General features: G+C 37.9%; 2 protein-coding genes across 3 annotated transcripts; one reads left to right on the top strand and one right to left on the bottom strand.

Annotated features, from left to right (window-relative positions):
• The first annotated feature begins 32,365 nt into the window (after nt 1-32,365).
• pcgf1 (polycomb group ring finger 1) lies at nt 32,366-44,650 on the top strand. Of its 2 annotated transcripts, none has more exons than XM_085285220.1 (9): nt 32,366-32,512; nt 36,203-36,308; nt 36,453-36,605; nt 36,841-36,912; nt 39,778-39,880; nt 40,083-40,128; nt 42,790-42,873; nt 44,008-44,088; nt 44,370-44,650. In XM_085285220.1, exons 1-9 carry the CDS (start codon nt 32,426-32,428, stop codon nt 44,418-44,420), a joined length of 783 nt encoding a protein of 260 aa, XP_085141346.1. In that variant the 5' UTR covers nt 32,366-32,425; the 3' UTR covers nt 44,421-44,650. The 2 variants fall into 2 exon arrangements, with proteins under 2 accessions (XP_085141346.1, XP_085141337.1); XM_085285211.1 differs by having other exon boundaries at nt 42,787-42,873; nt 44,370-44,572.
• Nucleotides 44,651-49,116: 4,466 nt separating this feature from the next.
• On the bottom strand, nt 49,117-51,795 carry lbx2 (ladybird homeobox 2). The gene is made up of 2 exons (XM_085246910.1): nt 51,108-51,795; nt 49,117-50,325 (listed from the first exon to the last, which is right to left on the bottom strand). Exons 1-2 carry the CDS (start codon nt 51,430-51,432, stop codon nt 49,865-49,867), a joined length of 786 nt encoding a protein of 261 aa, XP_085103036.1. The 5' UTR covers nt 51,433-51,795; the 3' UTR covers nt 49,117-49,864.
• Nucleotides 51,796-72,089: the final 20,294 nt, after the last annotated feature.

Raw genomic sequence — 72,089 nt, 5'->3', positions numbered from 1 at the left:
TAAGGTTAAAACTGCTGAAGCTGAATATGGGATGGTTCTTATTTTGTATAGCTTTATGGGGGTCTTTTTTTATTTAGGTCCTGCCTAAATGAAGACATTCTAAATTAGTGGGATGCTATTACCTCATACCTTATGAGTCATCTGCTTTAAGATACACATTTGTGAGTTGTACTAGGGAGTTCAGTACTTCTGATTTGAGACTTTCTTTTTCAGACAAACAACAGTACCCAGAGTCTCGTGCAGTGAGGGTGTAACACTTTTAATCAGATAATCAACTTCTGTTCAAGTAGAGTTCAGGCAGCTGCTCTGCACTGTGTTGGCAGATGGTACTGAAGAAGGCAACAGTGAAGGAATTATATCCTTAAATTACTTCCAGCAGCTACAGAAAGACATTATTATAATGAAATGTTTTTATAGTTAGGAGCATCATTAAGAATACTTTCTGAAAATTCAGCAACTTCAACACTGATATTAGTTGTCTAATTCTACTGATACTCATGATGTAGTTCATCTTTTATTGCTCAGTAAAGTGCATGCATTCTAACAGAGTTAGATAAATCTTATATAGCGTAATCATACCTAATATCTAAACCCAAAATACAACTGCACATATTATCAATCATCAAACTTTGTTCACAGAAAATAATCTTTGGCTGATGGTTTGATTATTATTTCTAAGTGCTTCGTTTTTCCTCAGAGTGAAACATTCATAAAAGGCACAAATCTACAGAGTAGTCTCCTTCCAGTGAAGATAAATGTTATTCACGAGTCCTGTGTGAAATTTCTCTAGAGAAGATGTGTTCCCAGGATAAACACTGGGTGATAAAAAAAAAAGAGCAGCCTGCAAGAATTATGCTCCTCTAAAAGCAGCATAAAGCACTCAGGATTTATCATGGATTGCGTGTGGTTCTCAAAAGTCACATAGAGAACTTGAGGAAAGAAATCTGGGCTGAGCTGATTACAATTGCTCATCTGGTAAGACACTATTTACTGTTCAGAATGTTTATTTAAGACTTTTCATTCAGTGTGTAAAGAAATGTCATTTTAACAAATATAGATGCAGATTTCTACAAAAACCATATTGTGGGGTAAGACTGTTATTCACTAATAACAATAACAATCATGATAATATTAATAATAAACAATAGAAAATTCATCTATACTTATAAATGGGACTGTTTATATTGCATTTGCATGATGATGAAGTAAATAGAACATCAAGAATAATGTTTTCTTTTATTTTCCCCCTGTTTTAATTTTCCTTTTTCCGTCTTTCATAATTTTGTTTCTCTTCATTGGCATCAGTTCTTTTTCAAAAAGATTAATTTAAAAAATTTTCAGATCATCACTACTTTCCAAAATAGTTCATATGCTGTTGAAAAGGATTTGTACTTGTAAAAACACTCAGCTTATGTGAAAACAATAATTTTGCAAATATTCTGAATGGGCCTGTCTACTCTGTCGAGTCTAGTCTGAATGAGAGATGCGTAACTGGAGCAAGATCCGCAGTTAAGATTGTCTTGTCAGTTTGTCACTCACTTCACTCTTATTCACAACTTTTTTACTATTCAGTTTTCAGTCTTATTTTTTTTATGTCAAATAACTTATTCGCCGGTTTTCTGAGACATACCTTGCATTTTTGTTTTTTTTTTGGACTGGTTATATTCTTATATGGGTGCTTTCAATTTGGAGCACTTTTGGGGCTTTTTTCTCATTGAGGTAACTGGTTGAAGTCGCTTTTGTGTTCACTGTGCTGGATCACTGAGCATGGAGAGGGAGGTAGAAAGTGTATTCTCTCCTCTCCCCAGTCTGTCTTTTTAGCCTGTGTGGCATTCTCCTCGCTACCTCATGTATGGAATCTTTTCAGAGACGAGGCTCCCCTTTCTTTGGGAAAGACACAGAGTTGTTTTGCATATTGGTCTGCTTTTTCCAGACTCAAATTCTTTTCTGTCTCCTTGTGCTTTATGTTGTTTGGAGGGCACTGAATGTTTAGATTTACAAAAAAAAAGCTTCAATCTTAATTCACCTTCAAAATCATCACAGTGAAGATAAAACTTTTTTGTTTGTTTGTTTTCTCAGAACTACAAGATCCCTTTATTTATTTATTTTTTTTATGCTCGTAAAATAAATGATTTTAACAGTTCAGTAAGTTATTGAGTATTCTGAACTAAAAACGTCCACTGATGAAAGATAACACAAATTCCCAGAAATCAACTGCTATATTTGCAAGCATATGAATAATTACAACCAAAGTGTTTCATATTTGCATAAAAGTTCTTTAGAAAAAGTTTCTCACATATTTCATGTCGATCCTCAGTTTAAGTTGCTCAGGTGAGGTACAAATGTAAGGAAAAAAAAATCAATTATAATTAATAATACAAAGAATTAATGCGTGCAAATTTGTTACTGTTCTTACTTTTTGTAACTATCCCAAGAGTCATAAGCCAAGGGACAGCTAGGATAGGGTGTTATTCTCAAAGAAAAAAAACACCCACGGCCTAAAAATTCAAATTCTTTTAACACTTATTTTTTGTTGAGTGTATGTTTTAAGAAATTAATTACATCTGCGTGATAAATTTTCTTAGGACAAGACAAGGAGCATCATCTGGTATAAGTTTTATGCCAAGCACAGACTGTCTTTTCTATTGGTACTGTAGCTGCAAGGCTTCGGTCTGCTCATCAGGAACATTAGCGGTACCTCAAAGACACTCTGTCCTAGGCTTAAGATCAAACCACAAATCTTGCAATTGCAGCACAGTTAACTAAGATGGATGTTTCATTTTAGGGTAAAGGTTATGAAATTTGAGTGTCTCTCTGTGTCCACAGCTCCAAATAATTCTTCCAGTGACCTGTATGCTGAGTGGAGACCTTCTAATCTTGTTAGTCATGGATTATAAAAGGCTTCAGATTCTTGATTCCAGCTTTACTTAATTTGGTGACCTTGTCACTGCATGCTGTTATTCAGTGGACACTGTGTCTCCAGGCAGGGCAGTTCCTGATTAGTTGAGAATGTGTGGAAGACAGAGGGGAACGCCCTCTTGTTTTGTCACACAACGTCATCCACCTCCCTTTTTAATTTGGGCTGAACTTGTTCTGATGGAAAGTAGTACATGTGCCTGTCGTCAGAAGATCCACATGTGCAATGTCAATGTCAGTGAGTCAGGCACTGCCCAGGACCTCAAAATTCAGCCATAAACAAATACACTAAGAAAGAATGAAGACTTTTAAAAACAAAACAAGTCCTCAAAAACTTGTCATGTAATTGTCTGTTCAGCATATAATTAAGTAATATTATATTTTGTATGCCTGTAACTGCTTTAAGATGCAGTTTAAGCAGAGGTTAACACAGTTCAGAAAGAAATCTAGAACAAGGTGACCAACATTAAATACTGCTTTAAAATATAAGAGGGTTATGTGCACCCCCAGTTATCTTTTTACATGCAAAATGCCTTTGCATAAATATCAAAATTGTTTTCTTGTTTGTTTGTTTTTATGAAGTAAATTAAACACTTAAAACATATTCTAGTGCAAGTAAAAATACAGCAAGGTTTCTTTAGTTGTCTACCCAATAATAACAATGTCGAGCTGGAAAAGACCTAGCTATAGAATTCGTTTGACATATACACAGTTTTACAGTTTAAAAAAGTGCAAAACCACAATTACTTGGAAATGTGTAAATTTACTGCAAAGACAAACCAATATATGTATAAATATTAGCTGGGTTTAGTAATGATGAAGAGCAGAAGAGGAAAAAACATGACAGCACTGCATTGCTATGTGCTTTATTAAACATGGGGAAAACATTAGGTTATGTTTATTACTATTCTTTTTTTAGATATCTTTATCAGTATGCTGCAAAATATCAACAGGTCTCACTGTTTGAGATGGTTTGTGCATGACTCAATCTCACCTTTACATCACAGAGATGACTCAGTTTGCTAGTGAGAGCAGAAAGTTCATGTATTACCAAATAAAATGTTTTAATGATTCACTCCTGTGTGGCTGCTTTTATGGTTACAGAAATACATTTTTTATTTTTTTCTTTAACCATTACCGACATAGGGAAAGGCAGTGTAAACCTTGAACGGAAACAGCTCACTGGTTAATCAGAAACCTAACAGATTCAGACAGATAGACTTTTGGGTTCGCTTCATTGTCTCATTGAGAATCACTAGCGAACCTAACATACCTTTCACTGGAGATGCAGAGAAAACCAAGCAGGTACAGGAAGAACATGAACAAAAAAAACCCCCCAAAACTGACCAGCAGGTTTACAGCCATAACTTTTGTTGATCTTGCTAACAACCGTACCATTTACTTTTTAAAGTAGCCAGACCAATAGTGAGCTAAATCCCAAACCTTGGCAGTGTTATGCTCTATTCATGATCCTGGGTTGTGGACCTAGAGTTTTGAGTCTTGGACTAAATTCTTGTACATTATTTGGTGTTATGTTTTATTCATAGTTTGTTTTTTTGGTTATATTTGGTTTTCTCATTCTTTAGGATCTATTACATTCTGTTTTATTTTGTTATATGTTTGTCTTCTGGGTCTTCACCTGTTTCATATAAACCAGTTGTTTCCACTCTCCTCATTACCCCTCAGTGTTTGTAGTATAAAAAGCCATGTTCTTGATTGATTGATTGATTGATGCATTTTACTCTGTTCTGCCCACTTGCTTACCTTTTGTGTTTTCTTGTGTGTTTCTTGGATTTGATTTCTTATAGACTTTTATGAGAATTTTGTGGGCGTTCTCTTGTTGGAATTTGTGATACAAAGTCCTAAAAATGAACAACTCACCTTTTTGCTATTTTAATTCTACATCTCAGCTTTTTTTTTGCAGTCGGGTGCTCATCCCTCCACAACATGTCAGCTCCCCCTCAGGGAGTCCTACATGACATACAGCTTGAGAAAACTTCTCATGGTTTGGGGCTCTACTGTAGATCTGATTTGGTTATCTGTTGAAAAAGAGAGGAAAAAATGCATACTCAGCTTCTTGGGCTGGCCTTGGACAGAATTTAGTTTGGACAACAGTAAGAATAGATGGCTGATATTTGAAGGAAGAAAAACATAATTTTAGATTTGTTTATTACCTGGCCTCACGATGTTCCTGTATGTTTAATACAAATGTAAAAATGCACAGGAACACATACCTTATACACACAATAACAACCGCATATGCAAGGTCTGGTAGCCTCTTCTCTTCATAAACAACTCTGATTGATTGTTGGGAAATAGTGGTAATGTTGCTGCATTGGAATGCCCATTACAACAAGATTCTCACACCCCTACGAAATTCCACCACACCGGTGAGTCGGGGTGTCTCAGATGGACTTAAAATACGTCTGGAATCTACATTAATTCATGTGTAAAAGCACAGGGAGGACTTGTTGTTCACTGTTTAGAGAAAGCTCTTCCACGAATCAGTTACATCTGTTTTTCCCCATTTCTTTCTCCTTCTTTCTTCAGCTCTCCAATTCTCTTTGGTGAGCAATTTAAAGGCAGCAAAGCAAACATTGTCTCTTTTATGTACAAGCTTTTAAGCCGCTGCCCTGGGCCTCTCAATCTCATAAACTTTGATGACACATTAAAGTGGACCTATTATGCTAATTTCCAACTTTATTTTTTTTTCTTTGGGCTTCACTTGAGTGCCTTGCTTGATTTGCAATTTAAAATAATTAATTTTTATCTTATATTGGACCTTTAGTGCAGAACCTAGTTTGGCTATTTTACTTTGTGAAACAAGTTATTTTTGCTACTCCCCCTTTAAGGCCATCCTGCCTTTAAACAAATTTTGCTGTGATTCGTTGTCTTATGTAAACAAAAGGTTTTATTTGTGCCTGAGAGGATCATATTAAAGATATCCCCTCTCTTTGGCCTCATACAGAGCAATCATATAAAGCAGGAAGAACTGTCTGAGTAGTCTGCAGCCTAAGCTTTTGGTGCAAGTAATACTCACAAGTATTACATGCACATACTGTTTATTATTTCAAAATATTCACCATTTTTAACATGAGCGTACACCACTGTGATAGTATTGATATAGTATTGTTTTTTTTTGCAGCTGACTATATCAAGCATAAAGAAGGCACCTAACTCAAAGACAAAAGACAAAACAGACAAAGAACCAGCAACCTAAAGAATGCATTTTAAATTGTATCCTTAGGACTTTGTTACTTGTCTGTCACAAAAGCATTTAAATTGTTGAAATTTCTTCAAAGATTACAAAGATAATATTGTTTGATAGGTATAAAGCGGTCGATTTTGCACAAACAAAATGCTTTCAAAAGAGCTATTCACTGAAAATTGGGTCTATTTTAGATTGGTGTGTGCTGTGCTCTGAAAAATTGAAGAAACTGAAAAAGTGGAGGACAAAAGAAGCAGTGGCAGGCCTAAAAAAAACTATCTACAGCACACGAACAGTATCTGAAAGTCAAGACATTAAGAAATAGGAAAAATCCACCAAAGACCTGACTCAGGACCTAAGAGATGCATCTGGCCCTGCAGTTGATCCATCTACTGTTTGCCAAAGCCTCATCAGAAATGACCTTAGTGGATGGGGGACTGTCGAGAAGCCATTTCTAAGGAAGAGAAACACGGACAAAAGGCTGAGGTGTGCCAAATTACACAAGAACTGGACAGAGAATAGGCCATAGAGTGAAGAATGTTGATTATTTTATTTTAATTTAAATAGCCATATGTGCAGCAAAGGTTAGGAGAAATGCGAGTGTCAGTTACAATCAGTAAAACATGGTGGAGGCTCTGTCATTGCTTGGGGCAGCATTTCAGCCAGGGCCATTAGGGATCCTGTCAAAATTAATAACATTATAATGCAAAAAGGTATTGTTATATTTTGATCTGCTATACAATACCATCAGAAAAGCATTACTGGAAATGGCTTAACTGGTCCCCAAAATCCTGCCATTGCAATAAAAGCTTATCTGAATAGAAAAATGGAAGTGGAACCGTTCAGACTCTGGCCTCACCAGAGTCTCAACATTTTGAAGCGGTGTGGAATCATCTTTATAGAGAGCAAAACAAAAGGCAGCAAGTACCCAAAGATACATCTTTGGATGTCCTTGAAATACCAGGAAAACTATACCTGACAAATACTTAAAGATTTTACAACAAGATGCCTAAGAGAGTTCGGGCTTTGTTGAAGAATGGGGTGACCATGCTAAATATTGATTTTCAAGCTTGTCAGAGTTATAAAAACTCTGTTTTTGCCTTATATACTATATTTCTATTATATATTATACTTTCCTGGTAAAATATGAAGAAATGAGTGGAAGCTCAAGATTTTTGCACAATACTTTATAAGTATTAAAAACAAAATATAGATAAGCATAATAGGTCCACTTTAAGGAGTGCTAAGTCACATGGGAAACATTGTAGCGCTGCAGTCTAATCAGCAGCGGTGTAGCAGACGACAAAGTTTGCCTACCATTATATTTGTTAATTTATATATCCCTTGGGTTTTCTTTCCTCTAATCTACACAATCTGTTATTATTCTCTCGTCTACATCTGCAAATAAACAAACTAAGCTGCTCAGTGATGAATGGTAATGCCCTGAGCTTTGTCCATAATTCCTCTGTCTGGTGTTAATTAGCACTCCGGGGCTGAGGTTGACCATGACATAATGCTGTGTCTGATGTCATGGAGTCCAGCGACCTCGCAGGTCAGCCGCCACATTGCACTCAGCTTCTTTGATGCTCAGAAATACTGAGTCATTTGTTACGGTCTTTGGGTGGCATTGGATATCATCTTCCTCAGTGTCCTGCGAGTGCTTGTTCTCTGGAACAGCAATAAATATCTGACCATTACCCTTCATTATTCTCTGCTAGGTTGCAGGAGTCTGATCCTCCCCAAAACAGACAACTGATTTTTTCCCATATGAGTGAAGAGCAACAGGATAGCCGTAGTCACAACAGAGCTGGGAAACAATTGTTCAGTGTCTGTTATTTCAAACAACAGTGGCATTGAAAGGATTTTCTTTATCTATACACCTAAAACATTCAACAGAAAGTAGAAAGCTTAATTAAAAATCCTGAGTAAATCCAGTGAGGCATTAACCTACCACACAAGAGACTTCATATCCGAGATCTCAGACTCATTAAGTGATATACAACTTCCTAGAAATTATTCTAAAAAGGATCTTAGGCCATTTCATGTAAACAGTATAAGTAATTAAATATGCTAGTCCTAAGCTTTAAAAAAATCTGACTCCATAGTGTAGCGGTTTACGTATTTGCCTAACAAGTGAAAGAGCTCTAGTTCAGTTCAAGGAATAGACATGAATTCTTGAGGGTTGTATCAGGAAGGGCATCCAGCATAAAAAAAGCTGCGAAAGCAGTCACATGGAGCTACCTGGTGGAAACTCCAAGGGAGCAACCAAAAGTGGCTTTGCTTTCCAAAAATGTTAAGCACTGAGAATAAGCATGGGAATTAAGTATTAGAAAAAACATGTATAGCTCTTTGTAAGACAAATCAACTGCCTGTCTCACAAAGAGACAGATCTCAGCAAAAAATACTTAACGCAGGTCAAATGTTTCCTTATTACAAGAAGAATTATGGTTTGTGGCACCCTATTTGAATAAATTAGAACCTTTTTAACATAATCTTTTTTTTTTGTCTCTCCTGGCTTCAATCCCTGGTAATGACTTCAAACCCAAGGGCATATCCAACCCTGATTTGGGCACCATTGCGCCTATAATTGGCATCAAGCTAGATTCTAAACATTTTTGGAAAGTAGGGACACCTGTTACAGAGCTCTTTTAATAATTAAAACAGCATAGTCGTGACAGAGAAAACATTGTCTCTTGTGCACTGGCAGCCAGTGCTGTAATTAATCAGTAAAGTGATCAAACAGAATGCTGACATGGTACTAAAGACAGAGCTTGAGTAATTAACTTGCGCAGCCAGCCCAAACAGTAACTATACAGATTAATAGTTTGCGTAACTCCAATTAAAGGAATTCTGAGAGACAGAACCAAATATTTTTGCCCATCTTACATGCACTTACATTTCTGATCATATGCACTGAAAGACTGGGATGATAAAAGTGGTTGATAAGTAATGCACATAGATTTTTTTTCCCTCATTTCACCTGTACCTTTATGGGACATGCAAATGAGCCTAAATTACATCCATGAAATGCCAAAAACAATGTTTGTTTATCAAAATGAGCATCTACATAAACAAAATTATTAAACTTTGTTTAATAATTGTCTGGTGTGTCTTAAATGCAAATGCATCTAAGACACATCAGAGGTTGTAATTGTAATTTGCATCTGAACATAAATATGCAAAGACAACTGCATTTGCAATTTCATTTGCATTTTTCTTCTTGTATTTGTGTATCACATCCCCCCCACCACCCTGACAGCACCACTGGCAAACAACAAGGCTTCAACATGTGTCAGGGAGCAAGCACAAGCATGTGGGAGGCACCTGATCAGCGTACCAGTCAACCGATGTGTCATTTGCATAGAAAAGGATAAAAACAATTTGAATGAACACAAAAGTGGTGTCAGCTTGCAAAGTAGGACTAAGTTTACCTGTTGGGACCACATGACTGACTGAAACATGGCATATCCATTTGACTATGACAAGCCATTTGGACATTTGAATTGTTTGAGGCAGAAACCGTTTGTTCTGACAACGCACCAACAGGAAACTTATTCAGAGTTGTCAAGCCTTTGCCAGCTTATGTTTTAAGCCAGGTTTGTTTCACCAAGCAAAGGTGCTTGTAAAAACAAAGTGAGTAACAGAAGACTTCTCCTCCTCCTCGCCTTCTCCTTTGCTCTAACAAGGTGCAATGTTTTCTGAAAAATGAAGTCAGTGTTGAGATGCCATAAAGTTCCTTTCCATAAGTAGCCAGGCTGGTAAAGCCAAAAACCTGTTTTGCTCTCTATGGGTAATTTTCTTAAGGTTATGCATTTTCAGTTTTGGCTGCTTTGAACGACATGTGAATGTTTACACAAGTGTCTCAAACTTTATACTAGTCTTCACCTCAACTACTTGAACACTAACACTACTTCAACAATAAAGCACTTACCATGTGGCACTGGTGACTTTGGTTGTATTTTTAGCAGCATTAACTGATACTGAATAATACTGGTTCTTTGAAGATGAGGAAAAAAGACAATGATATTCTCAAATACCCACACTAGACCCATGCTCATTGCTCTAGAAGTTACTTTACAAAGTGTTTATTGCATGGCTGCATGGTTTATTGGTGTTTATTTTCAGAATTATACCAAAATTAATTTAATGTGCATCTTCAAACTAATTCTAGTTAAAAAAAAAAAAAAAAAAACCTCTGTGCTCATTATCACTGAATAATTTCTGTGTCTTTAAATACAGTAATGTAAATGTATTCTTGAATGGATAATGCCTATTGTAATTATCCTTTGTATTCTTAGTTGTATAACTTAGAAAACAGAATATGTGAACTTGAAACACCAAGATTTGCTATGCTATGTTGCCAAATCACTTGGACTGACTATCTGCCTATGACATCTATGATCAATATCACCAATTAGGATTACCATATAACCCAACACCATGCATGACTTTGGACTGTCAGAGGAAGCCATTTTCCCCTTTCAAGCATGGAGAGAACATGCAAACCGCACAGAAAGGCCAGACTCGGGAAGTGGAATTGAATCCAGGACCTTTTTGCTGTGAGGCAACAGTGCTTACAGTCTGTCTAATTACTTAAAATACTATGGGCATTAAAAAGGTCTACAAAATAAGTGACTTCATTTGTCTCTTTTTATTACTTATTCAAACACATTCACTAGATTTAAACTTATTATAACAGCTCCAAAACCAATGAAAACCACATCTTCTGTCTTGTTCTTTCAGATCACTTCAGTCTGGAGCATTTAACCCTGTTTGTCTGCAGGTACAGTATGGGTTACATTAGCCGTTTCTGCAAGTGAATACAAACTTTGGACATCAAAGAGCATTGCTAGGACAACGTCATCTAAACAAATGATGAGAGTTTCTATTTTTTCATTGATGAGCGTGGAAGCCTGCACAAGATCACTACAAAAATATGTTAATATTTTCCTTAGCGGAGGTCCAGTATTTGATCTATTCCCACCCAATTTTGATGTGACAATTAACATTTTCAGTTTTGACACTGAAGATAACTGAAAGCATATTATGTTTGACAGGCTTGTACATTGTGGGTCAAATTATGTCAAGAGAACATTCTTGACACTGCGATGCTGCAATGCTGTAAGATATGACCAATAGAGCAGCAATGAGGAAAGCAAAAATATTTTGAATGTCAAAGCTGTTTTATCAGCTCTAGATGCTGCCTTGCAAAATTGAATGAACGATTCTGAGCTGAGGATATAGAGTTCACAAAATACATTGTGCTGAAGAACAAAAGGAACCAGATGAAGACAGGAAAAAGACAATGATCTGAAGAGGTGGACAGCTGCCAGGACGAAACACTAGTACTAATGCAGTTCTGTGAAAAACTAAGTACACCCTTATTGCTTCCACAGGAATCAGGAAGTGAGAAGGAGCCAGGTCCTGCTAATCAAATACACTTGATTGCCTGATTATGAGAAAGTGTGTGCATGTATATAAAAGCAGAGGTTTTGAAAGTTTGGATGCATTTCAGGTCATTCATCTGAAGAAACCACTAGCAGACTAGCAAAAGGGGCGGTATTTGGCCATAATGCACAGCACCACATTTGGCAAGAAATAAAAACAAAAAAACAAACACAGCATATCACCACAAAAATCTCATGTCAAATGTCAGAAAGGTGGAAAGGTGGGGATTTGGACTGGTTTTTCAGCCATGGGATCTGGGTATCTTAGAGCCAACGAGTTGAGTTGGATCCAACTTGACGTAGTTAGTCCAACAACTAAAGCTTGGCCCAAGTGTGTCATGCTACAGGGCAATGATCCCAAGCACACCAGTAAATCTACAACAGAATGGGTGAAAAAAGAAATCAAGGCATGGCAGTCAAAGGCCAGACCTCAACCAGATTGAAATGCTGAGGTAGGACCTTAACAGAGCTATGCATCAATAAAACTTAATGAAATAACAGATCACTGTAGAGACTAATGGGCTAAAACTTCACCACAACAATATGAGAGATTGGCAAAGTCATACAGAAAGCGATAACCTCAAGTTAATGATGCTAAATTTGATTTTACAAGGTACTGAATTATAAGGTGTACTTTTATTTGAATTTCTTTTCACAAACTTCTTCTTCTAAATAATGAAATTAACTGGTCTATTGTGCATCATTTGAACTGCTTTACAGACTTTTAGAATTTAATAAGCACCAATAGATTTTTCTTTACTATATCCTGATAAATAAAACCTGACAATGCCTACATTTATTTTTACAATGGCTATATAAATGAGAGGGAGACAAGGGTAACACTGAACATGCAAGGAGCAGTCATAGTGAAGGTAGTTAAGTTTAAGTACGCGGGGTCAGTCATTCAAAGCAATGGAAGGTGCACAGTGCAGGTAAAGAATGTTCAGGCAGGATGAAATGGATGGACACAAGTACCAGGGGTGATTTATGACAGAGGGATAAAAGGAAGAGTAAAGGGGGAAGTTTACAAGATGGTAGTGAGTTTTGCTATGATGTATGATTTGGAAACAGTGGCATTGACAATGAGACAGGAGGCCAAGCTGGAGGTGGCAGAGTTGAAGATGCTAAGGTTTCCATTGGGAGAACCAGAATGGACAAGATTAGAAATGAATACATCAGAGGGACAGCTCAGGTTGAACAGTTTTGAGATAAGGCCGAGAAATGTGGAGAGAAGGGATATTAAATATATTGGACAGACAATGGTAAAGATAGAACTGAAAGAAGACAAAAAAGTTGTCCACCAAGTTGATCCACTGTGGCAAACCCCAAAGGTATCAGCTAAAGAAGATGAAGAAGAAAGATGACTGTATGGCATTTCTGAATCTGATAAGCCGTTAAATGTAAAATCTGTTGCATCAGCTGGACTTCCTTGCTCGCAATTTATTGTCAACATGTTTCTGTACAGCCTCCTGTAGAGTACAGCCTCGTGCTTTAATGCAAGGTCTAAATCCCTACATAAAGTCTTTGCTGGCAAGAATCTAATGCAAATCTTTTACTGATAGAGAGCTTCAATAGTCAGTATGGTGCAATATGGTGTAGAAAGTAGATAGGATTATCCATGATGGATAACAGTTTGTTGCGCGTCTCCTCTCCACCACAGCTTCAAAAGTGTCAAAATCTGCGCTCACCACAAATGAGTGATAGAAAATCTCTCCATTTTGCTGCCACACACTGAATGATGTCAGCTTCTTTCCTTCTGTCAGAAAATAAATGTTGCTCATCCCCTTTTTTCCTCTGTCTTCCAATTCAGCCTGTTGTCGATGTGTGGACGCCCGGGTACTTGTGTTCCTCCACCGCATCAATGCAGAGACAGGACAAAGAGCTTTCCTCTTGCTTCTGGGGTTGATCACCATTTCTCTGGTCTTATTTACATTCAGAAGTAGATTTTTCTGCTCTGACCACTTCAGAAAATCATCCACTAGTACTCTGTACTCCTCCTGCCCATCACTAATATATCCAACCACTGCATGCCACGTCAGAGTATTTCTGGATGTGGCATGACCGGGAGTTGAATTAAAACTCTGCAGTGTACAAAGTGAACAGTAATTGAGACAATGTAGTCCCCTGTGGAACTCCTGTACTGAACTACAACATCATATTGGTGATCCAATGGATGTGTTTAGTAGCATTTCCTTTAGCTTCTCTCTCAGTAGCAGCAGCTGAATCGTGTTGGACTTGAGAAATCAAAGAAGGGAAGAAGGTGATCCTCACCATGCAGCCATTACTATCTAGATGGGAGTAAGCTCTCTGCAGCATGTAGATGATTTCATCATCCACTCCCACTTGGTCTGTATGGAAACTGCAGAGGGTCAAGGGTGTGTTTAACTCGTGGTCTTAGGTGAGTAGTCTATCCACTACCTTCATCAATGGCTGACAGTTGATAAACTCTCACTGTGTTGACGACATAGGCGAGAGGTGGGGCATACCCTAGACAGCTCACCAGTCTATTACAGGGATAACTGAGACAGACAACCATTTATTCTAACTACAACCAATATAAAATTGCCAGTTAAACTGATGAGCATATATTTGGCATTGCATGTGCAACTTTTTTTTTTTCATTATTTTATATTATAAGTTCTTTACCCATTTCATCTGGATGTTTCAAAATGAAACCTAACAAGTGGTGCTGATCTGAGAACTGTTTTGATCTCCTATGCAATTATTGTAACTACTATTATATAAAGACATAGAATTTTTAATCTAGGAGGGTCAGTTGTTGTTTGGCAGTAACATATGGAATCCAGTCATTATCCCAGATATGCTAGAAAATCCTGGCTTGCTGAGGGTACCAGGCCCTCAGTCCTCGGCATAGTTTGAGGCCTTGGGGACGGGACATAAGCAGTATGAGAGGAAGAATAATGGTTGCTAGGCCAAAAAGAAACTCTAGCCAGTTGACTCTACCCTTAATTCTGCCGTTCAATGACTGCTTTCAAACAGCTTCAGCCATAACTGGGTTTTTTTTTTGTTTGTTTGTTTTGTTTTTAGTTAACTGCCTGTCCTTCATCAGCATTGAGAAAAATGCAACCTCTGGGCCCTATTTCTACTTCCTCCCATATTGGAGTTAGGGTAGATTGTACACTACAGTGACTCACTATCTCATCTTGACGTACAACATTGTATCTTGTGAGGGTATAGGGGCTGGTGCTAGCTAGTTAGCATGCAAACATCACTAGATGTCTCTGGAGTAAAATAGGCACAACTACTTATCCTTTCATAGTCATTATTTTATTGCACGTTCTCCTTTTAAATAGTCATAAATGTTTGCTTACACTGGATTTAAAAAGTACATTAACCTGGTAACCATTATCATTATTTGAAAAATAATGTACTAACATCACCAAAAAGAGCAAACTGAGAGGAAAAACAAAACAAAACAAAGTTACAAGCCAAGCGAATAAAACCATATAACATATCTGAAATCAAGAAATATTGAAACAAATCATATAACAATCTCTATCCCATCTTGTTTGAACTAACAGGTGCTATAACTGCTGATTTAAAAGCCTTGTCTGTTGCTGGACCAATTAGTGGTGTGCATTTACATGTGTCTGGGGCTCATGGTCACTCGTAGATCATACTGACTCAAGTGGGAGCCGTTTGGCCTAGAGCAGCATGAATGAATTATAACAGTTTCCAGCTTTTGGAGGGCCCCCGTGTTCTGGGGATGAATCAAGGTCCTACACTGCCAAAGTGTCCATCTTAAGAAATCACCTTGCACTCAGCCCAGATCCAATATATTTCTGCAAACAAGGAGTGAGCAAGATTCAAGATACCCAAGAAATGAGTGGGATGATACCTTTGATACTTTGCGTGTCGGTGCTCATAAAGCAAAGATTGGAAAAATGTAACAAACAGTCTAATCAAGGAGCTTGATGAAAAGTCATGTCATTGTGTTTGTTGTAGTTTGTTTACAACAAACATGTTGTAAACTGTATGCTGTTTCCAACCAATAAATTAAAATAAATGCTCAATGGGGACAAACTGTGACTACTGATAGAGAAAGGGACCCCAAAGCCATCAGTAGTCATCCAATGGGGACTGCAAATATCTATACTTAATATGGTTTAAACTAACCAGATAGACCAACTTTGCCATTTCTAGAACCACTTCTAATAAACACTTGGTACTACAGTTGTCCTGTATCTGACCTTCAAGATGCCAGGTGTATGCTGTCTTTTAAAAGAGACTGTCTGTGTGTGTTTATGTGTGTATCTGTGTTTCTCTATTAAAGAGAAATGTGACTCTCCTAATTGGATGTAAAATGTCTGCAGCATGTTTTCCTCAAGTGCCCCATATCGAAGGAAAACAACTAAAAGGAAAGGTGATTCAGCCTTTGTGAGACTGAAAATAGCTAATAACTTAAATACGGTACTTTAAAAAGTTTTGCTTTCATGTCTAAAAATACATTCCTAAAGGGACTGTTCTTTTCAATTCTTTTTGAAATAAGTCTGTGCATTTGTCATTTACTCAGACTGACTTCTTGTAAGAAATGTCAAATCATGGACTTCACATTAAGTAAGCGCTCTCGTGTTCAGACTTCAAGCGCAAGATTTAGAAACCAGAATTCACTAATCAAAAGGTGATGTTGAGAAGAAGCCTCAAGACATGATGGTAGATGAAGGGGGGGTAGAAAAACACAGCAATCCTCTCTGGACTAAACATCCTGCTCTTCATAAACCAAGTGGTCCTTTTTTTCTTCTCCACACTATTTGCTAATGAGGGTGAGTGTAATTGTTGCAGGAAACACCGCACTGATCAGAGGTGCAATTTGAGGGAAAATGAGGTTCTGTCGGATGACCTCATCTCTTTGGTCGCATAGGCCGAGCCCTGAGGCTTTTCTGATTTGTCTTCTTTGGTCAGCAGCAATACAAATGTGGGCTGTGTATACCTAGGTGTATGTGTGTGTGTGTGTGTGTGTGTGTGTGTGTGTGTGTGTGTGTGTGTGTGTGTGTGTGTGTGTGTGTGTGTGTGTGTGTCACTGAGTCAAGTGAAGTCACAAGGGGGAAAAAGTTAGTGAGGATGAGTCCTGATGGGGAGCTTAGATGATTAGACCACCTACACGTAATTCAGCACCAAGTTTAAGAGAGTTGATTTTCAACAGTCTCGCTTCTCTGTCTTATCAAAGTGGAGAAGCACTGATTAGAAATCTTTGATTAAACGAGAATGTAGCTCAATTTTTAGTTTAGTTGATTAAGGATGAGCTAATGTAGACATCATTCTTACTGTCTGTAAAGACCACGGGTCATATCCACAAAGGGTCTTATCTTACCACTGGTAGTCTCTCTGTATGGCAGTTTTCTTTTTAAAACCTTTTCGCAAACTTGATGCAGGATGTATGGAATCAGCAGACCTGTTACCAGCTTTGAGTGGTAACTGCCGATATTTGAGCCCCTGAAAGCTGAAATATTGTGTATACAGATTCCTGTAATTAGTTAATCAATCAATATTGGTTAACCTTTTTAAAAAAAGTAAAGCATGTGTTTTGATCGCATATCAGTTGCTATTATGGAGGTTTATAAATCTAAACAATACTGTTACTGTCGAGAAATTTCTGTAACTGCATCAAGGTAAAGTCAAAGAGGGTTGAGAAAACCACCATCCCCTGTGTGAGAACAGTGTTTTAATTTGTCATGATCTGTCACTATATTCTTACTGCAAAAGTGCAACTTTTCATCATCATTTTACCAACCAAACAATATGTGTGCAGGGGTGCAGATGATCAGCAGCAGCTACATCTGATTGTGAGCAGATCTTAGTGACACCTGAGTCCTCTGGACTACTGCTAACCTCAGTCAGACTAATGAGCTATTTAATGCTTTATGAATCACTTAGTAGTAACACTCAGAGTTACACACCCATTATATTTTCTTCTACCTAAGCAAGTTATGAGCTACTTTTAGCCTTAGGTTATTTTGTGAATACAACTCCAGGTATTTGGAATATGATAGATGGCTATACCGAGCTTTTAATCAGACCAGAGCGACTCTTCATCAAAGCATGATACAAGGGAACTGTGTAACTGACTTACACCCATGATATCATAAAATCTGAATGTGCTTGAGCTTGCCAAGATGATTTAAAGCAGGGGTGTCAAACTCAAATACACAGTGGGCCAAAATTCAAAACTGGAACAAAGTCGCGGGCTAACATTAATATTTATTGAAAAAAAAATCTTCCTCCAGATATAAGAATGAATATTTTCTTATGGACTCAAATAAGTTTTGCTGGAAAACTGAATATGGAACTAGCAAAGCTTAATACTAAACAATATATATATTAGCTGTATAATACCAGTAGGCCAGCTCTAATAGTAATTTGTTATGGCTTCGCGGGCCAAATGTAATTAGGCTGCGGGCCAAATTTGGCCCGCGGGCCAGAGTTTGACACCTATGATTTAAAGTGTAAGGAAGAGGCACAAAATCTAAATTAGATTTTTCTTTTCAGTCTGAGAATTCTGAACTGGATGTCTAGTAATATGTTTAAAGCTATAAACATTAAGCAGAAGGCTGAGGAGATGTAAATGAATAATGTATTAATTAAAGTAAGCACAAATTATGCTCACCTCCTTGTTTTATTTTATATGTTACAAAGAAAAAAATAGTAACAGAAGCTTCTGAAAAAGTCCATTGTTCATTTATTTCTCAGGGAACCACGTGTTTTAGTTCTCCTTTAATCATATCATATCTTTGATCCACCCACCTTAAAGCCTCTTACTCACAATCTCCATTAGTTGGGAAATGTGTGCACTAGACTGGTTGTCCTTTTCAGACCTCCATATCCTTCACATTGAGTAACTGTGATGAAGCCTCACAGGAGAGGGATATGATCAGATCAGACAATAGGTGTATCCGGTCTGAGTGCAGGGAAGAGGCTGAGTTAAAAATCAGATATCCCTGATCTTTGTGTCTTCCTGCCACAAACACAAAACTGTGTTTGTGGCAGGAAGAAATGGTTTGAAGGGGCATTTAAAGAGACACAGATTACAGAGACAAGGGCTAAATCAAGCATGTTGTGATTATATGATTACATTTCTGTCAACAGAGCCAATCGCATTCAAGTTAAGATCGTTGTTATATTTCTGAGATAGGAATGAAATGTAAGAAAAATCCTCAGAGCCATTGTAAGATAATGAATGGAGAAGAAAAAAATACATACATACATACATACATACATACATACATACATACATTCATGCATGTATTTCAAGACAATCTATAATTTTGGTTAAGCAGTTTCAGTTGCCAAAGATATAAAACCAGAGATGAAGCAATGGCTGGGGACCACTCATCTGGAGTGTGCTATTATTACTAATTATTACTTATTATGACTTATTTGTTTGATGGAAAATTAAATTTTCCACATAGCTGCTTGATTTTGCTAGTGCAAACTAATTTCTGTAGAAAGATCTATATAAAAAAATAAAAATCTGTAGGCAAGGAATGACCCCCACACATGGAAAACAGGAACTCTTGGCCCATATATCCACTTTAAAACATTGGATGACATTCCCAGAGGCTAAGTCATCAGACGATAGGTGTTGCTTTCCCAGATTGCCCTTAGGCCTATGCACAGATTAACTGTAATTCAGACACTGAGATTTTGAATTAGTTTCATAGTGAACCACAGAAAATATAAAAGTCCTTTTCAGCAGGTTAATTTTTATGTTTTGCCAGTTTTTCATGGGAACATAGCACAGATTTAAAGAGATGTTTAAAGGCCTTTAATCCTCAGTGAAAATCAACCGATAAAGCTTAAAATTAGAAAGAAGACATCTTAAGAAGACTTAATCTGAATATTCATGCAGCCACATAGACAAACATGAAATGACTGCAGCCAATTCATTGCTAAGGACATGTAAGTTTCCACATGTCAATGCTAAGCAAACATGCAAAACCTGCAAGCCGCCAAAACTTTATCCCCAGTAATCTCTGACCCTACATCACAGACCATGAAACAACAGACAACCCCCAACCCAAAGCCGAGGACAAGCGAGACAGCACACCTTTGACTGCAGAGAGTAAACAGGGGAGAGGGGAAATCTATATTTCACAAAGTGGCCCCGGCACTCAGGGCTTGGCAAAAGTAAACAACAGCACTAGCAGGCCCATAATTGATGACACCGTTCCTTTTAATACAGTAAATAGATGTCAAACAGTGGTGGAACACAGCAACCAGATTACAAAAGATTTGCAACACCCCAGGATTACAGAAGAATGCCTTCCTTTGATCTTGCACCACTTACTCTTTGATTCCCTGTAATTACTCCAAGCAGCCGCTGTCTTTGACATGACCTAAAAAATGATGCATGGCCTTTAACAATTTCTTAATTTTATGAGGTCTGGGCTCTCTGAGGTGGGGGGGGGGTTATACAGATTGGTAACCAGTAACTAGGGAGACATTTAACCAAAACATTTTATTTTCCTTGATTTTAAGTTTCTTTATAGAGAGACTGAAACGTGTCCATTGTTTGAGGGATTGCTATGGATTCCCAAAGGATAGATTCTAATGGTGAAATGTGACTTTTTCTCTATTGCAACTAGTCCCTCAATATCTATCAGATGGATTAACACCAGATTTTGTACAGACATTCATTGCTCTCTGGAGATTAAAATTTAAAAATGGCTAAAGCACCTTTTATATGATCCTTAGGGAAATCTTTTGATACATTTATTCATCTGATTGTTAAGTGTAAAAAAGATCAACACTACAAATATATAAAATGACTGAACTAAACCAGAAATTAAGACAGAACATAAACCAGAAAATGCTGATTTTCTTTCATGTGTATTAAATACAGCGTAGGCTTAAAACTTCTGGAAAAATGCAATAAAATATATCTCAAAGTCATATATACAGTAATTAAATGCTACGGACCAACTGTGACTAAGATTTCTATAAACACGTCAAAATATTATGGCTTTATATTGGAAATGTCCAGTACTTTTTGTTTTAAAATCTGTTGTATGTCCAAAAAAATCCCATCTAAGTATGTAGTGGCTGCTCTCTTTTCACTTATGAGTACCTTTGAATGATATCATATACATGTAATGTGTTTTGTAAACACAACACTCATAATCTCATCCTGTATGTGTTAGTGAGAGTGAGCAGTGAGCGTCATTAAGACGGCCCTTGTAGATAGAGTGCTTCCTCCTGCAGCGAGAAGTGGTGGTGGAGCGGGTTGACGATCTCAGAAGTTGCATGCTACGGAAGGAGATGGTAAAGATAGATGAAAGACTGCCTGCATGTATGACTGGAAGAGAAGAAGATTAGACGAGGGTAAAGTCTCCAAAACAGTTCCATTATTGACACAGTAAGTGCAGGCAATAAGGGTCTTCTCTTCTGGGTCCTCATCAAAGTTCTTTACAGGAGGCCAAAAGGGAAATAATGCACCAGAAAGCTTCAACCAAATCACTCTTGGGGATCAAAGGATTGCCATTATCTCACACAAATTCACATGCACGCACACACAAATATTCTCAAAGGCATCTTGGAGCAGAGTAATGCTTTGATGTTCATCTATCTGAATGTTACAAGCTGGTGTTAGAAGACCACAGTGGTTTAGGAAATTTAGGAAATTGAACTACAGTTGGTTGAAAATGATGCTTGCTGAAAATTTGCATAGATGGCATAAGGTAAAGGTAAGACTTACAGATTTCAAAGGCTGTTATTCTTGGTCGTGAAACCAAGAACTTTTTTTGTATTGCCTTTGCATTGTTTCATCATTGTATTAGCACTGCTAAGGTTGTGGGTCTGAAAAGTGAAACCAACACAGTAGTGAGTCAATGTCCATACGCTCCCATGGTAAAATGTCCAACATTTCAGCATAAATATAAATGCTGTTACAATGATTTTGGGCTAGATAGCTAATTTATTCTCTGATGACAACTGTTTAAATTCATCTATTTAAGTCAGCAGTCCCCAACCCCCAGGCCACGGACCGTGAGTCGTTTGGTACCGGGCCACAAGAGTTGAGGCTCAGGTGTGAAATTGATGGTTCTCAGGGTTTTTATCATTTTTAACGTTATTTTTTATCGTTTTTATCGTTAACTTGGTTTCCCTGGGTCTTTTCCCGTGTGTTATGAATAAATCTTCTTTTCTTGGTACCGGTACTGGTTTTGTTTTGTTGTATTTATTCGCGACACCTTAAATGCCTGTCCGTGAAAATATTGTCGGACATAAACCGGTCCGTGGCACAAAAAAGGTAAAAAAAAAAGGGAATCGCTGATTTAAGTTGTATGACAGCTTAAAGTTGTGCATGATAAAGGTCATGGCCCCTTTGAATGAGTGGAAGATGCTGTTTCATCTTGTTCAAAGTGAAAGACACTCAAAGGAGCTAGCTATCAATTTTTCAGTTTCTCAAACTTTGCTTTGTGTTGACCAAAACTGGTATTCCATGCACAATTTGGTGATCTGGATCACTTAATTACCAAATTTGGAGTCGAAATATTAAAAAGGGAATATAGGCTATCAGTCAACAATGTCAAACAAAAGACTGTCACTTTGAAAGTGCTCTACTCACCCTCCTCTCAAATCATATTTATTGACAATAATCACAAGTGATATTGTTGTATGAAAATAACTGTACATTTGTGCAAGATAAACACAATTTGTAAAGGTCTGCTTCTGCCACAAAGAATTATGGGATTGTTTCCTTTTATATTGTCATAGGCCCAGAAGATCATATGATAAAGGAAGAAAGACAGGAAGTATTGAAGCAGCTTTTCTCAGCATTTAAAGAACTTGACCAGCTTTTGTCCTTGCTTCCAATTACCATTGCTTGTCTGGGTCATCTTTTTTTTATTTAGCACACTTTTTCATATCAGCCTTTAGTATTTTTTGTGGCCTTTTGTAGTCAGTATAACCTTTTGCAGGATTTTGTTTTATGACCTCGGTGCTGAGCACAGTAGTGTAGTGGTTTGCATTGTCCAAATGCACGCATGTCATGTTAGCTGGTGATTATAAATTGCCCATATGTGTGAATGTGAGTGTGAATGGTTGTCTGTCTCTTTGTGTAGCCCTGCAACAAACTGTTCAGGCTGCAGGGTGTGCCCCCCTCTCACCCTGTGTCACCCCATCAACCCTGTGTCAGATAAGCCATTCTTTATTTATTTTTTTTAATGGATGGATGAACGTCTGTGCTTGTGTAATTACATGTGCATACTTATTCAAGAAGCGCAAATGATACAAGCAAAATACTATATGACTGGCAAACATCTAAAACTTAACAAAACAGTAACACCTAAGATATCGCTCTAGTCTGCTGTAGACTGACTCTAAGGGTGGCACTTGGCTAGCCTGCATCCTTCATTGGGATTTAGATGACGCTTCCTTTCTGCAGCGCATGTTATTCCTTTACCCTTATTCTCTTAAATGTCCGTGAAGATAAGATGCCTATGATAAGTAAGCATGTACCTGGACAGAGGAGATACAGTAGAAAACAACAGGAGGAAGTGTGCCTTAGCCATTTGTGGGGCTTAAATTTCAAAAGGAGAACAGAGTGGGCAGAGGAAGCTGGCAATCGTACACGAATGACTCAGCATGCCGTCAAACATTTCCGTAACATCACGTGAGATATAACAATGTTGAGAAGTAGATGGTTGATTGGAATTTATATTTTCACAAAAGCATCTGAAATTTGGTGTTATGCAACATACCCATATCCATAAATAACAAGATTTGCTCCTTGTTATGAGTGTGTGGATTATGAACACAAGTAACAAATCACCTTATCTTAACATGAGTCTCTGTGTGTGTGTGTGTGTGTGTGTGTGTGTGGGTATCAGAGAGTGAGAGATAAAGACAGAACAGTATTTTATCCTTTTTACTTTTAAGGAGGTGGAAAGAATTACCCAATCTTAGAATTTGGACCAGACTGGTATCATGTAATAGCATTTAAATAACACATCACGTATTTTCACGTTATCTTAACACTTTCTTTTCACTCCACAAACTGCCTTCTAACCCTGACCCTAACTGCGGATTTCTATGCTTGACAGTGTGAGTCCTTAGGGTTTCATAGTATTCAATTAAATTCCAGTGACACAGAAAACCTTATCTATTTATGTTTTCAGTGAATTTTACAATATATTTGTAAGATTTTACAAGTAAAAGGGTAATGTGCTCTACCACATGTGGAGAAAAGTCAGACTCATTATATAATCCTAAAATAACTAAGATAAGTGAAAGCCGTGTAACCATGGCTGCGTGAGTTTTTGTGTGCTCTTGATGAGCACAGGCTAAAGCACACACGCATAATTTGAAAAGCTGCACACACAAACACACACACACACACGAGTAATGAAAATTCGATAGATGACAGACAAAGCTCTATTGTGCCACATTAATAAGATTTAATACGGGGCTTTCTTTTCTTCCGACACTGGCAGGATAACTTGTTCTTATTGGCAAACTAATCTTATCTCAGTATCTTCCAATAATGTCATTCATTAGTTTGCCTCTAGCTTATTTATACTGTGGACTACAGTTTTCAAAGCACCATTACACACTTGGTAAAATGTAGAAGCTCTATTTTTTTCTCTTCTATCTTATCACAGCAAAGTAACTACAACAGCACAAAAAGAGGAATGATAAAAGCGTTTGTGTGCATGGGCTGTTACAGACATCATCAACAACAGCTGATGTCAAAGAATGTATCTTGAAAGTTTGCAATAATTCCGCAATTACCGGCATGACAGTTAGATATAACACATGCATCCACCAGCTTCTGATAGATAACCATACAGAGATAGAGTAACTTCACTTGGCTCGGGTAAAATCTGCAGGACATTTAAAACAATATGGGATGTGAACATGTTTTGCACTGCTTTGTCACACACCGTGAAGATGTGGTGTATTCTCGAAACTTAGCTTGTCAGCACCTCTTAACTCAGTGTATTTTTTTGGTATGTCGTCCTCTCTGCTTACATTCTGAGTTTTGTTTTGTTTTTACTGCCTTTACTCTCTCTACATTTGTTTCTTTACATGTCAGTTAAGTGCTTCTTGTTTACTTTGGATCATTCCAGACTGCTTTTGTCAAATTATTGTTCTTATATCTTCTGTAACACATACACAATATATAAAAAAAAAATAAAATTCCCCACTCGCCCCTGCGGGCGGTTAATCCTTCAAGCTCAGGTCCTCTACCAGAGGCCTGGGAGCTTGAGGTTCCTGCGCAGTATCTTAGCTGTTCCCAGGACTGCGCTCTTCTGGACAGAGATCTCCGCTGTTGTTCCCGGGATCTGCTGGAGCCACTCGCCTAGCTTGGGAGTCACTGCACCTAGTGCTCCGATTACCACGGGGACCACCGTCACCTTCACCCTCCACATCCTCTCGAGCTCTTCTCTGAGCCCTTGGTATTTCTCAAGCTTCTTGTGTTCCTTCTTCCTGATGTTGCTGTCATTCGGAACCGCTACATCGATCACTACGGCCGTCTTCTTCTGTTTGTCTACCACCACTATGTCCGGTTGGTTAGCCACCACCATTTTGTCCGTCTGTATCTGGAAGTCCCACAGGATCTTAGCTCAGTCATTCTCCACCACCCTTGGGGGCATCTCCCATTTTGACCTAGGAACTTCCAGGCCATATTCGGCACAGATGTTCCTGTACACTATGCCGGCCACTTGGTTATGGCGTTCCATGTATGCCTTGCCTGCTAGCATCTTGCACCCTGCTGTTATGTGCTGGATTGTCTCTGGAGCATCTTTACACAGCCTGCACCTGGGGTCTGGCCTGGTGTGATAGACCCCAGCCTCAATGGATCTTGTGCTTGTTCCTGTGCTGCCATGATTAGTGCTTCCGTGCTGTCTTTCAGTCCAGCTTTGTCCAGCCACTGGTAGGATTTCCGGATATCAGCCACCACCTCTATCTGCCGGTGGTACATACCGTGCAGGGGCCTGTCCTTCCATGATATATATATATATATATATATATATATATATATATATATATATATATTAGGGGTGCAACGATACACAAAATTCACGGTTCGCTTCGGTTCGATACTTTGGTGTCACGGTTCGATATTTTTTCGATACAAAAAAATGTTCATGCCTTTTTAATTTGTCATTTATTAAAATTATAAATATATATTTTAACTCAAAAGTACAGTTTTTAAATTTAATGTTGCTGAAACAACAAAGTAATAAAAAATAAATTTATCTGATCGAGAAATCACTCATCTTTGGAAAAGAGAGTTTATTACAGAGAAATGTCTCTTTCCAAAATAAAAGCTATACTATACGCTTCTTCTGGGCTATATTCTCAGCAGCATATTAAACATATCAGGTCCCCATAAGGAGAATCATGTGCTAACGGCTGTCTAAATGACTCGGGTAAAGTTTGTAGCATGCGTGCTTGTTGTTTTTGTCTGCTTCCACTTGTCTTTGCACTACGATGATGTCGGTGTAAATGTGCAGTCATATTCGTTGTGTTCCCACTAGTGCTGTCAGCGTTAATCTCGTTGAAATGACGTTAATGCCACAACACGGCAAATCTCCGTTAACGAGCTACCGCGGATCGCCCCGTGCGTGGGGCTGGACGGCCAACACATTAACGAGCTAACTGCGCTAACGCACTAGTTCCCACCAATGTAATTGAGCATTGCGTGGCACATCCGACATGCTGTTTTACTTTTGTTACCTTCAGGGTCATACTTCACATGAAAACCAAAATAGTTCCAAACGCCAGATCTGAATGAGGGTGGGGGAGGTTCAATTTGCCATGTTGCAAGGAGAGTTTAACTTCTGTGTCGCTAGCTTGCCCTGCGCTCAGTGAATCTGCGTTCGACTACTCCGCCTAGGCTGCACTGTCGAGCGCAGATCCACTGAGCGCTCAACACAGACAGCATCGACAGAAGGAAAGTTGATCAAATAAATTAAAATTTTGTATTGTTCGATACATATGCGTACCGAACCGAAAGCACTGTATCGAACGGTTCAATATCGACACGAGTATTGTTGCACCCCTAATATATATATATATATATAGAGATAGATAGATAGATAGATAGATAGATAGATAGATAGATAGATAGATAGATAGATAGATAGATAGATAGAATCTAAAGATCATTTTCCTTGCTTTATGAATTGCATGTTTATTATATCTTTTACCTTCATTTTTTTCTATCTAATTCCCTTTTATGCTGTTTTACATGCTTGGTTAAGGCCTGTTTCGGTTTTTATCTTAGACAGATCTTAGAGTTAGATAAACTGACTGTAGAGGGAGACAACTATAAATAAAATTTATGAAAAGTATCCACAACTTAGATGAAATCAAATAATTTTACAATCAAATGCACAAACATACTTTAGGCCACAGTGCCTGCTGCACATTTCTGTGACATCATAACATTTTCTGTGCATGTATTTCTTTTTTCTTTTTTTTCAGTGTTTAAAATGATTAAAATTGTGATATTGTAGGTTTTGTGCCAGGGGGAGGCCTAAGGGCTTGCCCTACATCATTCATTATGCCCTCGCCCATCAAGCAGCACAAGCAGTATTCTCTGGAGTAATTCCAAAAGGGCTCTCATCATTAGCTTGCCACTTGGTGGCCAATTGCTAGAGCAAAGGAGACAAAAGCTGAAGTCCACCCCTGCATGCTCTGATTGCTCTGAGGGAGAGAGAGGGGGGGGAGACAGAGAAAACGAGGGGTAGAGGAAAGATGGGGGCCTCCTTTTTGGCCTGGTAGAACACAGATTCCTACTGCAGAGTAGTTTTAGCACAGGGTGTCCTGAACAGAGGTAAACAGAATCTCAAGCTTCTCTGTGGGTTTTCATTTGATTTAGAGCTCTGTGGTTTAAAGGAGTATCCTCAAGGATGATTGAATTAGGAGGAGTGACAGTTAACATCAGACTCAAGGACAGACAAAGAGGTTTCCTGTTATCTGTCTGATTTATTTAATTGCAAATAATCCTCAAATTCTTCATAATAGCAGCGCCTTTGTATTCTTGGCAGGTGTTTGATCCCTCAGATAAACTAATCATTTCCAACACAAGTGAAGGACTATTGAAATAACTGTCAGATTATGGACACACCGTGAAAAAGGGGGATTCATTTTCCATGATTCTGACATGAAGTAATGACATTAAATTAAAGCCTTTGATTTATCTTGATCGTCTTCCTCCTTGTTGGCTTTTTTGCCTCTTCTCTGACTTGCTTTCACTCTTCCGACTAGTAGATTTGGCCATGCTGTGATCTTACTGTGCCTCCAGGCCCTCAGGTTATTTGGATATTGTGTGGAGTCAGAGCTTTGTCAATCAGATAAGCAGTGACCTTGCAGACCTAGCAGATAAGACGTTACATGGCAAGAGGAAATGGCAGCCAGCATGGGACACAAGGCTCGACTATGAATGCTCAGTGAAGCGACACTGATCACAGCTGTTCTGTACAAGAATGAAAATATATTACTTGTGCCTTTTGTAATTTCCAATTTATAGTGACTGATCTGATTTGGACCTTGCTGACAAGTGCTTGTCTTATTATCTGTTGAATAAAATCCCTGCAAGGTATTACAAGTTTGACTAAGAAAACAATGACTGGAAAAGGAAACAGCCTTGTAGAATTTTATATTAAAGGCCAATATTATGGGATTGTGATCATTAGCCATTAAATTTTTGTACCATCTTTTAAAATACCAAAATTTAAAATGGGTTACATCAAATCCGAGTATTTTTAAACAGCTACAAAAAACACAGTCCCGATAGTCACAATAAATGACTTGCACATAGCCATTTCAACTGCCATGGAGTCACTGAGTTTGTAAGGAATAACACAAACTTGCCACTCATTCCATTGCACTGAGAAATTACAAAAGGATGAATGAGGGGCAGGTCTTTGTCTAGGACCGCAGCTTTGGGTGGTCCACAGGTTGGAAGCCCTCTGGGAGGGATCAGGCAGACCTCCACGTATAATGCCAAGAAGACGACTGTTATTTTTAAAGGGTACACACTAATTTAAAGGCATCTTTGCCACAGCCCAGAGTTCATTTTTGTTTGAAAATTATTTTTTCCACAAAGCTATTACTTTGCTTTTAACCATAAGTAAATAATTGTAAGTGATTTTTGGAAAAATAATCTGGTTTTAGCCAATGTCTGACTAACAAAACCTCAGCTTCATTACATATATAAAAGCATGCAATGTCTCTCCACTGTGAAACCCAAGAGAAATACCAAAAATACACCATAACACAATATAATCTATTGATTTAAATAACAAATACATAAGCCACACGATAATCTTTGAAAATGTTTGCTGAGCCTATACTCATTCATTTCAACACTCTGCTTCATATTCACACACATTTAGGTCTGGGAGCTGCCCAGGGCAACCACAGTTCTCTGCTGCTGGGGCACTGAGCTGATGGTTCACTTCTTTTCTCAAGAGACCCTTGATGGATGTTGTTCAGCAAGGGAAGAGAAATACCCATTCAGCCCTCTAACTGTCTAGGAGTTCAAGCACTTCACTCACAAGCTCTCCCAAATAAAAGGGTTACCACTAGAAATATCAGACAAGTAAAGCCAATTACACTCACTTTAGCTGTTGTGTAAGTTCATGGCATAAAGGTTTCCAAACTAATTTCCTCAGTGAGCATTAAGTACAAATTTTTGTCTGCAGTGGTGGTATCAGCCCACCCTCCACGATGCCTGAGTACTGCAGTCAGAGGATTCAGGTTACAAGACCTACCGTGTTCTGCATGTAGCTGTTGATTGTGGTTTAACACATGAGACTGTGGTGTTTTCCCCACACTTCAACTTTTCTCCAGGGACGCCTTAAGGTATTGTACCACCATACCAAACTTTCCCCCATGTCAATCCAAAGGCAGGCTTGAAATGTCCCAACTACTAACTACATACGATACATGGCTGCATAAAAAACTGCAGTCTTCATGAGTCTGTTATCAAGTACATTCCCGTGTCCAATCAATAAAACACTAACTCAGAAAACTCAGTAATTTAATGTACTAACTTGACTAAGTTACCAAGGCTGTTTGTGTCAATACTTTATATAGACCAACTCAAGAGTCAGGACCCCCTAAGTCAATTTGCCAGATACAAAGACATCTTTTCAGAAGCTTCAATAACTCTGAATGTATAAATGACATTTACATATGTGATGTTAAATAGACAGAGATCTATTTAATCAGCAGCAAATCAGAAGACCTGAAAGCCTGCAGACAACTAAATCAATTGTGTGACTGCAGCACCCTCTATTGCCAAAAGTGGAGACTAACTTATGAATGAATGCTTCCTAGACTGAGCTCGAAGACTATCCCTGGACAGTCTGTCACAGGGCTAACACAGAAAGACAGACAAACATTCACACTGTCATTCACACTTATTGACAATTTAGAATCATCCGTTAACCTAATCCCCACATGTCTTTGGACTGTGGGAAGAAGCCTGAGTACCCTGAGACAACCCATACAGACATACAGGAGAGTACATGCAAACTCCACACAGAAAGGCTTCAGCTAATTGGTGGATCCAAACCCAGAGAATCTTTTTGCTGTGAGGCAACAGTGCAAAATAAGCTGAGTTGAGGGTAATTACTCTTCCATTTCTATCTTTCTATAAGTATCCTTACTGGCCAAACCCAAGAATATCTAGAACCGCTTTGGTTAACAGCAGCTCCCTTTGTAACAGATCTTAGTTGGTGGAAATTTTTAAGCTGTTAATACACTTTTAATGTTAAAGAATTTAGGATTCTAGTGACAACTGATCAGAATCTTTAAGTAAAAATCTGACTTAGCCATACACACATTTTAAATCACCAGAGAGACAAGTGGCATTTTAAAGACGGTTTTTGGTGTACTGTGTTTGACCATTAAGTCAAACACAATACATACAGGAGAGTTTTACTTTAACTACTCTTTATATGCTTTATTTAATGCTTGCTTATGGCAGTTTCCCTCAATTAAGGGAGGTCTGCCAAGTTTTGAGCCACTCTGTCTGGGAAGCAAGAGCCTTCAAGCACCTCTACAGTTAGTGGAAAAAGATCCTCGCTACAGGTGGGTTGGACTTAAAATGATCTGTGAGGATTTTAACATGAACGTCCATTTCTGTTATCTCAGTGACAAAGTTTACTAAACATTACACTCCTACTACCATTTGGAGACAGATCCTGGATGTTCTAGACATGTATCGCTTATGTTTAGCTAAAAATGTTACTAGCCTCTTTTTCCATTACCATGTGTCCATTGCTTGACTATTTCAACTCATTTTAATTAATCATAATTACAACCATTTTCTGTAACCTTTAACTTCATAATAACACAAATACTCACTGGTCACTTCATTAGGTACACAAATCTAATCAGCCAACTGGTTAGATATTTGAATGTCAATGAATTTCAATGCATTTAGAGATGTAGAGATGGTCAAGCTCACCTACATTAGTTCAAACAGAACGTAAGAAAGGGGAAGAAAGATTATTTAAATTTGACAGTCTAATGTGAGTATTTCAGAAGCTGCCAGTCAACTGAGATTTTCTTACACAACCATCTCTAGGGTTTATAGAGAATGGCCAAAAAAAAAACTGGCGACCTGTCCAGGGTGTACCCCGCCTCTCGCCCTATGACAGCTGGGATAGGCTCCAGCGACCCCCGCAACCCTGAAAAGGATAAGTGGAAGCGAATGGATGGATGGTCTAAAAAAGAGAAAATATCCAGTGAGTGGGAATTCTCTGGGTGAAAATGTCAGAGGCCAAAGGAGAATGCTGAGTTGATGGGAAGGAAACAGTGACTCAAATAACCATTTGCTACAACAAAGGTATGTATCTCTGAATGCACAGCACATCAAAACTTAAAGCAGTTAGGCTACAGCAGCAGAACACCACACCAGGTGTCACCCCTGTTAGCTAAGAACAGGAAACTGAGGCTACGATATGCATGGACTCACCAAAACTGGACAACAGAATAATGGAATGGAATAATGTTGCCTGGCCTGATGAGGTGAATTGAACTCAACTGAGAAATTAAGTCTCAATTGAGATGGTAGAGTCAGAATTTGGCATAAACAACATGAAAGCATTGATCTGCCATTGTATCAATGGTTCAGGCTGGTAGTAGTGGTGTAATGCTGTGAGGGATATTTTCTAGGCAAACCTTAACCTCCTTAATACCAATTAAACATAATATAAATGTCCCAGCCTTCCTGAATACTGTTGATGTAACTGTACCCATATGGACTCCACTATTACTAAATCTTAATCCAAAAGCACTAATAAAATTAGGTGGAATGGGAGAGTAACACTAAGAATGTGCAGCTCACAAATCTGCGGCAACTCTCAGATGTTATTATGTCAGTATGTACAACAGTCTCTAAGATCTCTAATTTCTAATGTTTCCAGTATCATATTGACTCAGACAAAAAGAGTTAAGGCCGTTCCGAAGGTTAAAGGGAGTCCAATTTGGTACTAAAAAGTGTACTTAATAAAGTTGCCAGTGAGCGTACACGTCTTTCTGACAGTTTAGCTAACAGATGACTAATTTAGTTTCAGCCACGTATTTCACCATTTTATTATCTATTTAGTATTATCTTTAGTTTTTAAGCCTTTTCCCACACTCTCACGCCCTTATTTAAATAATATTTTTTTCATAACAATTGTGGGTTTTTTTTATGTTTCCATTGGGGAAAAAATCGGCGTTTGCTCCCACTCGTTCTTTAAGTCATTATTCTTTTATTGTCCTTATTTAAAATTCGTTTTTCTCCTATTTCATTTCGCAGCTCCCCGCCTCAACTTAACACCACCACAGCCACTTCCGGTTTACCCGGAACTTAGCATAAGTCCCAAAGATGGCGGAGCAAGGTCCGATGGCCATAGCGATGCGGCTACGAAATCAGCTACAGTCCGTTTACAAACTGGACCCACTGCGAAACGAGGTGAGTATTGGTGTTACTTGAGCTCGTCCTCACAGAGGGGGGAAGGTACCGAGCGTCGAAGTGTAGCAAGGGGGACTTAATCCCACGTATTAGCGGCAGATCGTTGTCGCCTCCGCGGCGCTGATGGAGAGAGAGGAGAGCGATGCTGCTGAAGCGCTGCGAGGAGAGACGTGCTTGAGCATGCGTAGAGGGCATGAGTGCGATCGTGTTGTTTTGTAGAGCAGCGTGCTGAAACCTTTTCAACTAACTGTTATTTTGCTTTTTCCAGAGCACACATTTAGCACTTATTCTCAGTTCAAGTTGGGTTTTTTTGTTTATTTACATTTAATTCAAGCCTTGTGTGAGTGAAGTGGGGCGGTAACGATCGTTGCACTCCGTGGGTTCTTTCTCGTTGTGTAATGAAGTAACGGCTCTCGTTTCGAACTGCTGTTGGTTTGTGGTTGATTTGATCGTACGCAGTTGTTAGTAAGAGAACGCTTCGTTGCTTTTACTCGATTTTCAATGTTTCATCGCGATGCTGCCCGTAGTTTCCACCAAATCTGTGCAAAAACGTGACAAACATCATTCCACTTTTCTATTAAAATGTCCCCCTTTGTTTCAGTTTAACCCATGTTTTGTATCAATATTCACCGGCGCCACTAGTAGGAAAACTTTCTTTTGTTTTTGTTCGGTTCGTGGGTCTTTCCCACAGAGGTCAAAGGTCAGGGTCAGCTTAGCGCAGCACCTCTCTGAGCTGGACAAACCCGTTTTCATGTTTGACTACTTGAGCAAAACACAGACACTTGTCTACAGGGATGAGTTATAAAAAAGTTCTTGTTAAATTCAGCTTTAAACTCCGAGTTTTCATACATTTAAAAAAAATGGCACCCACTAAAGAGCCTTTTCCATTCCAAAGAAAATCTTCAGTACTGCACCTTTCTAAGTTTTTTAAATATTAAATTTTCTGAAACTTTAAAAAAAATGTCTGCTAAAAATATAGCAAAACCCACAAAAACTGTATGTAGATCAACTGGGCTTAATTGCAGAATCACCATTCAAAGGCCCATTGTGCGCATGGATATAAAAACAGTACAAGTCAGAATGCTCGACCTTTGCAGTGACCGCATACTATGACTCCACAGGAATTGTGCTGTAGGGGACATTTTAATTTGGTCTATGTTGTTCCTTTAGAAAGAGGGGAATACACTGCACTACAAAGTTGTCCTTAATAGTCTGTTACCTTTATCTTGTGAAAATCCCAGCTCATTCAGATTTTTAAGTAAGCTTTCTAGTTTGATAGTGCCTTCATCCATAGCTCTTGTTATTTAAATGCAGAGTTTCTTTTTATGGCCTTTTGCTTGCTTTTGCCAGCAGTCCTTCTCTCATCTCATCAAGGCTTATAAGCTGTTCCCTATTTTTCCATGTTCTTAGTTTAAATCCAGAGGCAATCATAATTTTGATTTTTGTACATGTAGTGCCTAAACTATGGAACAGCCTTCATCAGACCAACAACTCAAATGAATCAGTGGTTTATTTGTTTTGTTAAACACTGGCCATATGCCCTTTGACTTTGGCTATATTTCACAGCAGTGTTTTCACTGGAATTATACCCTTACTGTTTTGTAAGTATAATTCTACTACGGGTATCACAATAACCATTACATTCAAAGAAATTAGACATCAATGTTGTGACATAAATGCATAAAAGCAGTGTTTTTGTAAGAATCTTTACAGTTTTATGTACTTTTATTTTGACTTTAAATATTTCCCATAAATGACACAATTCATACATACATAATAGAGCTGGGCGATAGAACGATAACGATATGTATCGCGATATAACTTTTACTCGATAGAGAAATTAAGCTATCGCGATAGACCTCGCCGCTCTTGTACTCTTAAAAAAAAAAGGTCAGCCAATCCAAATTAAGTAGCGCAGAGCCGAACCAATCACAGCCGCAGCGTCACGTCGCGTGACTTGTTACGTACAGCACAAGTGCCAAGCCGCACGTGTGTTTGTTTGGGAAGCAGCCAGCGGGTAATGGAGCCAGCGCGTAATGGAGGAAATGAGTGTGCCGACTAGAAAAATCAACCGAGCGTGACCGAAGAGAAAACAGATGATGGTTCCAACGCCGGAGAGATTGTCGAACGGAAGAGCCATAGAAGTTCCGTAGTGTGAAGGTATTTCGGCTATTTCAAGTCTGACAAAAAACAGAGTAGCGTGCACTGTAAATTGTGCCGAAAACAAGTCTGGAAATACAATAAACTGGTGCATGCGTCACACTGTGCGCCACGTTATTGTTTCGGTGAAATGAATTTCTACAATACTGTTACTGTTAATTCTACTCTCTGCAGTGTTTAAATGCTTACATATACACACAGTTACTGTCCCTCCGCACATACGACTCGGTTCTGCTTCTATGCCCCAGCTTTAGGAATCTAGCGCCACCTGCTGCTTTGGCATGTTCATAGCAGCGTTTTCCTTCATTTCTCCCTTTATGTGTGGACGGGATTATTTTTTAAAACGAAAACGGAAAATCTCAGTTTTCAAAAATACCCGTGTACGTGTGGACGTAGCCTCAGTCTCTGACTGGAAGCGCTAATTCGTCATTCGGCTTTTGTCAGACTAAAGTAACTGTTAAAACTGTTTGAAAAGCTCAGCTATACAACAAGGAGAGATTGAGAATTTCCTTTTAGTTCTCAGTTTATTTGATATTGACAAAAGTTAGTCAGTTTTGTCTGTTCTTCTGTAAAACAAACTAAGATTTATTTTTAGAATTAATATTTTGTTTCTAAGTGGATTTGACAATTTAGTAGTCTGTTTCGTTTGTTCTATTTTGAAACTTAGACGCTTTAGCGGCTGCCTTTTGTGTAGTTTGCAATATTTGCCTTTATTTATCTGAAAAAGTCTCATGTTCCTTAAGTACATGTACCCTGTTGAACTTATTATGAGAAATAAATATTTAAATCAAAACAAGCTGCTGATTATTTCACATTTTACTTGTGAGCAACGGCACATTTAAATCTTACAAATATAGTTATTTGGCTTATATCGTGATAGATATCGTTATCGCCAGAAATGAAAAAAAAATATCGTGATATGAAAAAATCTCATATCGCCCAGCTCTAATACATAATAAGCAAAGATTTGTACTTTGTGACATAGGGCCTTTTCCTACTGGACCACATCCAGCCTAAACCATTGATACAAGGCAGGATGGATCCATGCTTTTGTGTTAGTTACACAATGTCCAGTTTTATATCCTGCTCTTAGCTGAAAATAGTGGCACCAGTGTGGCCATCTGTTGGTGTAGCCCATCTGCTTCAAGGTTTGACATGTTCAGAGATGCTCTTCTGCATACCTTGGTTTCATGAGTGATTCGTTGTCAAAGCAGTCTGAGGCATTTTCTCTTTTTGGGAACATTGTCTATAAACCCTAGAGATGTTTGTGTGTGAAAATCCCAATAGAGTAGCAAAATACTCAGTCCAGTCCTTTTGGCAACAAGAACCATGCCATATTGAAAATCACTTCAAGTCATTTTTCCCCTCCATTCTGATACTGGAGTTTAAATTTAGCAGGCTCTGTTGACCATGTCTGCATGCCTAAATTTCGTGTTGCTGCCATATGACCTGCTAGATATTTGTGTAAACAAGCAGTTCCACCTAACAAAGTAGCCAGCTTGTCAAAACACTTTGTTTTTGTCTCCACAGGAGGAAGTGAAGTTGAAGATCAAGGACCTGAACGAACACATTGTCTGCTACCTTTGTGCAGGCTACTTCATAGATGCCACAACAATAACAGAGTGTTTACACACCTGTGAGTGTTAACAGAGCCAAATGATCATTTATTCTAATATCATTTGCTGCCAACAGCCTTAATGCCATTTCACAGGCACTATTAAACTGTCTGTTATCAGCATAATGTGAAGAAAATATCTCTGTTTCTTTTTTTCCTCTACAGTCTGTAAAAGTTGTATCGTAAAGTATTTGCAAACAAGCAAATATTGTCCAATGTGCAACATCAAAATTCATGAAACGCAGCCGTTACTCAACCTCAAATTGGATCGAGTGATGCAAGACATTGTCTACAAACTGGTGCCTGGATTACAAGAAAGTATGTAAACAAAACTGCTCTCTACTATTTGCTAGTTATAGTTGGAGTCGGTTAGTTTTTCAAGGCACGTGTGCTTGTTTTGCACCTGCCAAGCAAGTGAATGCTGGAGTAATAACCAAATGAAAGCATCCTTTAACAGAATGAAGTTTTTAAGTGATGTAGGCTGTTCTTATGAGTTGCTGCCTTTCACATTTGAATGATTTTCTTAGTAAAATCCTTTGTTGTGTTTGCTTAGGTGAAGACAAAAGAATAAAGGAATTTTATCAGTCACGTGGATTAGAGAGAGTCATTCAACCTGCTGGAGATGGTAAGTCTTCATTTTATTCTTGCATCTGTCAGCATTATACAAAAAGACACTATCTGGAATCCAGTGCATTAATTGGTTGAATGCAAATCATGCCATATTGACCAAGCTGTTATCAAATAATGCAGTGGTTTTGAATTAGTTAATGAGTGACTATGAGACTGATGTTTATCTTAATAACACAAATCTTACCTTTTGGCTGATATACTGGACAGAATTATGCCACACTGGCCACAGCTGCAAATTCTTTTTCAAGGTTATCATCAAATTTCAAGCATTTATGCTTTTTTGCAAGTCCTGAGCACCATAGTCAGTTAGTGACAGAGGTGGTGATTGTCTGCCCTGAGTCAAACTGCACACAGCAAAAAGACCAGTGTTAAATGAACTCCCACAGAGTCATTTTCAACACTTTTTCAGGGTTTATATAGCTCCACACTCTTTAGAGTTAAATCAACATTTTTGAAATAGTTAAAATATTTAACACTGTGCCAGAGTTCATGTTTTAACTCTCAAAACAGAGTTAAAGTAACACTTTAGAGACTGAATAAGTGACTCTGCTGAGATACAGTTTTTAACCTTCTGGTTAGTGTTGGCTTCACTCCCTATAGTATCAGGCTTTCTACACTGGAAAGTGTTAAAATTAAATTCTGAGAAAGAATTATATTGCACACAATAAATTTTCCCAAAAAGGACATTTATTTTGTCATCTAAAAATTGTTAAGAGGGTACAATGTAGACTGTCTAATCTGAAACATTGTATGACCTTTGCATATCGAAAGGTTTATAAAACTTTATTTTTGACATTTTCACTATGCATCTCTCCTCAGTATGTACAACTCTGAATGCATATAGATGGTTATCAAAACACTCTGTAAACAACATGTTTCCCATAAAAAGATGACATCTCAACCAAAAGTAAATCACTTGTTTGGCAAAAGACAGGCAGGTCTTCTTCAACTGCATTGGAAATAACAAGTCCAGCTTTATATTATCTTGGGACAAATTAAACACAAAGTGTGCTTTGAAAAGTTCATCAAATGCTCCAAGTGAGTGGCTGCCTGGCATGGAATGTGAGATGCTTATCCATTGTGATGTAGAAGGTGTCAGTCTTGCTCTTCTGATGCCTGACAGCGAGGAGGTATGGTTGCCAACCATACCTCCTCTGGAAGAGCATCAATTGCAGAGATGCTCTTCCAGACTGCAGCATGACTGGGGTTGACATAAGGAAACTGAAAATTATTCACAGAAATGATGTCCAAATACAGAAATAAATAAATAAATATAGAAGAGATTGCTCAAAGACATATTATTGAAATTTCATGATATAATTACCTTATGAAAGACTACAAGTCTCTGACTTGCATCACTTGTGCTGATTTTTGGACCTTTGTCCTCCTGGTGGTGGTGGAAGGAGATGTAACAACAACAACAGCGATGACATTTCTTGTTTAAAGGCTGAAGATGAAAAGACACAAAATTAATACAATTTCATCAAATGTACTGATCTGTTTTACAATGAAAACAGGGAAAGTTAAAGTTGAAAGTTGTAAAAAGTAGATCAATTTTTAGAGATACACAAGAAATTTTAAAGTTTTTTAAATTTAGTCAGTTAGTATGCATTTATTTGGCACAACTATAAAGAACACAACATACACTGAATACATACCCATGACTATCAATCATGTGAGCCACAAGTATGTTAACCATTTGTCATCTTGTGGCATCCTTCGTGGTGTTTGTTGCTTGGTATTCCTGTATTTACTTGGTCACCACCAAACTTACTTCCTAAGACAGTTTCAATTAACTATTAAAAATGAAAAAACAAACAAAAAGAGAAAAATGAACATTGAGGAAAAACCTGGCAATAAGGAATCTTTCTAGGAACTTGAGAGGAAAAAACAAAGCACAAGTGTCAAGCTTTGTAGCAACCTGTTTAGCAAATACTGCAGCAGTATTGTTAACTCTGCATCTCTTGCATGGGACCTCATCTACGATTATAGTTGAGGCACGTGAGCTGAAGCTTGAGTTGGAGTCAGGCAACTCAGAAGCAGAAGACAGGTCAGGAAACATTAAAGAAAAGGAAAATGTCAAATAATTTGTTCAATTGAATATAAAGTGCTTGATTATACTTTTTAGTGTATCTCACCATGATCGGTGAATACTGTTAACAGCACGTTGCCTTTATTTTTTTTGCAGTTCTTTTGATGTCAAACTGCATGTCAAATTCCACAAAACATCGAACAATAGAGGGGCATTAATGCCAGCCTGAACAGTTTACTTTGGTTTTTTTCATCACTAACAGCTTGAATGTGATCTGTAACATAGATAGATAGTTAGAGGCTGTTAACAGTTTGCGTTAACTCTTTATTGCCAGCGCCAATAGCTAGCATATTTTCTTTGTTTAAATCTTTTAAATGCACAAAATACATTTTATAGCACCAGTTTCTAACTATCTTTGTAAGTTCTACTTACCCTGTAGAACTGCATGCAGGTGCAAAATCAGTACTGTTCTTCCATGAGGCTCCAACTGATGAAGAAAAATGTCCGCACTGGGGGTGTCTGGGAGGGCTGGGCTTAACTTGAGTTCAAAATGAACTCTATACAGAGTTAAAGCTATTAAGTTAACTGATGACAGAGTTAACATTTTTAACCAACCTCTGTGCAGAGTTTCAGAATTTGGAATTTTCTCTTTTAAAAGTTAAATCAACAATGATGGGATACATTTTGTCAAATAACTCCAACATTGAGTACAATTTAAGTCAGAAAGTGTTTAAATCACACTTTGAGGCTTAAAATCAACTCTGAGACATTTACTGCAGCACATTTCAACACTCCAATTTTTGCTGTGATTGTCTTTTTTCTGTCTAGATGGTGTACCAGATGCTACAGTACCTTACACAAGCTTTGACCACTCAAAAGCTCACTTCTACAGATACGACGAGCAGGTTTCACTGTGTTTAGAAAGGTTAAGGTAGGCTGTACTTTTGCCTGTAATGGATTATCTTAAAGTGATCTGTGTGTACTTTAATAAAATATTTATTTGAGATAAGGCTGATAGAATGTAAATATGAAGGTGATTATATTAGTCTGCATGTTGTAAGCTATGAGGTTCAAGATAAACCTGTTTTAACAAAGCATGCATGTTTCAAAGCTCTTTATTTCTTGTGTTTCAGTTCATCGCTAGCTGAAAAAAAAGATAAAACAAAGCTTACTCTTCAGGTAAGTCACTAATAAGCCCTGATAGAGTACCATAAACGTACATCAGCAAGTCTTTTTACTTTGTGAGATTGTTAAGTGTTTATTATTGCTTTTAAAGTGGCCTCTTTCAAACATGTCTCTGGGGCACATTTTTTTGAAGCTTTTACAAGTTATTTCCACACTTAACTGTACAGCAAATACATGGCACAGTGACAAGTGCGGACATAGAAGGTCTGGTTTGTCTGGCTGCTGATGAAACATCACACTCACAGAGAGACAGGGATAAGTGGGAGAAATACACCAGTGAGGCATATAATCATTCTTTATTTCCCAACCAAACTGCTTCTTTCTCAATAACTGGATTTTCGTAGTATCTTTGGCCCACGTATTGAAAGCGGAGGCTTAAGCTGTTGGGTAATGTTAGCAGTGGTTAGTGTTGAGGTCCTTATGTCAAACAAGCTGTGTTAGATCAAACATCACAAAGAAGTGTATCATTAAATAGTTGGAACTAATACATTGTTTTAAATTGCTTTGGGGACCAGATCTATTAATGTATACTTGTCAAGTTTTTGCTCTCTAAGTGCACAACCGCTTACTCGTTGTTATGTCATCTATTCTTTGGGCCAAACCGTTTGGATTCATGGAAAATGAAGGCTGCTACTAGAATGGCTTCAATGGATCTTTGCTCTATATATATTTCGGACAGTGTTTCTCAAACCTGGAATGCTCAACTTTACAAGCAAAAAACTATTATTTTATGCAGTAAATTGAAACCCACACTTACAGAAATGGTGAAATGTTCTTATTTCGTTTCAGGGGATTTCCTTTTGCTGGAAAGCCAAAACTTGTACTCAGCGTACTGTATATAGACAGGTCCATATATATTTGGACAGACAGTTTTTTTTTCTACTTTTGCTTCTGTACATTACAACAACAAATTTTAAATATATACATATATATTTAAATTTATACATACATAATTGTTATGTTTGTTGTTGTTTTTGGTTGTGTACAATGTCCTTGAGTGTTTTGAAAGGCACTTTCTTAAATAAAATGTATTATTATTATTATACATATATAAATACAGAATATATAAGTAAGCAATGAAATATACTCATTAACGAAATGTAGCAGCCAAATGTCTATTGCACAGTATTTTGACAATATGAAACATGGAAAAAAGAAAAATATATTGGTGGAAATGTTGCCTACTAAACATTTCCATATTTTGGTTTAATGGGTTAATTTTGATTGACAAATTTATTGAAGGACAGATAAGTACAAAGTAAAATGGAACTTATTGTCCAGTTCAGGTTGGGTATAAGGATTATTAGGGGATCCATTTAATCCAAACATGCTGTACATCATCGGTCCCCAACCTTTTTTGTGCCACGGATCGGTTTATGTGACGGGCCGGCCTTTCAGGTGTCGCAGATAAATATAACAAAATAAAACCAGTACTGGTACAAAAAAAAAAGATTTATTCATAACACACAGGAAAAGACCCGGGTAAACCGAGTTAACGATAAAAAATGATGACAAAAACCGACAAAACCCCCAAAACCCATAAATTTCACAGCCAAGCCTCAACTCTCGTGGCCCCGGGGTTGGGGACCGCTGCTGTAAATCATCAAAAGTGCAATGACTTGTTTCTCCAGCAGAGGGCACCATTGTTTCACAGACGTTCATGTGATTCCAAAGCCATGCCCATTTCCTAAACTCTTCCACTTAAGAGGAGTTTGATTGGGAGAGTTAATTTTGATTTTGCATGGGTTCAATTTCATAATAAGGCAGATTTGGGCTTTGTTGTTTAGGTGTTTCATCACAACTTTTAGTATTGAAAAAATTTGTGACTATATTCAGTTGTACTTCACCCTGACCACTTTCTCACTACTCTGCATTTGCAGTCGTAGTCTGCATTGTTTTTTTTTTTTTTACTGAGACGTGAAATAATTAAAGCAAATTTCTGAGTTCTACAAAAAGAACAGTAAAACTCACCCTGCTTTCGTGGGGATAAGTAAGTTTAGCACCGTGGCTTAAGAGTGTCGAATAAGTCAGTCGGGACTGGAAAATGTCGAGCAGGAAGCAGAATTTTTCTTCACTGTAAATCTAATTGTAACACGAATAAGCCACACCCTGGTGTTTCACTCCCATCTAATTTATCTTAGTTTATATTTCCTTAATACTTGAAATGTGCTTTTGTAACAAAACACGGTTAGAGTGGGTGAGACTGTACAAATGTTGATATTATAAACATTTTATTATTTTAAGGACAAAATTTAAGACCACTGTTAAGACAGAGGCATGCTTTTCTAGCTTTACAGACAAATCTATAAATACTTTTTATAACTATTGGTATAAAACTTTGACTCAACCCTGCAACAGTTCCTCCATCAATACAAAGTGTGAGTGTTAAAGTCCAGAAGTTTAACTGAGCCCAGTTTATCAGTTTTACAGTTTTTTTTTTTAAGAAAAAGGTATAAATTTGACATATTTACCTTCAGAATAAACAAGAACAGTCCCTGAACATCTCCCCTGGGGTTATAGGAGGCTATGCAGTAAAATAAATGTGCAGCTGGCCATAATTTATTTGAATTATTTTCAGTTTGAACATGTTAATGACTCATTATATTGCTTGTCTGAAGTTTTACAGTGCACTGTTTGACTTTATCTCTGCAGCAGAAGTTTGTTCGCTGTTCTGTTCGAGCAGAAGTGAGGCACCTACGGAAAGTGCTTTGTCATCGATTAAACGTAGAAAAACACCAGGTAAGTCAGCCATACTCTTTTATCTCATCAAACTGTAACATTACAATATTATTTCCCAGCATTTTTGTTCTTCCCTGATATAAAAAGTTATTTGTTTTAATTACTGTGTAAAATAATTGATCTGTCTAACCAACCCCACTCTTGATCCCTCATGCTTATTTTTTACAGGGTCAACTTATCCTGGCCCTTAATTACAATTAATTTTTAATCTTTATTAGACATGTTTGTCGATTTCAGACCAAAAAATCCAGTGAATTTCTCTAATAATAGCTAGAATTTCACCCCAGGACTACATACCTTAAAGGGCTTTTTTCCTGTTTGCATTTGCGCTACTAATAATTAACGACATACCACATGTTTCAGTTTAAATGTGTTAAACTGTGTCACATCTTGGTAAACCCAACAGACACAATAAAGCTGCATCCTTGTTTAAGAAGTAAAGAACTTACTGTTTACCTTTATTTGTGTCAAAATGGTTAAGTCGGACTTAATTTAATTTCCATTAAGATCATTTTATCTTTACATTATAAATCACAACTCTACCTATTAATGTTTCTGCTCGTCCTTACTTGAATGTTTTGTTTGTGGCGCATTCATAACATAAGCCATTTCTGTGTTTATCTTTGTCTGTTCTTTCTTGCCCATTTTGTTTTCTTGTGTTTCACTGAGATAGGTTTTAGATTCTCAGACAGAAAAAAAAAAGCTAATTAAAATGTTGGTTAATCTTCCAAAGAGGGCTGTATTATATGCAGTAATAATAACATTAGTATAGTGTTTTACTGTTAGGACCTTAGCTGACTTGCTCTGTCAGTTCCAGCTCTCAGGCTGTATTTTCCTCATGTGTGCTACAAAAGGATCAAAATAGATTTGTATTCTTTCCATCACATATAGACTTAATAAAGCCTGGACACACTGGTCAAACAAATGTGCTATTATGTTTTTGGGTTGTTTTTGTTTTCATTAAGGTCTCTCAGGGACAAATTCCATTTAAAAAATTCAGAATAAAGTAGTTTAGTCCATGACAGTAGCAGTGTCATTAACGCAAGCTGCCCAGTCATGTTTTCAGTGAAGAAAGAAGTAATAGAAGTCTATATCAAGTTTTTCTTCACATCTGTTTGTATGGCCTCCCTACAGGTCCAGATGCTGTTCAATAACGAGTTTCTGCCAGATCACATGACCATGAAGCGGTTATGGCTCTCACACTGGTTTGGCAAGGTACAGTGCACCCACTGTCAGCTAGCACAGATAAATGCCACACATTTCTTTACACCTGAACAATTCCTTTGTACTAGAATTCAGTTGGTAAATAAGGAGAAAGTTTTAAGATGTATAATAAAAAATTCCAGTCATAGCTTGAAAAATAACTGTTAAAACAATCTGTTTCAATTGAATAAAACACAGTCTGGAAGTAGTGGGATAGGTTTTGCGTTATCTGTGCAAGATGTGTATGGTTATGTATATCTCACTTTAAATACTGCAATATCTTTTCCCTTTAGGCCCAGCCATTAGTTCTTCACTACACCATCAAGGACAAAAGGAACAGATAGGACTTGTTTTTCAGTTGGACAAAAGCTGTACATATTTTGTACAATACATATTCTATTTTAATAGTGTTTGTGTACATATACTTATTTTCCTTGTTTTGTATTTTTGAAAATAAAATTTTAAATGGAAAAAATGAGCTTGTGTTAATGACTGGGTAGATGTTTCCATCAGCATAAGGCCTGCATACGCAAAAGGTTCTCGGTGTCTAATTCATTATTTATTGTACACATCACCTGACAGGCTGAATGGAGGGTTGTGGACAGAATACAAAGAGATTGGTGCTCATTGCAGTTTGATTTAATATCTTGATAAAAGCTGCAATAAGTTATTCAGTACGTGTGAGTTATGATCCAGTTGGCAATGAAGAAAATCCACTCAGCAGTGGATTTTCTTTTCCCTGCGTACAAATCCATAATCATTAGTGAGGTTACGGCTGCAGTTGTGAAACCATATTATTTATGGGGGGGTTGGGTTTTTTTGGAGGGGGGGGTTGTGTGCCTTATTATTAAAACTTGTCAACAAATAGCTTAACTGCAGCCATGTGTTGGCACTGTGAGTGCAGTGTTTCGTTTAATTTCAAAATTGAACACAAATTATTTTCCTATGTTTACATTAAAAATATATAATCATTACTTGTTTTGCCATGAAGTTATTGGATGTTTTTCATGATTTCTTTTTTTTTTTAGTTTAAGTTTTAAACTTTAAATGACTACTAGCAAAATAAATGATGTGCAGAAGATATAAAGATCAAATGTGAAAAACAAAATCAGATTCCTTAGCTTTTTTCCCCACTTTCATGATTAAAGTAAAATCCGTTTTGGCTGCAGATACAGCCCCGAATACGTCTGCCATGCTTTACACATCTGGACTATTTCCCCATCTTCCATGAGAAAACTGTTCATGCTTCTGCAGGTAGTTTATCTCTGAAATAAAACATCTTCTAAGTTTGTTTGCAGAGCGCAGCACATTTCACACTGGTTTTTGCATTTTCAGTTTTTCTGGGGCCTCTCACAGAAAAGTTGGGTGTATGATTGTTTCAAAGATCGTGGTTTTAATAGTCGCCCACGCCCCACAGCAGTAGTTTTTTTGTCCAGTCAGAAACCTGTGACTCCTAATATTAGGAAGTGTGAATATGCGTCTCCTATCTCAGCCATGTAGCTGCTTCTGTGTTGACACAGACCACTTGGTTTCCTCTCTCACAGGCCTGCTCAGGCTAGATTTACAGCCATGCCATGTCTTTTCCATTTTTATAATTGACCTTACTGTAATCTGAGCGATATTCAGCGCCTTGGAAACAACTACTATCCCTCCCCTGCATGGTAGTTCTCTGTAAACATGTCAGTGTGTAGATTACTCAGGATTATCCCTACATGCACATTTAAGCTCACTGCTTATGCAACTGTGTGTGTGTGTGTGTGTGTGTGTGTGTGTGTGTGTGTGTGTGTGTGTGTTTTCCAGTCATCCACATGAATTGTTTGCTTTTATTTACAAAGCAGGTCAGGAAAATTGCGAAGTAATTCAGTAATATAAAAAGTCTGAACCTTAAAGTGTTTCTCCTCAAAGTCACTTAGTTACAACTTTTTGTTGTTGTTGTTGTTTTTTCTTAGCAGTTAAACATTTCAACTCATAAGTTAGGATTCCTGCAATATACAGATTTTTAAAAATCACGAAATTTGTGGCGACGCATCCTGAGATTATATGGTCTCAAACAATCCCTGAAACCAGCAAAAGTTTTCATTAGGTCCTGCATACCTGATAAATGCCCCTATCTATGAAGCACCATGCTCCCACACTCTGTTACAAATCTGTGGTTCACATCCCAAACTGGAGATAAGTGCTTTAGAAAGCTCCCCCGTTTCAACCGAACTGCTGTTTTCAGAGTCACTGCAGCGCTTCTTATGGTGACCTTCATATTGTTCAGTGAGTCCAGTGAATTTTCTCTTTGGAATAACAGAATGTAAACCCCCCCCCCCCCCCCCCCCCCCTTCTTTCTATAACACATGGATATTTTTCCACATGGCTTTTGGGGAAAACTGAGGGAGTTTTATCTTTGCACTGAGTTTTATCTCTGTCACATTCTGTGGCTGTTTTGCCCTTCTTGCAAAGCGAATCCTCCCAGATGGGCACTAGATGGCACACTTGGTGCTTTTCAGTTATCGGACTAGCTTTGATGTGTGCGATCTTGTCCTGAGTGAAAGCAAAGTCTCTGATAACCTGACATGATCTGATAATACATACAAGCCTTCTGTCTCTACTCTTTCTAAGTACGCTGTGGTGTTGCTGCCAAACCATTTAAGCAACAGTTTGCTGGGCTGCTCGATGGGTTTCTTAAAGATCTTTTTTGGACATTTATATTAAGAAAAAAAATAACAGTAAATGTTTAACAGTTGTGTAATATTGCATAGATAACATCTAGGATATTTTTGTTCTGTGCTAGATGTGGACAGACATCAGTGTTCATGTGTCTTAAAGGGCAAAGGTTAGAAATAACTTTAGAGTTCATATTGAAGAAATCCTCGTCTTCATCAAGGGGAAAACAATTTTCCAAGTGTGGAGGTCAGTAAGCTGTAGTAAGGCAGCTGTTGAGTAAAGAATCACTGGAATTTCTCATGGTGGAGCTTGAGGGAAAAAAGTATTTTCCATGTTTTTTACATTAAGCTTGATAACATCTAAACGTTACTATAAAAAAAAAAATCCCCCCCTCCCCAACAAACACACACGTGATTTTCCACCCTTGAGGATGTCTCTTCAGGGTACTCTTATGTTGCAAACAAAACGATAATCTTCTAAAGCTGTGACCTTCACGCCAAAATATATGTTTCCAGTTCTCTGTTGGAGCTTTTAACCACATTACAGGTTGTCTCTGGGTTTTTTGGTCCTCTTTATACTAAATTATAAATGTGCATCTAAACGTGACCCAGTGACTTTGAAAGCCAAGTGCCTGCTGTCTCTTGATGCACAGGACTATCTGTGTTTTAAAGTCAATTTGAAGAAAAGAGTCAAATAGATGGTACACGTTACCATACAAAGAAAAACAGCTATTCATACAGCAATTCAATTAAACATGTTAATTATTATTTCTAAACCAAGTTTTAATTAATGAAATTGATACTTTGTAACAAAAAAAATAAAGGATTGTAGAGATTTATCTGATTAATAATTAAAGCGGTTGTTATAAGCTCAGTAAAAATCACAATGAATTGAAGTGTTATTTATAAAGAGAATGTTGTAGCTTTATCAGGAGGTTAATCCTATTGGGAGCTTTATCCATTTTACACTGACTTTTATTTAAGGCTCCATCCCCTGCGTTGTTCCTGCTGCCAGAGTGTCTTTATAATAAAAGGCCTACTTGACTTTTCAACCTCCACGATTCCAGCCGATTACTTCTATTGTGTTTGCCAGTCTGCTGTGTTTATCTGCCCGCCCAAAAGAAGAGAAGAAAAAACTCGGTCCTAACAAGCCCTTTAGTTTTCCCTCAGTTTCACCTTCTTTTTTTTTTGATTGAAGTGAGTTTTTCTAATAACGGACAATTAAAAATAAAAGACAATTGTCTCAAATAAGAAAACATTTTTCAGTCTGTTCTTCTTAGCAATAAAATAAATAAATAAACGATGTGATACCTTTTGCGTTTATTTTGTAAAATGTTTTATTCTTTCTAATTTAATTTGAAATGTTGTTAAATTCATTTTTATTTTCCTTATTTCATGGTCGACAAACTGAATGCGAATTATCCGATTTTTCTTCTGAAATATTAAGAGCATTTTAAATTAATTTCGGTTAAAAATCATACATTTGAATACGCTTATCTGATTAGGTTTCTAAATTGAAAAAAAAAATAACTCGAAAATATTTTAAAGGGAAGCGCGGAAAAGCAATTTTAAAAATCCTGCAGGACGGTTTTTATGTTGAACATAAGCTTAAGGGAAACTCAGTTTAAGATAAATTACGTTCTGTCATTATATAAACTACAACAGCAGCCACCTCCCCTCCCTCACTAACGCACATTCACCAAACTTTTGGTGTGGCTACAAAACTGTTGCAAATGGTCGGCTGGCAGCAGCAGCAGCACGTCGCATTTCCACTGCCTCCCATTGAGGTTTATTCATTAGGATCCTCACACTAACCCATTTGCCATTCATTGGTGCCTTCTTCTCCTTTTTTCCAAACAAACCCGAGTCAAGAGTGGCAGATGCGTGCCATTATTGCCCACGGCTCGGTGGAAGCTGTTTTATGCAAGGCAAAGGCGGGTTAACCTAATCAATCATGTCCACTAGTTGTGTTAAAGACGATTCATAGAAGGAGGAAGAAAACATATGGCGCAGGGGTGGAGGCAAGCTTTTCTTAACACCGCAGCCAGACCGGGACCTTCTTGCGACAAGATGTATTCAAAGCCGGTGGAGAGAATGGGAATAAAGGCGGTGGACGGCTGCTAATTGAAGTCATGGCACTTCAGGCTTGAAAGCAGAGGTCAATTATTCAGAAAGTCCCGTTTTTACCAAGCGAAGCAAATTTTAGGGTGAATGTTTTATGTGTCTTCTTAAACTCTCAAAGCAAATCCAGAGGTCGTTTGAATTCTATTTAGTGCGTCTTTATGATAGAAGATTTTTTTTTTATAGAAAACAGGGATTATGGCCCATTTTCCTCCCTCTAAAATGTAAAATCAAACCCCGTTTATTTCAGTTAACTCTCTGGTTTATTTTTAAAATTTGGGCTCATGTGCACAATCACACATCCAACAGCGCCGAAAGCTTCTTGAAATACCATATAACCTTTATTTACATAGATGCTGATTAAATAGAATGTTACAATAAAATTATCGCATAGGATGTTTGATCTATATACAGAATTCAGAGCGTGTAAAAGTTTGCAGTCGATAGCGATGGACGCCTTCTTTGCGCTGCGAATAGGCCTCCAAGCTTGCAGACACACCTTTCTCTCAGGACAAAAAAATAAGTCTACTCTTAAGGTAGGATGAACCTACAAGTTGGGGTTTATTTGCTTAAAAAATCATAGGGGGTGTGATTTAAATATTTGTCACGTCCGATTAATTTTATTAAAAAAGGCGAATAAATGGCAAAAATAATTGCACAACTTTTCCACCCCCTTGAATCACGAAATAATAAAATGTATACTTAAATGTTTAGTCTATACAATTATCAGTCTTCCTGTACCATAACAATTTGGTCTGTCTGAAAGAATAGCAGGGATTCCTCAGATTTTTTTGTGGTGAAACTTAAATGACAGACCCGGAAGGCTTTACAAGTTCCAATAATAAATTAACATGAAGACGAAAAGAAAAATGGGGGAGGAAAAACTTTCTCGAAATGTTTATATATGTGTGTATTCTCCTCTTGTCTATCATCCGTGCAAAAGTTTGGCAAGAAAAATGTCCCCTTTTGATATTTTGTTGTTGTTGCTGCTTATGAATCACAGACCCCCCTGACTGTCAATCGTCCACCTCGATTTCCTCGTCATCCTCCGAGAATTCATCCGTGGTTCCTCTTGACGAGGAGGGGGACTGTGGGAAGGCCCGTTGTCCTTGAGAAGTCGGGGAGCAACTGGGCGATCTGGCCCCGGGGCCCCCACTCTGGGGGTCCTCAATGTTGTCCATGGTGACAAGCTTCTGCAGGGTCTGTGGGGTGATTTTCTTGAGCGACTCGACATCTGCTTTCATCTCCTCCAGATCCCTCTTGAGTTTAGCTCTGCGATTCTGAAACCAGGTGATGACCTGCGCGTTGGAGAGTCCCAACTGCTGCGCGATTTGGTCACGGTCGGCCGGAGAAAGGTACTTCTGGTACAAAAACCTCTTCTCCAATTCATAAATCTGGTGGTTCGTGAAGGCTGTCCGCGACTTTCTCCTCTTCTTAGACGTCTGCCTCTGTCCAAAAGCATTTACATGCTCACGACCTTGGATGAGTGGGAGAAGAAAAACAAGAGGGATGAAATAGCCGCAAGAGTCACTTACCCTCAAACTCCAACAGCAACAGAGGGCAGTGCAGAACAGGCCTGACCACGCTCTGCGGGCTTGCTTTTGACATTTTCCTTGTAGCAAACTATTTATCACACTTAATTTCTAATGACGACATTTAAATTTTACCCTGCAGAGTCAAGGTAACCACTGCTGCGATCATTTTGGAGTGGTTTAAATACTGTGTAAAAAAAAAAAGAAAGAAGTAAATTTGCACTGGAAATTAACCTTTCAATTCCCACCATATCATTAGCCAAGCAAAAAATAAGGGAGTTGACTAAGAATAGCTATGCTTACATATTTCTGCTGCAGGCCTACATCAGGAATCAGGATGTAAAATAGCGTCAGTTGTAAAAAGAAAAAAAAAATCTGTTTATTTAATCCAACGCAGCGCTGCATGCAGCAGGCCATAGTGGCTATTTGATGTTTTGACAACAGACACGAGCATATTCAAAAGATTACCCACTTACATCAGTTTATGTATGATATGCACGCATATTTGCATGCGTAAATGTTCCGTGTCCTTTTCCTTATCTTGAATTCTACACGCATTCCCATGCAGCTGTCCTAGCATGTCTGTATTAAAAAGTCAAAACAAACCCAGCTAGCAGTGACCTTAGTTCTGAATCCCGCATTTACTGTACTTGTTCCCCTTAAAAACTAGTTTGAATGCTTATCCTGCCTTCCCGAAAACTCAAAATTGGGTCAAGAAAGTTTTTACCTTCCGCTGCCTGGATAACGCTGACTTCCAGACCCTTAAACGTTTTGCTGGCCAGCTCCTCCAGCGCGCACAGCGGCGAGGACGGAGTGGTGATCCCGTTCCTCGCTGAGTTGGAGCCCGTCACTTTCTCAAGCACTCTGGGCGGACAGATACTTGCGACCGACTTCTTCACGGAGGGTTTGTTAAGGATATCCTCAATACTGAAAGGCGTTAACGGTTTGTTGGAGTTGGCCGGCGGCGGCAGCTGGTCCAAGGGAGCCCGCCTCCTCTCCTCGCCGCCGGACTGCAACACAGAACCTGCTTTCATGTCTTTACTGGAGGTCATCGCAGTCCCGAAGAAGTGCTGCTTTCAGGAAAGTTGATTATTTCATTCAAATGGCAGATTTAAGCGTCCACAAGTTTAACTCTGGTGCTCTCGTAGACCTCCACAATATTTTGAAACGAATGCTGCAACTTAGCTCGTGTAAGAGCCTTCCTCCAAAATAACCATGCTTCGGGCGTAGTTGTAAAGGCAGCCGGACTATATTCCCTTCAGAGTCCCAGTTCCTCTGCCAAGTTCCATGTAGATCTTTTGGAAGTAACCGGCTGGAGGGGGTGAAACCCTGCAAGGCAAGAAAGCTTTCACAGGCAGAGAGAAAAAGAAAGCGACTGCTAACGAGTTATTGTTGATTGGGCGAAGTTCAATTAGAGAAACACTACACTACTTGCTGACCCGCTGCTGCGTCTTAAAGGGCCGGACCATAATAACTAATTGGACGTGGGGAATAGGAGGAGTCTGTTGCTGCCGAGGAGAAAGATGCCCTGAAATGTTTATGCATCTGTTTCCCTCTGCTGGAGTATTCTCCTAAAAAAGGGAGAGTTAATAGCCATTAGAATAGAGCCACCAACATTTCTGCATTATTGAAAAGTCTGGAGGAAGAAAGAACCAGCAACAATCTCTTGCCGTCATGTGAATTTAGTCGTTCTGTCACTTTTGTGCGTAATTACGCATATAACGTTTTGCGTAATGTGTTATACAGACGCCTTGTTGGACTGAAATTTGAGTTAAAAATAGACACAATGAGCACATTGAGGGACTCGGTTATGGGATATATTAAAATGCAATAGAACCACGATAGAATATTTTTTGGATTTTTATTTTATTCATTATTTTTAACGACAGGAAATAAGGAATCTGAGAGTAAATATTGTCATTATATTTTAAAAATAAATTTAAAAATAGCAATGTGCTGAAGTCTCTGGGGAAAACACGTCTGCTACAAAATCTTTTCATTTTGTGGACAGATTCGAGGATGAAAGAACAGAGAAAGTCAGCTTCATCTCTGGACTCAGTTGTTTATTCGGTTTTGTCGATTAAGTTCTTTTGTTTCTCTTTGGTAATGCCACACGTGCTCCGGTATTTCCCTGCAGGTAAAACCCCGAGTTCCAGTGTAATTTAATGCTGTACCGTGAAACAAGCGAATAATAAAGGTGACGCCGTGCTGTGGCTCAGAGTCTGAGGACGGAGAATGTGAATTTCACCGAAGGAGGCTTAGGATGTAAAGAGAGAAAAGAGAGAGAAAGGAGGACGCGTGGGACGCGTGGGACGCATGGGAGAGCAGCAGGTACGTCTGATCAGAGGGACACACCTTGTTTTATTTAAGGTTCGGTGGTCTTTGTCACGATTTGGATGATATATTCGTTTAGATGAATTACATGAGACTTGTCGGCTGAATTAAATTAGCATTTTTCAGATATTAAGATACAGAATTATGTATCTTACATACGCCACCTTGAATCAAGCGCAACTTTAATGGGCATTTCTTTATGCAAAACGCAACAAAAGCTTCTCATGATAAATAAACAATGCAGACCATATTTTAGCAGTTGTATTAGAATTCGAGTACCACCTGCTGAAAGCGGCCGGGGGCTGAATATTACAAACGCTGGAGAAACATTTTTACAATACAGTCATATTTTTTGTGACCCCACTGGGTAAAGCCTGCCGCCCAGGAAGCCACTGCGGAGAATCTTGTGCCAACAGGAGCATATGGTGACATTGGTTTAGGGACAGAGCTATAAAACAGCAGGAAATTCTATTATCTGCCTTGGAGGTCCACCCTTTGTGACTGCTTTGAATACATATTTCTCCATAACGAGCAGGAGTTGGTGGGGATAAATTCAGTTAGGGAATTTGGACAGAAATGTGCACGGTTTTGGAGAAAGTGCTGGTACCTGAAAATATATTAATATCACAAAGAAGGCGATTTAACCTGACACTTCAGACTTGAATTCAAAATTAGGTTGAAATTTAAGGAAGTTAGAAGCTAATCTTGTTTTATTTTGCTGTGCAAAAAAGAAAAAGAAAAAAGGTTTGATTTTATAGACATGGGCGAGTACTTTTAAATATATATTTTGTCTTAGCAAAACTCTCTTTACATTTTTAATATTCAAAATCATTTAAAAACATCTGGGCATTGTATCATATTTATTAGTCATATCATCTATCAAACATAGTTATAAAAGGGGCAAAAAATCCTCTACTTGAGGTGTAGTTATATGCTCTTCACAAAGATGGACCTCCTCTGAGCTCCGCTCAGATCCGGACTTCTGTACATGATTAACCTTAAATTGGGTTTAAGCCTAAATAACCCTGAGACCTTTCTACTATTGGTTCAGTTGGCTTTCAGTTCTCAAGTGAAGTTGGTCCGAAACATATTCCCCTCCTCTGGCTTAATTTAAACGTTAATTAGAAGCAGAACAGCTGACACCATCAATCATCAGCTCTTGAGGGATTTAATTGGATGATTCGCTTCGATTTTTGCCTCCTAGGTTATCGCTCTCCAAAATATTGCGCGTTAAATGCTTTAAAAAAATCATTTAAGAAGCTTCTTTTTGTGAGGAGCTGTGTATTGAATGGTAGTACTGCGTCACATTTCGTTTTTTCTTCTTATCTTTAGGAATCACAGATCTACTATCAGAAGGGCCAAGCGTGTTTGTGTCACCCATTAACTCGATAAATTCAAAGCAGTGTGAGAACTCCCTCCCGATAAAGGCCAACCTTTCTGTCATTAATCACCAAATTAATTCACTGCGGTCCAGGGCGAATATCAGGGGATGCAATTCAGGCTCCACTGGAGACTCAAAGAAGGCGATGACAAATGCAACAACTGCAAAAAATAATAGCGACAATGTAATTTGTTACAGTGCTGTAACGCGTTACCGACAGTCTTTTCTCCCCTTGCAAGAGGCCGTGCATCTTCACCGCTGCAACTCAGGTGTTTCACAAAAGGAATTTAAAAAAAAGTCTCGAAGCAAAGGATAAATATGAATGCACTTCTTTCGATTTCGACAACGCTGTTAATTATGGAGTAAAGCACATTTTGCTCATTCTAGAATTAAATAATAAACATTTACAGGAAAAACTAATTTTGAAGTAGATATTCACGTTTAACATGCACAGGTTCCATAGACACGTTTGTTTCTTTATTGCATTCTAATTAAAATATTTTTAAAATAAAAAATTATTATCGTTAAGTTAATTTTGTTAACTATCAAACTAATAATTGTAAAACGATTTATGCCCACCCCACTAATCCACAGAAATGTTTATAAAATATATTTTTATTGTTGATAAAAATAACAACTTAGTTTAATGTCACTATAAACACTATAAACACAGAACCAAACAGACACTTTAAACCCATTCTGATGTTTTCAAGGTCACTGTCGATAACTGAGGTAAATCTGTCCCTTGAAGAAATTAAAATACTAATAATTTCTATTTGCAAAGGCCGTGGAGGCTTTAATGTTGTCGTAAAGAGGCAGCTCTTACAGCGCAGCATGTCGTCCTGTACAAAACAGCTGTAAACGCCTCTCAGTATAACATGATACAGGAGAAGGCTGCTCGGGGCGCTGTGGGTGTGTTTGTTTCCATTCTTAACTGGACTGTTTCCACTGTAAAACACACTGTGCGGCTGACTGAAAAGCCTGATGAAGGCGCGTGTTGATGAGGCTCCACTTACGTCGGTGTGATACCAAATTAAGTGGATCATGTGTGGCACCTTTTATAGATTCAGTTTTCTGCCACCCACAGCCATACTAATAGCTTCTGGTCAGAAAGGAAAATATCTTCGTTGGCTGTTTTAAACGATGCGTGGGCAGAATGCAAAATAATAAAAACACGAATGCAGATGGATAATAATGAATTATTATTTGGGGACCATAAATTTGACCATAAAGGGTTAGAATTTATTTTTTGTTTTTTTAATTATTAGTTTTTACTTATTTTTATTTGCGTAGTGGCGATGGTGTCGTGCACCTGCCTCGCTCTCGCCCAAAACATCAAGTATCAGGCCAACTCGTGGGTGACGGTGTTGTTATGGTGTCAGTGCAGGAGTGTCTTCTTTCTAAGCTGTCCTTGAACGCACCGTTACGGTCTGACAACTCAATCGGCAGCGGAGACGCACAGGTGTTCACCTTCACAGCAGCTTCGCTCTGTTTGGAAGTGACGCGTCCTTTTGCGCTGTGACGTTGTCAGTTCTCATTGGTCAGCAGTCTCAATCCAACACCATACATTAAAGCTTTTATCCTAAGGGTTGTGTCTTAATATATTATTTTGAAAGCTGTTGGTTGTATTTCTGAAGAGAGACACTGGAACAATAACTGGTGACAGAGCAGTTTTGACTCTTATGATTAGAATCAGTCTGCAGGTAACAGTTTGTACACAATGAAGCACCTACTGCTGGTAGATTTTAAATCATTGTATTGGTTTCATGACTTCTTTGCTAGCTTTAAACATTTTCAACAGTAATTTTGCTTCAAACTTTTGATATTATTGCCTTAAACTTCTCCTACTTATGCCACCTGGCAAAGATGATGAAAATAATTACTGTTTTCATCATCATTTATTCAATTTTCTTTTTTTCATGATTTGCTTTTGAAATGTCACAAACATAATTTAATATTAATATTTAATGGTAAATGGTAAATGGCCTGCATTTGTATAGCGCTTTTCTAGTCCTTAAGGACCCCAAAGCGCTTTACACTACATTCAGTCATTCACCCATTCACACACACATTCACACACTGGTGATGGCAAGCTACATTGTAGCCACAGCTGCTTTAATAACTATAATGTTATTATAATTCTTATTTTGACCAGAACATACCTATCCAAGTAGAAAATGTTTGCCCCTTTTTCTTCAAAAGTAGTTGAAGTATGCAATAAATGCGATTAATTATAGTGGGAACAACTTCTGAATTGTCAGGTGGCCCAGACATCAAGCTCAGGTAGAATAAAATTAGAACATCCTTTTAAATTAAACATAATACATTCCAGTAATCTCTAACTGGTAACATTAATGGGTAATAACTGAGTCACAGACAGCATGAACAAGATACTGCTGTTATTGCAATGATTGATGAAGAGATCACAGTCCTCACATCATGAACATAAAATACCTGCTTCCATCATAGATGGATTGAGTGATTGAAGTGAGCATGTTGTGTTGATCTACCATCAACAAGTCACCTCCTGTGACTGTTATGCATTATATGGTAGCATCACTGACATTCCCTGCAAGGCTGCTGAGATTTTCAAATAAACATAAGCATTTCCAAGCTCTCCAACACATTTAAACACAAAACTACTTCATTGCCTGAGCCCGCCGCCCCCCTCTCCACCCCCAACTGTCTCATGGGAGTTGACTGTGGTCGTCCTAGTTGCCCTCTAATGGCCCACTGGGGCCCATTTAAGATCATAAAGAAGGATGACAAGAAAGTTCAGGCAGGATTACAGCATTACGGGTGAATGTTTGTCCTGTTTGACTAGCTTCATTACTGTGTAATTAGCCTGCTGACTGGAAGTACAGAGCATGCAATCTGATATGAAACATGAGATTTACATTGTTGATGTTTTGATATGTCGCCCACGGATGAGCACTTAGAACTGCCAGTGATACAAACTATATTACTATTATTATTATAATTATGATTATTGCAGTTTTAATAGTGTCAAATGTGGGTTTACATTTATATATGAAAGCTGCTTATTCTCATTAATTGTTCATGTTTATTGCAGAATTTTTAAATCACACTTATACAAATATACAAATATTACTTTTACAGTTTTGTTCAGGAAATCTTGCATTTAAGCATATTATAACCAGCAATCTATTTTTAATGTAATCTGAAAATGTTTTCCAGGAAATTATCAGATAAAAGTTACTGGATATGTTGTAGAGTAATTCAGTATTTTGTCAACACACATACAGACACTCACATAGTTCACGTGGCCAGATCTATTTATAGACGGTGATGGGATTCTGCCACTCAGTTGCTCTGTGATCAGGAGCGACCGCAGCATGAACGCTAAACAAGCCAAGAGGATAGCAGAGTTAAGACCTTCATAACCTTTGGTATACAGGACAGTTTAAACTGCAGCTTGGCACCATGCAAAAAAAGGGAAAATCACATACGTTCTTAACAAAATCAGCTCAGAATTGCATCAGTCATTGAACTTGCTGTCATTAAAACCTCTTCATGTTTGCTATAAATTTTCCTCATGATGATTTATGACCTCCTGAAAAGTAAGGTAGCTCTCTCCTGGGAAGCTGGGTAAGATGACTCTAATTTGACAATTGCTTCATTGCAACCTACAACATTTTATTTGAGAGTAACAGTGTAATATTCTTTGTTTATTTTAAATTATGCATACATTTTGCAAAAGTAAGACTAACAGCATCTTTCAGTTAATGTGAGAATTTAAAATAATTTTTTTAAAATTTTTTTTAATTTGTTTTCAAAATTAAGAGTAGCTCATTAAAACAAGATTAAAACACACACAAACAGAAAAGAACTGTGAATCCAGAACTGCCAGAATTCCAGTATTGATTACTGACAAAGTGCTATCGGACCCTGATTTAAAACCAATAACACATAAACTCTTGTACTTTCCATGCCATTGCAGAATACACAGAGTAACCATTCACAGTGCAGGCTACAAAAAAATAAGTGAACTCTTAAATGCTGTAACTTTAGCAGTAACAACCTACATAAGGCATTTCCTTTAGCTGTTCAAAATACTTTCCTAACACCGAGGGAACGTTGCAGGATCATTTGTTCAGCAGACATTTTTCAGTATTATCAATATTTGTGGGATGTCTTGATTAAACAGCCCTCTTGAGGTCATCCCGCAGCATCGGGCTAAGGTCAGGACTGACTGGGACATTTCTAAAGCACGTTTTTGTGTGTGTGTTTTCAGCAACTCTGTTCTTGATTTACTTGGTTATTCTCATGATGCATCAGCCAGCCAGGGCTGCCATGATGTTTTTAATTCATCGTTCACTGCCGCAAAGTGTCAAGACCTCAATGTATCAGAGCAAGTGCTCACATTTATTATACTTCACAGCTGAAATGTGACTTTGGGATAGGTGTGCAGTGTTTTTTTATTTATTTATTTTTATTTTCCTGCAAACATAATGTCATGTATTTTTACATACTTTCTCTCTCGCTGTCTGTGTTTGTGTGTTTGAACAGGTTTCTTTCCAATACCACCATTTTTATTCAGGGTTTTCCTTAGTGGACATACAATATGGATAGTTTAATAAATTGCAGAGCTATCTGTAGATGTCTTCTTGTTACACTTTGGGTTTTTTTTAAACCCTATTTAGAATTGTGTTTGGTATATTCTTTGAAGATTGGCCTCTCTTAGGGAGAGTAGCAATCTCGAATTTTCGTAAATTTCTAGACAATGTGTCCTTTTGTGGTTAGCACATCGAGATCTTCAGAAGTGCATCTGTAGTCTTTTCCAGATTTCTGCATGTCTACAATGCCTCTATAAAGGTTGTGTGAATGTTGTTTTGATCAAAGCATTCTGAATTTTATTTATGTAATGCCAAATCACAACAACAGTCACCTCAAGGCACTTTACGCTGTAAGGTAATTTCCCTAAAACAATACAGTGAAAACCCAACTATCAAAGAGACCCTTTGAGCAAGCACTTGGTGACAGTGCAAGGAACAACTCCACTTTAGCAGGAAAAAACCTCCAGCAGAACGAGGCTGAGGGAGAAGCAGAAATGTGTCGCAATTGGTTGGAGGTCAGGACATGGCATGGGTCACATTATCCATGCTGTCTTCAGAAGAGCAGACTTTTTATGTCTTTGCATGGATGGGCAGTATACAATCCACACTTCTAATCTCATCTTCTTAATTGGACATAGTTTCAGAAGAGGGTTTTTTTTTTTTTTTAGAATAAAACTGTATGTATGCTGTTAATTAATTCAGAATGTCGTTGTCTATAATTGTCACTCAGATGAAGGTCAGACCACATTTCCAAGGTAATCAAAGCAGAAATCCAAGTATTGTCCTAAGCCTCTTCCTGTAACTGACATTCAGTAGCAACAAGAATAACAGACATGCATACATGTTCATGTTTTTCTCAGTATTTTGTATCTGTAGGTTTTGTAATTACCTGTTCAATTACAGAAGTGAAATATGGCACTGACATTTCATTTGCATCTGCACAGGCCACAAAACAAAATGTGTGTTTTAGCATAATGACACTCATTATTAGTCCATTAGTTCCATCGTTTTAGCTGTTAAATGGACCAAGAAAATGGTTTGTTTTTCTGTAGCTCATGAACACGACTGACAGTTAAGCAATGAACAAGCAACAAATGATCATACAGTGTGTGCCTGTGTTTTTTTTCCTTTCCTTTTTCCTTTTTTTTTTTTGGCCTTGAACTTTTGTATTCCATTATGAAAGAAAAAAACCCCAAAACAAAACATGGCATCCAGGACTCTGAAGGCCTATCTTCTCATGTCACTGTACATATCTTGGCAAATGAAGACAAATACTTGTGTGAGTACACCAAGTTCCAGGGGAACCTTCGGCAAATTAATCACTTGCAATTCTATCCATGTCCACTTGGGCGCCTGGCGGGTCCCTGATGCAGCGCCCAGTCTGTAATGAGGGGCACATCGTCCAGTGCTCTTTACAAGCCAGAGTTGCTCCTCAAAACAAGAAAAAAATAAATGAATAAGTGACGCCACCTCTCTGGAGGGGCGTCATTTTCTCAAGATGGCGTGGCGCCTCGACCTCCAAGATCACCCCTTTACCCCACCACAAGTCTTCCTCTCCCTCCTCACATGAGGATTTCATTAAGTGGTGAGCTACACCAACCCCCCCCCCCCCCATACACTTCACTCCATCACCACTGCCACCCCTTCTCCCCCTCCTTTGCTCTCTCCAGCGCCACTTTGCTCCCAAACCAAATGAGGAAATAGCTCGTCTGGTCGCTGACAGACCTCGAGTTTGGCCGTAAAGATAAATGACCCAAAGTATTAAAGTTTAACACGTTGACAAAACCCACCTGATCTGTGGGATTAATGCAACAAAAAATCCAACTGTGGAAAAAAGAGGAGGGGATGGAAGGGGCTGGGAGGGGTGACGAGGACTCACAAGAGAGTAATAGCTGGGCACTGGGAAGGTCAAACAATATTTAGGATAAGTACATATCCAGTGCTGAGAGGGAAACTTTGTAGAGACATGCGCTGTGTCTCAAGTTTCTGTGCATTAGGTTTTGGGAAGTAAAGTAAAAAATGTGCACATCGGGTACAACGTGCACATTTAAGACTTATGATACTTAATTGGATTGCATGAAAAACACAGTGAGTGCTTTCACTTAAAAAAACATTAATAATCTGACGCCAGACTGTTGTATCTAAACCTAAAAAAAAATGCAGGGGTTAGAAGAAAGTTGAATATGCTTGCTGAAAAAAAAGTTATCAGTCAGAACTCTGATCTGATATTCTATAAGTATTATTTGTACAATTGTTTTCACATATTTCAATGTTGAAGGTCTTTTCTTGAACATACCTGCAAAAACAAAAACGTGTTTTTCTGGATCCTCCTGTGTCATGTCAAATACTGTACATGTGAGTAGTTGTTACTTCCATTGATTTTCTACTTTAATGAGAATAAACACTTTGAATGTGAAATGGATCCAAAGATAGTAAATATACTGGTGGCAAAAAACACTGGATAAAGGGAGCTATAATCCAAAACCATCAATCAGTATTGGCCTACAAAACCACAGTATCTGGGATTTACCAGTGATTCTTGAAGTCACTGTTGTATCAGTTTACAGATGAAGGCTTTCAAACTTCCAGAGTACCTGATTGTCCAGCTATTTGGATATCTATCTATCTATCTATCTATCTATCTATCTATCTATCTATCTATCTATCTATCTATCTATCTATCTATCTATCTATCTATATATATATATATATATATATATATATATAATCTAATTTGGCTTCTAATCAGAATGTGAGATCATTTCCAGTGTATGTATGAATGCGGTCCCAGCCACATCATCAATCGTCTCATTAGACTGAGTTTGTGTTATCCTATGTTTAAAATTAAGGTTAAAGGTGAAACAGCTTATTTACACATACAGTATCAATATTCAGATGTCAGGGATATGATGGGAAGTGTTCAGAAATTAAACATTTCTGGTATTAAAATAGTGTTGGTGGGCATTCTCAAATAAAATACAGGTGGAGTGTATTTGAAGTAAATTAAATTTGTCTCTACATCAAATTATATTCGTATCTACATCAAAAACACCCAATTGTGTTAATAGCAGCATGCTTTTACCTTTCAACATTACCTCATTGCATGAATAAGGCAAAGTCCAGTACTTTTTCCTCACTGGTTTTCTTTTGCACACTTTGTTGTACTATGTACTTAAATAAAGCTTTGGCATGTTGTGTTGTCATTGATGGTCTGAGAAAAATATATAAATATATAAATGTAGAACAAAAAGTCAGTGCAACCTTTGTTTGCTGATTCACTTCTTATATCATACATTTCCCTACTTGTAAAATCATATCCTATACAATATGATGCATTTGAAGTGCAGTTGCAGTGATTTAAAAAGCACACAAAACCAGGTTGTAATTCATTTTCTGATCTCAGATTAGACTTACACGAGAAGGCAACATGTGTAAAGGATGTTCTTTTTTCTTACATTTCATGTTTGCTTTACCTACCTGGAGAACCACGATGATTAAGATACTGCCAAAGGGTAATCTGACTGCCAGAAACTTTAGTCCTTTAATAGAAGAATGTATAGCCTCAGTTCCTGTGATTAAGACCTAATGTGAAATATGAATTGTCTTGATGCAAAAACTACCTCTCACACCACAAGATAAAACAAACTCTGAGAATTATTAGCAAGCACATTGTTGTATGGCTCAATTGTGATGCGCTTCATAGAATCATGAATGTGTTCAGATAAGTGAATTATAAGCTATTAAAATGCACTGAGGAGCACCACTGGAACATGCCTGGATGTTTCCAGCCAGCTGTTAAATCATTATTATTGCTTCCTATTTTTCATAGAAGATTTAAATTGAAGCTGCTTCTCTTGGAAGACATTCCTTTTATTCCCCGAGATATTTAAATCATGATAATGTATAAGAAGTTGAAAAGCAAACCCAACGACTAAGTGATAAAACCTGTCTTTAGTTAGAGCTATGCTGACATCAGCCACTCTGGGGAAAGCCTCAGCTCTACAGCTCACTGGAGCTCCTGTACTGATAATGACTAATTACTATGGTTAATGGAAAAATGCAGCACAGTAACAAAAGTAAATAAATATGTAAAAAAAAACAAATAAAAAAAAACTGTTGGATATTATAATTATTTGAGAGAAAAGTTGATCCCTTTTAGATCTTTTTATGAATATTAAACAAAAATAAGCTTCACAACAAATCATACATAAGCAGAGTTTATCTCTTTATAAGCTTATTGGTGTGGTTCTCCACAACGGTCCCAGATTCTCATGTGGCCACTTGGGAAAATTAATTGTCCATTGCTGTTGAAGTCTAAAAACACTGATTTTAAACACTTTAGTGCTTTTCCATAATTTTTGTTTCATAGAACTCTTTGGCTTACGTTATTCCTGAAGCTGAGGTATTGTAATGGACAGGAAAACAGGAAAAATAGCAATAGGAAAAAAAAATGTTGGGAAGGATAAATATTAAGGGAGTGAAAACTCTAAGCGAGGTCTTGGCCCAATCTGTGCCCATAATTTACTCTGTCAGAGATGTTCATAAATATTAAGAAAAGGGCTCACAGTCACTTGCAAACTATGAGAAACTAATACATGGAAAGGAAAAAGAACTGTCTCAGAGATCTGTGCTCCAGTTCTCTTTTCAAAAGCACAACCAAGAGGGGTTTAACTCTGAAAAGCTAAACCATTGTCTGGTATATTTTAGGCAATGAGCGTGTGGACCACAATCTCACGCCCAACATGAACAGCTGAAGTGAAAGTTTAGTTTGACTTTTAAATAACAATTTACAATAAAAAACAATACATTTTCACATAGAGTTTCAGGCTTGAAGTCTTAAGTGTTTTCAGCATGACCTTCAGCCAAAAGTTCACTCACCTCCTCATTCCCCCAGCACTGTCTGTCTGAACGAATACAAATTGTAGGTAGACAGAAATGCATGCATTCACCCTCCCACTCACACCCACTCATTTCCTCTATGATTTTATTTCCTGCAGTAGAGCCATTTTAATAAATTTCTCTGCTTTATTTTATGTCTGTTATTAAAATCTTACCACATTTTCCATGTTGTCACTGTCGTCACCTTGAGTCTTATGCCCGGCTACAGGATAACTGATTCCATTAGCTTTGTGGTTGTTGCAGGCTCTTTTTGACTCACTACATAAAATGATTTGGTTTTGGGCCGTTTTTTTCTGATTCGCAATTCCCAATTACTGTACAGTTAACCAACTAAAAACTAATTAAACATCTCTCACATACACCTGATATCTATGGTAAACATTTCCAAATACAATTTCTTCCTTTTTTCAAATATTTTTAGTACAACAGATTAAATATTTCTTGTGAGGAAGAGGAGGATGAGCAGCTCCAAGATCAGCAAAAGAAACGCAACTTTATTATGAATCTGAATCCAGTAGAGAAGCCAGGTGGAAAGAAGAGTAAGCTCTGAAGTTGTTATCAGCCCTTATCCTCTTGTTAAAAAGGGGTCAGACCGCCACTACCTGCCTTTGGAATGATACTGCCCTTAAACAATGAGTAGATAATTAAAAATAAAGGTTTATTCTATTGGTATTTTGCTTTTTATATGTTAATGAGTAAAGTGCTAAGAAGTCTCAGTAATTACTATGCTTACACAAAGGTGTCCAGATGTAGATGCATGTGTCTCAAATGAAAACCTGTGATGGGATTTGGCTTCTAAACTTTTGTTTGACCTGTGATTTATGGCCGGTGTGTTCTGCCTTAGAATGTCTCACCTCTAAGAGATGTTTATAAGCCACATGTGGGCTGCGTATTACCGATAACTTTTTGCCTCTTAAATGCGCTATATCACAATACAAATTGCAATCATGATGAAGTCATCAAACCTTACTTCAGTTTTAAACTTTTTAAATTTTAAACAGTAGTTTAGGCAGTATTTTTTCTGTTCAAATTTGCAAATGTAAAATACTGCCTGTAAACATTTACTTATATAAAATTCATAAATCAGTTTTCTACATGTTATAGAGTCAAGGCAAATATATTTAAGAGATGGAAATATGTATCCTCAAATTTCGTTTTGCAAATGATGCTTTTAAATACATGTGATTGGATCTCTGTGTTTAAGGGAGATATTTCATTGCTCATTTTCAACCTCCAAAAAAGCCTTATCTTGTAATTTCCTTGGGTGTATTTAGACCTGTACTTACAGGCTGCACATTTATGATTAGTTCGCCTTAAAAATGTTAGTGTCAATCATGAATAGGACCTTAGAAAGGTTTGTAGACGCCCAAATTTTAATCTGCATTTTCCATATAATCTCTTTGCCTTAAAAAAATAAAAGGAAAGAACAACGACAAAAAACCCACCAAAACACTTTAACACATCAGTCAACTTGGTGTCCCATTTTTGCTTCCAGAGAATCGACAGTCTGTGTGCAGCAGCCATGACACACCCCTCAGTGACCACATCCGCCATAAGCAGCCAGAAATGAAGCGATATGGAGATTATCGGGACAAAAAGCCTCCCAGCTTGTCATGGGATGCAGAGCGTATTGTACATCCACATGTATTGAACACAAACCTGTCACTGTCTGTGACAGCCCCATTCATCACACACAAAGCCAATCCTGTCAGCAGCACAATGCCTGCTATCTGTCCCTCCTCCCTTCTAAGTGACAGCATTGAAATGAACATTAGGACACCCGGGTATATATTGAAATGATTTGTTTTCCCACCTCCCACTGAAGCCAATTTCCAGAGGCTAATAAACCTGGGAATTATTTTATCTCAGAGAAAGCATTTTTCTTTTTTCCTCTCTGAAACATTATGAGATCCATGGGTGGCTGTCAGCGAAGATGAACAGTCTGTTATCTTAAATTTGCCCAATAGTTAGTATTTCTAGCATATTGAGCAGGCAAGGACTTAAACTAAATGTTATCTGAGTTACTGTAAAAGCTAATAGGCAGATTCAAAGAAAGGGGTTACTACTCACATGAACCCAAAGCAAAAGGCAATAAGAAATACTGAAGAACAATTATACTTTTATGAGGATACTTTGGCTCCTCAAAGATGATTTCACATGTAAATAATATATATATTATACATTTAATGGAAAAAAGCAGCACTGGCTGGCTGGATAACAAAATAGGTTGACACTATTTATCTTTCCCCCTTTTTTATATATAATACGAATATCTTCAGCGAGTCAAACTCACTCTGGGAAACAAAAGGAGACTTTTTTCTTATACAGTGTGTAACACTGAAAAGTCTTACAGTAATTCCTGCTGCTCAAGCTACAAATGAGCCTCAGCTCAAATGCTGTAGTCTGTTTTTGCAGAGAAAATAGTTGGGCTTTTTTTTTTTATGATCACTGGCACAGTTTTACCAACCAAGAGCAAGTATCACGTACATAAAAGTTCAGCAGCATTAACTATAAAATCCAAAGCTGTTGTTTAAGCAGCCAGACAAAACTTATGAGTGAGGTGTTTTCAACTGTTATACATCTGAAATTAAAGATCGTTTCAACAGATTCAAACACTCAAATCACATACCTACATGTGGCTAGTGGTTATTCTTATCACATTTCAAGTTTCAGTGTGTAAGTTAGTGCTTCAGAATACTAAACTTGCAACAGAGGACGAATATAAAAGTGCACAAAAGTATACATTAGGATGGAAGAGTGGGAGGCAGTGGCATAAATTACGGTGCTTTCACCCTAGTACATGTGTTCAGGTACTTAAAGACTATTATTTTTGCTATTTTGAATGGATGTTTGGTTAGGTTAAGCCATCAAAACTCCTTTTTTAAAGAAGATCTAGAAGCCCCTCTTCCAGAGACGATACAAACATTTCAGTTGCTGCAAAGGATTCACTTGCAGGACTATAATGATTAAGTGACACTAAAGGGGTACCTGCTCTAGTAAAATGTGACACCGTGTGGTTATGATCAAGTATCCACAAAGTTTTTTTCTATCCACCAAGATGAATTCTGCCCTGCTCTAAGAAATCTTGGTTGAGCTGAAACTCCCATCTCCAGTCTGTGCAGGAGCAACGCAATCAATCTATAGTAAGTCTTTGAAATTTAACACGAGCTCGTCTGTGTGCCTGTGCCGATACGCGAGCTGTTTTCTCGTGTGTAGGGCTCATATAGGTTTGTGTGTCTCCTGAGTCAGCAGAGTTTCCGTAATTACCCATGATCCAAAGGCAGAGGGGTTTTGCTGTCCTGACAGAAGGAGCATCATTTCCCGAGTGTTCCCATAGACTGCAGACTGCAATAACACCACTCAACAGCCCTATCAAGATGATCCACATCACATTTTCACACAATTGCGCACCTAACCTATTTATGCTGTAAACAACAGCAGAAAGCTAATAAAACAACTCATTGCTGTGTGTGGATGTAATCTAATGAAGCGCCTTCTTAAATAATCTCTCTTGTACTGTACGCAATATTGGGTAAAGAAACATTGGTCCCAATATATCTGTGATGAACATAATGAGACTTTTCAATAACAAATTCATAAAGAATGTATGAATTCAGGCAGAACTTGGGCCATTGCAGTCGACACGGCCTGCCAGAGTGTTCAGTTCACTTTGTGTCACTGTCCTCTGAAGCTGAAATTGTCCAGAATTTCTTAACACCAGCCTTATCGATGGTGACTCCCAAACCGCATCAGATCGACTGATTTGACATCTTACTGACATTTGAACATCAGCCATTATTTGTCTTGAAGCTGTCACACCCACTGGGAACTGACAGATACTGAAGGCATCTTTGCTGAGTGGCATTTCATGGGATAATGTCTGACCATAGATTGTTATTGCTTATATTCTGGTATGTGTAGATATCAAAATAACCTTGTTTTCATCTATTTCTTATATGGTTTAGGTTTTGAACTGCTTACAAAAGCTCATCACATTTTGGTCATATACTGGGGACACTTACTCTTGAGTAAAATAAAAGTACAGACAATATGGCATTAGTTTTTGTGCAACCTATACTACAGTAGAGGTATGGACTGCTCTGTTTTATTCTCATCTGAGCTCAACCACAATATCATTAATTTCAAAGGTTTACAGCCAGTATTTCATTAAGAAAGTGAATAAAACCATAAGTTAGAAAATATTTTAGGAAATTGGAAGAATATGGAAGTTGAAAATGAGCAAGAAGCTTATTATTTCTGGTTTTACATTTTTTTTAAATGAATTTGTGAGTAATTGCTAGTTATAATTGGCAGCAGGATGATAGCAGGCTGACTGTTTTTTTAATCACTATTTTATCCATATCTTGACAGTGGTTGGAGATGTTTGAAACAATCGCTTCAAAGTCAACAAGATTTCACGTTCATCACCAGAGTAGTGATATATTGCACATCATTTGTTACTTTTATTAATGAAAAGTATGAAAAGTAATTTGTTACGCTAATCATTACATTACTTTCTTGTTACTCAGTAGAAAGGCCAGAAATGCATGTGTCATAATTACCGGGTGACAATATACACACATTAACAGAAATCTCTTTCCAAACATGCAAGCCAACAACACAAAGCCAAGATAAAAACCAGCCCAAAGTGACTTCAAAGTGACTCCCACAATGATCTCTGGCTGCTGGGTTGACCGGATTCAAATCGAATCGATTCGGGACCTTGTGAATCGGAATCGATTCTAGAAATCAGTGATGATACCCAGCCCTAGTTGGAATCAGCATGCACTTGACTTTAACGCCATTCTGGACTCTTGGCTAGCTGTACGTTAGCATGCTATCAGTCTAGATGCCTGCAAAGAGCTGAAATTGTGTTAGCAGTATGAAGCAGTTGTTTCTGTCCTGGGGAAGTTTGCAGTTTGCCATTGTGTTCTTGTCCTTTTGAGCAATAAAAATAAATGTCATGTCTATATCTAAGCTGTAGACCGATCCACCCTTTGCCTCCTCCTGAACACGAACTGAAATTTACTGGTTGTAGCGCAAGTGTGCAGGAAAAAAAGGGATCTTTTTTCATATTTTTTTCTTTCTATTCACCTGGCATGCAGATAGCTGAAGTGCCACTGTAAACCAGGTAATAACACAATTGTAACTGTAACATAAATACTGAATGTAGTACAATATTTTCTTATGTTACTGAAAAATGTAACGTTATTACAGTAACTAGGGTCTGACTATATAAAATTAAGGTATATGAAAATGACCAACTCCATAGGGCCTCATGTATTAGCTATCAAATGAGTTTTTACTATGAGTGTTTCTTTTCATACCCACCTCATGCTCCCCATGTGCATCAATTATATACAGTATATGTTTTAACAACCTTTTCTAAGGGAACAAAATAATTTCTGATATCTATTAATATTGCACAGACCTCAGACTGACTTTCAGTATGCTCACTTTCTGCTTTATCTCCAAACTAAGTGATTTGCATAATTTAATTTTGCTTAGCTCCTGTCTTGCTTTCCATCTGTCTCGTGACCTGACTGCTCAAACAGTAAGTCTTCATGTTCACAGATCTTAATACCATGATAAGAAATAGTTTTGATAGGTGATTAAAATGTTGGCTGAAACTATAAAAGCTGTAAAAAAAGAAGTTTTTCTAAAAAACCTGAATAATTATGGCTGTGTATTATCAAATGTCCTATTGTCAGTTATTGTTGATCTACATGTGTAATATCCATACTGTATTTCTTCCAATATGTCCATTATACCATAACAATGTGCTTAAAAAAGTTCAACTTCACACAGGATGGCTGAGGTTGGTCAGTGTTTGGAGACACCAGGTGGCCTGCGCAATTGTTTTGCGATCAAACATGGTGAACCAGGTATTTCATGGTTCGGGTATGGAAATTCCAGGAGTAAAGGAAAAAAACAATTGTTGTGATAACACACTAAATGAGTGAAATGAACCTTTCCTTGTACTATGTCTTGTAATATTTCATTCCATGATATTTCCATGAGGCTTATTTGCTCTAGATCACCTTTATCTGTTGTTCACGACTAAAAGGTAAAAGTTTAATGTTGTCCACCTGGGCTCACCTGGTTGGTGTGCTTGATAGAGAAAAAAGAAAAAGTAGCTACTCCTTATAGTTTATTGCATGCTGAACACAGACATCCATATTGGAGTAAGCTTATTTGGAAGTCAGTTACTTTTCCCTGGTGAATACACCCTCTGCCCTTCCCCCTTGTGCTTTTATTTTTAATTAACCTCTCAAAGATACTCTGTTGTTGCTTCCTGTGTCTGTGCCAGAGAGGTTAATGATTTCACCAGTCCAGGGAGACGCTGCAGAGGACAGATCAATGCACCTCAATTCCCTGCGCCTCGTGTTCAGTCTCACTTGCCGGACCACAGTGAAAAGGAGCAGGGGCCGATACTGATTGTGTAGCAGCGGACACCTTTCCTCTGACACGTTTGAGGCACTCTGCATGCCAACAAATAGGAACGCACACAAACATGTCCGTGAGTAAATCAAGACACGCACACACAAAAACAGACATTTAAAATGCATTAAATACCTTCAGAGGCACAGAGAAACACACATTCTGCATCTGTATATAAGCAACAAAATGCAATGGCTTACAAGCAAAACATGTAATCTTATTTTTAATCAAAAAAAGAAAAGCAGACAAATTAACATAACACTTCCCCGCAAGCAAATGATTACCTAATGATAATGCTAAAGGTAAATAACATATGTTTGACAAGCATAAAGATATAGTAAACTTATCAAATAAAATATTAATATTTATTGCAAAATACATCAAAATAAGAGTACAAAACACTGTGACTGTAGCTCATATGTGCTATGTATGTGAGAGATGCGATGCAGAGACAATGTTAGCAATAGCTGTTTGGAACGAGCTCTCTATCATAAGGCACAACAACTCGCGTTACTACAGCAAACTAACAGAAATGATAACCAGCTAAGAGAACGTCAGGAGCACTTTTGAGTTTTAAATATGCACCACTTTAAATTCTTTGTTTTCCTTTAATGTAGAGAAAACAGAAAACACGCTCTAATTAATTGTGAATCTGTCAGTACTGAGTTGAAAAGTGCGACGTTGTGTTTACTCATTTACAGATTCAGTGAAGGAACATTGACTTTGTGTCAACATAGATGTTTATTTTTAAATGATATTGATCCAGAGGTAATAATGTCCACCTCTGGGAAACAAGCCATTAAAAAGTCACATTGATGAGGAGTTGTGCTGCTTTTTCTGTACACACACACACACACACACACACACACACACACACACACACACACACACACATATATATATATATATATATATATATATATATGTAAATAAATGTTTGATTTTCTATTTTTGGATTTTTACTTTTTGTGGGGTATATATGTTCATATAAATAAACAATTTCAGTCTCCTTTTGGGCACAAATAACAGAGCAGTGTGTATGATAGAGCCATTAAAGCACCAGAGCTAACTTGGCATGCTGACAGGAGGACGGGGGCTCCCCGTTGTGTTCATCTCAGCACGTCTCTGTGAGTATCTATGAAACACTTACTCTTCGACTCACAGTAACCCCTTCCATCTCCCTCCTTCCTTCCTTTCCCTTGATATGTAACAGAACTCAGAGGGAAGATGGAGTACTCGTACCTAATCAGAGCCGGACCGTTCCCCCCGTGGCGTCTCTATCACACTAGAGAGAAAGACCGTTACCACCGATCTCTGCTTGTGAACGTTTTTGAAACATCAAAACTGACTGTAGAGAGCCGCAGCATTAAAAACAGCACATTCACAATACAGTAGGTATGCGACATCTTGGCCCGATCTCTGAACTGACCCCATGCTGTGCTTTGTTCACATTTGGATGTCTCTATCTCTGGAAAATTCACCCCTTTTCCACCTCAGCCGCCTATCACCGCTCCCCTGCCTCCAACTAGTACGGAGCTGGCAGCCAGGATGCATCAATCACCGCACGCCAGGGGGATGACATCATTGTGAATTGGCAAGGCTATCTAAGCAGGGACAGGGAGTTTTTTGGAGAGTTAACAGAGATAAATAGAACTCCTTTGGTTCCATCCTTTCCTGTAAGAAGATGATATTTTTCAGGGTTTGAGGATGAGGAGCCCAAATCAGATCCTCAACGTCTGGCTTAGTTGTTGCCCTATCTTCCCCATATTTGGCGTGCTATCATTTACTATCATTAATGGTAAATCTGAAATTTCACTTGTCCCACAGCTTATGATTGTGCCATGAGTCTCTATGAAGTTAATGCAAATGTGACTGATTTCTGGTGATTTTCTGGTGAAGCGACTATTAATCAAAGAGCAAGTGTACGTATGAAAGCAAACAAAATATTCTCAGCTGTTTAGGTAAATAGGAAATCATCTTGCCATGTACATACAAACCACACCAGCTGTGATGCATCGCCCTGAAAGCGCACCTGCACTAACTGTCACTTCTGTCAACATTAAAATGAATTCCAGAC

This window comes from Mchenga conophoros, linkage group LG2 (genome assembly GCF_057382185.1).
Source record: "Mchenga conophoros isolate Kocher_MC1m ecotype Shallow Benthic linkage group LG2, M_conophoros_male_GT1.1, whole genome shotgun sequence".
Taxonomy (NCBI): Eukaryota; Metazoa; Chordata; class Actinopteri; order Cichliformes; family Cichlidae; genus Mchenga; species Mchenga conophoros.
Note: the sequence above shows the minus strand (reverse complement) of the source record. Positions and strands in the feature narration are given on the sequence as shown.

Coding starts and splice junctions, on each gene's coding strand:
- lbx2 (XM_085246910.1), bottom strand. CDS start 51,432: ATGACCTCCAGTAAAGACATGAAAGCAGGTTCTGTGTTGCAGTCCGGC. Junction 50,326..51,107: donor CGTTATCCAGGCAGCGGAAG/GTAAAAACTTTC, acceptor CACTCATCCAAG/GTCGTGAGCATGTAAATGCT.
- pcgf1 (XM_085285211.1), top strand. CDS start 32,426: ATGGCGGAGCAAGGTCCGATGGCCATAGCGATGCGGCTACGAAATCAG. Junction 36,606..36,840: donor GGTGCCTGGATTACAAGAAA/GTATGTAAACAA, acceptor GTGTTTGCTTAG/GTGAAGACAAAAGAATAAAG. Junction 42,874..44,007: donor TAAACGTAGAAAAACACCAG/GTAAGTCAGCCA, acceptor GCCTCCCTACAG/GTCCAGATGCTGTTCAATAA.